Raw genomic sequence first — 70,437 nt, forward strand, 5'->3', positions numbered from 1 at the left:
AATGACCACATTCCATGTGCAGGCAAAAGTTCCTCTCGGACTCTGAGGATGAGAAGACCGACTCAAAGTCCGCTAAGAAGAAGAAAAAGCTAAAAATCTCAGGGTGAGTGACCTCTTCTATAACGACAGCGAAAGATTACGTTTAATGCCACTCCATTATGAATGAAATGCGATCTTTCTTATAAGCGAAAATGTGAATTGCAGGGTGGATACTATCATATTGAAGGAGACACCTGCCCCTCAATGCTTACAGAATTCCTTAGCGTTCTTGGAGAAAAGGAGAATGCAGGTACCTAGATCATCTGCAGTGTTGAACAACTCCAACCAAGCATTACGCCTCCTCTCTTCTTCGGGCTTGTTAAGTAAAAAGTGACAAACTAAAATGTCAGCATTTTTTCCCCATGATGTATGCCATTATATTGTATGTGTTAAGCTGCTATGCATCGTAACTGGCCCCCCGGCGAGGACATGCCTACGAATTATGAACAAATGGGGAGGGATCCATTCCCACGGGATTTAACCGTCGAACTTATAGATTCTGCAGTTGTGTTGTATTACACATTGTTCTTCATCATATTTAACATATATTTTCTTTCATTTTTGTTTCATTGATAAAAGAATGCGTTTTTTTTTTTCTCTTGTGGCCCGGACCTTCTTTTATCTTTTGAAAAATTTGTCCATTAATTTAATAATTTTAAAAGAAATCTAAAGTTCGAATCTCATCACCCTACTTAAAAAATAAAAATAAAAAAGGTAAAAATAGCCATGGTATGAGCAGTGTTTTAATACTTTATGATCCTATGAACCAGTTTGGTTCTCTTTTTAGAATAGAGGGATGTTACTAGCATTTTAAAAAATTATTGTACTCTTTCATTTTTTGTAAGTGCATTTTTTTTTTAAATGCAAAAAATTTGAGCGCACGATAATTGTTTTGGAGTGCCAACAACAGCATCCGAAGAGTATATGATTAAATGTTGGGAAATACTATTGGAGGCATTATTATATCTTACCTACTTTTCAAAATGCTAAATTACTCTAAATTAATAGGAGTAGCTCTAACTAACTTTGCTAAATTCACATATAAAAATTCGAACTTGAATAGAAAAGACGAGCACACTAATCTAACCAATTTTTATTTTGCTAAAAACGTATCCCCGTTATCTAATTATCGTGTCCATATAACTGGTTGCAAAGTGGAAGCAAAAAGCTTTTGTCCTATTTACCAAAAACAAAATAAAAAGTAAAATCTTTTTGCCCCACTTTTCGCTCATCAGATTAGACAATTTGTTTTTAGAGTGTTTTAATGAAAAATTTTCAGTACTGTTTATTTTAACGAAAAATTATATTTTTACACTAAAAAATCAAATTTAGTACTATTCACTTTACTCTTTATTTTGTCCTTATCGTTTAAGCTCAAAAATTTCAAACCTTCTCATTAGTTTTCATTTGTTTTTATGCCCTGGATTTTTGCACAAAGTAAAAACACCATTCAAGTCCCCATGGAGTCACTCAGTGATCTGTTTCCTTTCTCGACATCATATCAAAACATGTGTAAACCTTTGATCATAGAATTGAAATTTTGAGATGGGTTGAAAGCATTAGAAAAGCTACATGCAATAGATTATGATAAAAGCTGCTTAATACAGAAGTGCTTCTCATCTACTACATAATAATAGAAGTACAAAATCAATAGATTTAATGTTACTAAGCCTAAGGGGAGGAGAAAGAGTCCTCCTGGTGCAGCCATGTCTCATGGTGGATGTTAGAAGTAGGAGTCCTAGGACTAGTACCAGGTTCTGGAGAGCTCCTGCTGCTTCCCATGAAAGCTTGAAAAGCACTTTTAACCTTGCTCACGTGCTTATGGTGGCGAATGCGTCTGAGAACAACATCTCTGTCCAAGGAAGCTGCAGTGGGTGATTTCAAGTAGACGTGGCTTGTGATGGAGCTCTGTGACTCAGGAGAAACTTCATGGCCATCTTTGATCTTACCAGAAGCAGCTTCTGCGAAAGTTGATGGCTGTTGCTGTTGAGCCTTGGAAATCATGAAAGCCATGAGAGGAGAGAAAAAAAGGGTTTTGTGAAAGATGTAGGAATTGAAGGCTTCTAGCTTCTGGCTTATGGGGCTTTGTTTTATAGGACAGTGGTATCGGTGGTTTTTGGAGTTACTGTATTAGTGCAGTTTTGTTGTTTTGTTCTAGCTAGGAAGTGGTTTTTCGGGTTTCAAGGTTCTTTGCTGCCTGTGGTTTCCTTTGTTTTAAAAGGATAAACTACGGTTTAATCCCCTAAATTATTATCATAGTTGAAAATGACTCTGAATTATTTTTTTGATAAATTAATCTCTTGAATTATTTAAAATAAGCCAATTAACCCTTTGTCATTAGATTTCATCTACTATTACGTCAAATTCAACGGCAAATTAATCTTTTTATCAACAATTTTTACTTGTCAGTTATAATTGCCAATAAAATAATGATACGTGGATACGGAATAATTAAAATACTTATAACATAATAAGAAACATAAAGAAACCAAACGTTTGAATAACAAACCATTTCATATTGTCATTACACATTATTATACATTATTATGTGCCCACATGTTATAATTTATTGGTAGTTATAAGTGACATATAAAAATTGATGATGAAAAGACTAATTTTCCCTTGAATTTGACAGAATTGTGGACTAAATCTAATGACAAAGGGTTAATTAGCTTATTTCAAATAATTCAGAGGGTTAATTTACTAAAAAAAATAATTTAGGATATCAGTTTCAACTGAACTAATAATTCAGAAAGTCAAACTGTAATTTACCCCTTTTTTTAATGCCATGGACATTTGACCCAATGGTCGACGATTGTGTGATTGCTTGGTGTAATTTCAGTTGCTTTATTGTTTTTATTTTCTTCATTTTTTGCATTATTTTACAAAAGGTGGAGTGTTATTGTTTAAAGTGAATTGATGCAATAGTGGTATCTCATTAATTTTGAACACTGATGGAGTGATGGTAGTAGATTAGACCATTTTGTTTCCGTCACGTCAAAAGACGACGTCTAAAAAAAAACTGCACTTTCCACATTAGTAAAGGTGAGTGTTTTGCTTTTAAACCACGATGAGAGCTCGAATCTTTTTAACTTTCTAATCTAATAACTTAATTTTTTTTTACCAAAAAAAAATACATAAATAAGATTTTTGAAGTCCGAATCATCTAGTTGGCTCTTTAATCTAATAACTCTATTTTTTTACTAAAAAAAAAGTACATAAATAAGATTTTTGAAGTCTGAAAAACAATTATCTAAGACTTCAATTATTGTCAATGATTAAAGTTTGGGAAATGAGTACGAATTTTAGGAAAGATGTTTATGTTTTGGCCTTTATCTATAAATTGACATTATGTGGGCGAAAGTTATATGACCTAATTACTATTAAAAGTAATTTATTTTCCTTTATCTGTTTCTTGTTGTAAAAATAACACGGAGTTTGTTTCTGCAGCCATCAGCCATCAGCCATCAGCCATGTCGGCTGATTTTGTCAGACACCTGACGACTGATTTCTAATCAGGTTGGCCGGCCCCACAGCGTTATCCTTCTTTTTTGTCATTTATTTTTTACATTTATTTACAAATTAAAAAAAATCCTTAATTATTTTAATTTACTAGAAGAAAATGTGGACTCAAGTTTAAGATAATGAACAACACTGTCAGAATTAACTAGCTTAACTCACAATACGTTATCTAAAAAAAAAAAAACCTATAGGTTCTAAATCAAGAAATTTCAATCTAAACACAAGAAAAAAAATAAAATAAAATAAAAGTGTTGACGCTACAGGAGTACAATGAATGTGCAGAAATCTGTCCCTATAATTGCAGAGTTAATTATTGCGTTGAGTATATCGTGATTGTAAATATAGGGTTTTGTAAAAGGGTTGCATTATCCTTTTTAACTTAAGAAATAATAAAAGAGATTCTCTTCATTGGTACTTTGTCACTTTATAATTTAACGTTAATTATCGTATCAATATTATAAAGTATTATGCTAAAAATATAGGGAGTATTTTTGCACATCATCATTTATTGTGATGTATGCTCACCATCTTATTTATCACCATTATATAAGTTTGAATTTCGAGATTCGTGTAGTAGATATGCACAAATCTCAAAATTCAAACTCATGTAACGGTGATAAATAAAGTAGTGAGTCTACACCACATTAAATGATGGTGAATAAAAATGCATTCAAAAATATAAAGTGTTAAGATAATCTATAGAGTCCATCGAGAGTTCCACTTTTGGAATAATACCTTTAGCATTTCTCTTTTAATTTTCTATCTCATCCACATCTCAAAACAAATATCTGCACGTTGATTTGGAGCTTCCTCAAAGATGTCCCTACGATGGCGGGCAACACGAAAGCGACTCAAAGAAACAAAACAATGGGTGACTTCGGTTGTTTCGGATTATAATCCGAGGGCCATTTCACTCTGACTAACTTTAATGTTGTTTCGGATTATAATCCGAGGGCAGTTTCACTCTGACCAACTTTAATTTAGATTATACTTGAAAAAAATAGTAACTATGCGTAAAGAAAACAAAGACCAGATCGGATAAATGGTCCATTCGGTAAAAAAAAAACTATATTTAAACCCACGTGGATATTTTCATGGATTGTTATTGTTACTGTTGTCAAGGAAAGTCAACAGAAAGCCGCTGACGATGCGGCGAGCCACAGGGTTAGGGATACAGCGACACAACCGACCGTCTACATATGCTACAATCCCTGACAGAACAAACTTGCCGACGCCCCATTTGAGGCCGGCAACAAACTTGGGTGGTTGGCTTGCTGGGACAACTGCATTAGGATTGGTGTCTTCGGATTTCCACTTGATGTTGGAGATGAACTTGTTTGCTTGCTTCCTTAGCAACCGGATGGCGAAGCTTACGAACAGGTGCTCGCACAACGTAAGCACCGTTGGTCCGAGCCTCCATTCCTGTTGTAAAGTTTCTCTTTTAGTTACTTGTAATGCTTGATGGGTGAAATGCAGAAAGTGAAGTTACTGCATGATATTTATCTTCCAAAAAACTATTGACAGCCAAGGAAAAACTAATGCAGAACAGAAACGAGCAAAACCGGTTTTAGTTCATATCAGGATATCCACATTGTTCTTTCATGGACTAAAAAAATCGAAGTGGGAAGAAATAATAATGCAATTTACAGACTCGGAACATCTTCTGTTAAATCCCCGGATACTGAGATATGTAACTTATCTAGTTCAAGTTAATGCATGTGGAACGATAAAAAGTCGAAAAATTATAAGGATCATGAGCCATTTGTGTTACAGAAACAAGACAACATGGTTAAGGTGTGAGTACAATGTTAGTACGTTTCATATCAAAAGCACTTATTTTCTGACTAATTGCAAAAATCATATCAAAGAAATAAAGGTTGTGGAGGAAGGGGGGTCCACTTACATTTTCACCTCGAAGACGACTCAGCGGGCGAGATGCTGCTGAAGGATCTCCTTTTAGCAATGCCTTGCTCACAAGAAACCCCTTCACCCGATCCATAATCTCCTCTATGAGGGAACTGTTTGGGGGTAGGTTTTTGAGGTAAACCTAAACACACACACAAAAACTATTAGAATCTCAATCAGAACATTTTCTGGCAATGAAACATCGCCTAAATTTAAGAAAATTCATGTAAGATTTCCCATTAGACGTGCTTTCTGTTGTTAGACTTCAAGCGTACAGACTGACATCATTAACAGATGAAGATTTCATGCAACTCTTCCATACAACGTATGAACTCAGTCACTATCCAGAGCGATAAGTTCCAATCAAGAATGAAAACATAAACGAAATGAGTCTTATCTATGACAGACTTTCTAATTTCTTTTAAGACTACCTGATTGTCAATGACCCTGACTCTCAGATACTCCTGTCGATACACAGTGTCCAACATGGCTTGTAAGTATCCTTCAATATATAACTGCAGTAATCCAAAAAAATCAACAAGTGAGTAATCTTCGAAGGACCAAACAAATAAAGACTCCCCAACATGGGCATTCAGTCAATAAAGACGTGCCTCAATGTTTCATTCTAAGAATGGTTCGTGGTATATTTTGTCATAGTCTTGTGCAATTTCACTAAGTTACTAATTTCAGACCACACTGTTAAGAGGCGGAAACAAGGGCAAGGGAAGGAATAGTCTTGTGCAATTTCACTAAATTACAATTTACATTAAGTAATAGCAATCAATCATTACCATTACCGGAGGACGCTTTCCATTCACTGCTTTACCAGATTGAGTCTGATCAAACTTTGAGGTACAATATTATTTTGATAAAGTGATTCTATTGTAATCAACTGAACTTGTTCTACTTCTCTCTATTGAAATAGGGCTTGTGTCTTAACCTCATTTTTAATGACAAACTAGGTACTTAAGCCATAGGCATTGCCACCCTAGCGTCCGTTAGTGAGCTCAAGTCATAATTTGTGCCCTAAAACACAGAAGCTATGCAGCCTGAAAGCTTGCCACGCAAGAAATTTTCCACTATCAACTCTAATGAAATACAAAGGTGCCCCAAATATACTGTTAGAACTCTTACGGTCTTACCAGAAGAGCATGAAAAGCATATTACCTCATCAGCCGCAGGACTCCGGTCAAGCTTAATCTTTCTATCTGGGCCACCTTCCATCAACGCAGTCCCCAGTAGTGATGGCTCCATAGCCAATTTCAGTATTCCTTGGTGAAAGCCAGTCACCTTGAAATACATGACAGTCAAAATGTAAAAGGTTCCAACAGTACATATTCAGCTAGTAATGTTATAAGAATAATCCTACCACTCCGTTAAAACCACTTGCTTCTGCACCCTTCAAAACAGAGTCTGATATCTCTGTGACTGCAGCAAAGAGTACATTCGTCCCAGCTGTTCTCAACTGCAAAGCCACCACAAAATTGATAGTTATGGGTTAGGTATGTCCCGAAACTCACAAACATATTTTTAACTAAAAGTAAACATCACTTACAGATTTTCCTAGATCACCAAAATAGCGTTTTGTCCCCGAGAACCCTTTGCCGTCAATACATTTACTGATTAATTTGAACGTGCCTGACACATACAGCCAAAGAAGCAAAAAACACATTTCAAGTCAGAGAGATAAAACAGAATGACACTTCACAGTCAGGACCATACATCGGTATCTGAAAGATCTGACCATATGAATAGGGAATTACAAGATAACACAGACGGGAAAAGAAAAGATAAAAAAGATGGTAACGACTTGGAATTACTAAGCTGGGTTATTGTCATGGTTTGTATATTTTTTAGGAGTACTTGTCCACAGTTTTTCTTTCATTTTGCTTGTGAAAAATTTTAGTTTTTTGTAAAAAAAAAATATTATCAATGAAATGAGGAAAAGTTAAATAGAAGGAAAAGAGGAAGAATGAAAAAAAGAAAGTATGAAAAGCATACCTAACGTCAAACCTGGGAGATTCTTTAACCCACGAGAAGGATCAAAAAACACATCAAGAGAGGATGACGCCAGATCATCAAAAATCGACACAAAATCTGGTGGAAGCAATGGACTTCCTTTTGCAATATAGACAGCCCTCATGCCATACCTAGATAATCAAATAAGTGCTCAGAAATGAACATACAAAAAAGGTCGTACCCAGTGCACAAGGCTCCCGCTTTACGCAGGGTCTGGGAGAGGTGAATGTCGGCTAGCCTTACCCCCATTTATGGAGAGGCTGCTCTCAAAGAAATGAACATACAAGAATCACAAATAAGACAGTCTATATGACAAGCTTACCATGAATAATGTTGTGCACATTTGATAACTAATTCACGCATCGTTATCAAAGCATGAGTGATCATAACGCCGTTGAGCTCTACAACCTTATTCTTTATTGCAGGGACCTAATGATTTACAAGAATAAGGTAATAAATGGTGAAATTCTGTATAAAAAATAAATAAATAAATAAAGAGTGAACTAAGCATTGAAAGTCCAACAAAAGAAGGGGTCCATCTTGTGTCACCTTTACTACACTGTGCAGTAAGGACCTGAGAGTCTCTTCAGCTGAGCTATAACTTGAATACGAGTCCCCAGGAAGAAAGTTTGCATAAATCTAAAAAGGGCATACAAACGCAGTTCCCAGATGACCAATTATAAGTATAATTAAGACAATTTATAGGGAAATATAATGAAAGGCATCTAACCTTTATTGGGTGGATCTCAAGATGGTCAAAATAATATTGCCCACTCTTCGAGTCACTAAGAGATGTTCTCCAAAATGGTACGAGTTTCATCAATGTCTCCTCGTCAAGATTTAAATCCATTGGCTGTGGAAGACAAGACCAAGTCGTAAATTCAAAGCTGCAACAGCCTATGCAGTAGTGGACACAATACTATGAAATCTATAGGCCACAAGCCAACATTTATATAAGCAAACAGCACAAAAGGAAAGAAAGAAAAGACATATACAAAGGCACAAGAAGGGGAGAAAAACATATTAACATAAAGTATTAGGTCTAAGTGGTGATTTACCTGCAGAGCAATAGATGAGTATTTAACTTGTACGACATTGGAGCTAGTTGAAAGGAAGACAACAACAATTTTGAGTACACAGTCATTTGAATCATTGTAGTCTAACTCATGTCTACGAAGCATTGCCGCAAAAGGAGCTCCCACCCACTTGTACTCCAGATTAAGTGACTGCATCAAATTCAAGAATGCACCAAAAGGCTATTTAAAAGAAAATGAACAAGCATTGTACTAAGACACTCCTCGACAAGAAAAGAACAGAAGACGACTGACATGTAAAGTTCACTGACTCTCAGTAAGGCAACAAGCATATATATAATAATAATACCTGTACACAGATCTGGCAGAACTTTTGCTCATAAGTAAAGAGAGAATCAAAGTTAATATTCCCAATTCTTGCAGCTATGATTGGTGTATAAGCTGAAGGTCCCGTTTCATCTCCATCCTTCAGAATCAAATAACAAAATAAAGTATTCAGTAGAATAACATTGTATAGAGGTCGCACTTGGTGCGATGGCAAGTGCCTTCGCCCATGAGCGGTAGGTCTCAGGTTCGAGACTTGGGAGCAGCCTCTCCATAAATGGGGGTAAGGCTAGCCGACATTCACCTCTCCCAGACCCTGCGTAAAACGGGAGCCTTGTGCACTGGTTACGACCTAGTAGAATAACATTGTATAGAAATCTGACACCATGCCAGCATTAATAAATACCCTCTCCGTAAAACGATGATGTAAACTCAAACGGCAAGACCCCAGGCAACTTGAAAATTGTCAAATAAAATAAAAATAATTTTCATAAACAATGGCTATTCACTGTCATTCATATGAAAGCTCATGATTGAAGTAAATTCTTAATAATAAAAGCAATTTGAACATTGTCAAGTAAAATAAAAATAATAAAATCACACTTACTGCATCCTAGCCTCTAGACACATACATGCACAAGAAATCAATATCAAGGCATTCAATTTTTTTTCCTCCAGGTGTAAGTGAGGTTTAAATTTTTCAATGGTTAATGGGTTCAAGTACAAGAACTAAGAACTGAAGCACAAAGTCAGTCACAGAAGCTTATGTTTCAAGTGAAATAGAAATTTAAATATTAAAATTATATGTTGAATGGTTGAGCCCAACCATGAACGGAGCAACAAACAACAACGGAGGTCTGAATCCCATTACAAAATACAGATTTTCATTATAACACAACTGCAACGAATAAAAACTATAACCTTCAGGAATCCTACCCCTGAGATCTAATATCCTGTGATAAAGAGAATTAGCAACTCTCCAAACTTAGTGCAAATGCAGACAAAATAAAAGGATCTGGGCAGGAGGTTGCATAAAATAACAAAAAACAAAGCAGGATAACAGTATGGTGACCTAAGTGTTCAAGATAACTCTTTCACTTACCTTTTTTTCCTGTTCAAGTAGGTGGATTGTAAATTGAGGAACTCTTAGTTGAATTTTCTGACATGAATGAAATGGTTTATCGCCCTTGTGGCTCCTGGAAATCTCACAAAATCTTAAAACTCTAGTTGGACCGTCTGCATATACTTCATACCCCACCTTCACCATCTCCCTGGCATTTAACTCACCAAAATCAATTCCCTGGCCTCCAGATCTCTTGCCCAATGGTAAATGAGATGCCAACCCACTATGTTGCCTTGGTTTGTAGAAAGGCTTCCATGCCCTCACCTTATCCAAGTTAATTTCACGTAGCAGAAGACTATCTACAAGAAAAATCAGTAGCCCATTAAGCTACTCATTCAACTACCAATAACCTTGACAGGGACGAAAAATGATCATATATTATGGATACCCTACAATGGTACTATCAGTATTGCGCACACATTGCACATGGGTGTTGATTTATTAAAAACCTTACTTCCATGCCATAATTCAGCACCCAAAGCATATAAGAAACATGTGAGATCTTGAAATGAATGAGAAGATAGATCTTTGGACTCTTTACTGTAACAAAGATGTGCTAATAAGTAAGTTGCAAGCTTTATCATCTCCATGTTGACATAAACTACCAATCAAAGTTATTATTATTATTTTTATTTATTTTTAGAATAAAATTATTACTTTAATCGAAGGAATTTACTTCGAAGTACTTATACAGCAAAATAAGAGATCAAGGGATACCATTGATTCTGACAACCAACTTATGAGGGAGAGTCGAATCATCCCAGACATAATCTGTACCACTTTCAGATCCAAGAATCTCCGGCTCCAATGAATCCTGAAAAAAGTCAAGTAACAGAAAGTGCAAATTAGCGCACAAGTCATGGTCACAATCCGTATCTAAAAAATCAGCAGTTGAGAAATAAAGAAAAGTAGCACAGCAGAACCTTCTGGTAGTAAGTTACAGATACATCACACAAGCGATTCTCTATTCGATATGGTAGACTGACGTTTGGAGGTTTATGGAAGCGTAACACAAGAGAAGAACCCTCTTCCACAACATGAACAGCAGCAAATTCTGTTACATTGCTTTCTACTGCTGTCACTTGGTCCATACAAGGCTTTTTGAATTTGAGGAAAAATCTTCCCAGAGAAGCAATGCATATTGGCCCTGACCAACCTAATTCAGACTCATGCAACCGAAACTGGAGATATATTAGTGAATCTTCATTAACTTTTCTGTGCTTCCTCATAATATGCTCAAATAAACCGAATTCTCTCTTCTTGCTCAATCCATCCCGAAGCTGGAGAGCTGCCCTCTCCTTACTGCTTATGAGGATCATGGCTACTGAGTCATCCTTTTCCAATTAGAAATGAAGAACGTCAGAACACAATGAAAAAAATAAACACTAAAATGCAAGAATAAAAAACAAATCAATAAATAAAGATGTGTTAAAATAAACGAAAAGGAACCTCCAAAATATAACATTGAGAGCAAACCTGTAAATAACATTGACGAACTTGGATACTTTCTTCTGATTCATTAACTACAACATGTCTTGGGACCATCGTTACTATTTGTGATGGAACAACCACTTTACTCAAAGGTGGTCCCGTGGAAACCCCAAGCTTTGTAATATATTTGACTCCAGATCCGTCCTCCATTTCCAAGCTTACTTCCGCAAGGCCCGATAAAGCATCCAAGTCGATCAGTGTCTCTGATGCATTATCTTCCAGAAATTTGAGAGACACTTTGTTGGGTCTGGAAACAGAGGGTATATATGATGCCCGTGGGTCAATAACATGAAGACCTGTAAAAATCATGCAACTAAAGAAAAATTCCTAGGATAATTTTTCTCACCGTAAAAACCATGATCCAATTGACTTTGGAGGCAAATATAATCCCACCTCTGGAGGAATGCCAGAACCATAGTTCTCAACTTCATCCCTGTACATAGTTTATGGCTATCAAATAGGCAAGATATGGCAGTAGGCGCGGTGCTTAATACTTTTCAATATTAATGGACAGAAGGAATACCTAGAAAGAGGCTTCTTATTAGGGGCAAAGAAATAAAGGGTAAACTCTGTATCATTTCTCAGGGAATATGACGTGAAAATAGCAGCCTGCAAATGGATAAAGAGACTAAATCCAACAAGATATAGAACTAAAATAATTAGCCATGTGTTGGCAAAACTTGAAAAAAATCCAAAATGTGCTTTATGCATCTTTTGTCTAGACTCTAGATATACATGAAGAATATGGTAGAAACTGGAAGCCGTAGCAGAACTAACCTCTAGCGTGCCCCTGTTCCCTCGAGACAATCTTAAGGAAGCAAAATGTTTTCCCCCACCAAATTCCAGATCAATGTCTAAACAAGGGACATCACTCTTCTGCTTCAGCAACTTTTTTACCCAATCACTACTGTTCACTGGTTTGCAGCTTGTATTATAAGCAGTCAAAGTAACGGTAAAGTAAATTATGGATGGATTCGCATAAAATTCAACCATCGAACCACATGACACAGTTGACTGATTTCTGTTGTTGTCAGACCCAGTAGTGGAACATCGATCTGCAATGGGACAAACAATTTGACTTAGAAGCTGTCAAATAAAAAAAACAAAAACAAAACTGATGATGATACTAGCAGACTCCTTTTGCTTACCTGATTCACTTAAGAAAACATGTATCTCGGTGTGCAACAAATTGGATACACGTACAGTAGGAAGAAGATAAATATCCTTTTGCTCTTGCAGTGCAACTGGTAATTTGCTATTTTCAAGACCATCCGTAGACCTATTAGGTTCTACAACAGGAACACTTCTCCCAATACTCTGAACTAGAAAATGCATGTTGGAAATACTGGCTCCGTCAGATTTAAGGATACAATATGCAGTGCTGAAGGAACATTTCACCGATTCAGTAAACAAAGCATTCCGCACTCTGTAACCTAATCTATCAAAAATTCCAGAGAGACGGACTGCCTTTCCACCTTTAAGATCATCTGACCATTCCACTATGAGTGGATTCTTGGAATTCATTAACCCATCTGAAATTTCAGGTCTAAAAGACAACAAGAAGTCACCTGCATAACAGTCACCATTAAGGTTTCAGAAGATAAGCAAACAGCAAACAGGATAATGAGAAAAATGAAACAAAGGATAGCATGTCCTAGTTTTTCTTTATAAGCAAGACAACATTGTTATGCCCTTGGTAGGTGAACATGTCTATATATACTTTTAACAACTAGAAACAGACTAAATCTCTCTCTTGACATCAGGCTTGACACGTCTCTACAGCAATAACAGAACAACGCTGTGATCACCCTCGCAGATGCCTAAGTTTCCAGATAAATTCACATTCCGATTACCAGGGTTATCCTTTACTTTCCTGAGTTTAGTGGGAGGCTTTACAGGATATATACAGTAGACAGAATTGTGCAAATGCCCATAGATGAGATGAAAATCAATACAGATGCATACAGTAAAAAAACACTACCTATGACCTTAAAGTGATGCACAAATAATGAGTTGTCCGAACTGATTGATCACGTTAAGAGATATATTACGCATGGACTGAAGTCAATAGAAATTGAGATTATGATTTAATTGAAAAAAATGGTGTTGAGAACGCATACCAACAGCTAAAGACATCAGTGCCTTTTTTTCTCCACCAGACAGATTTATACCATCAAACATGGCCATGGAGTCATCAACTGTATCACCCGCATTTAGCACCTCAGAAGCAAACTCATCTTCCTTCTGCTGAGCTCGTCGAAATCGTAGCTTTATAGGCAGTCCGGTTTCATTATGTATTCTTGTCAGAGGAGAAATAACAATTGACAACCCATCCTACAAACAAACAGAAAATTAATAACAATGAAAGTAATCTGAATGGTAGAGCACCTCTATTATGTATATACAGAACAGAGCAATGGATATTAATACCTCGGACTTCCTTGAAACATCAACAACAACAAATGGCCCAGGGTAAGTTCTTGAATCTGTCAAAGAACAAAAAAAAAATGGAAATATTAATCCAAACTCGACGACCTTTAAAACTGAATAATTTGTTATTCGGTTCAATTGAACTGTTTCTATCCTTTTCAACACTTACTTGAATTTAAAAAAGAAACTAGCAAAGTAGCATTGAAAAATTAGTTAGTTGGAACAGAAGTAAAAGGAGGTCAGTTATGCTCCTAGCTCGTTCAGTTAGTTTGACCTTGGCTAACTTCTCGGCTGAATCGCCTATTAAAGTACTTCTCGGCTGAATTGGCTATTAAAAACTTAGCCATACTAATTTCTGTATACAATGCATACAGGTCAAATAAAAGCATGCACAAGAGTGCATATCAATATCCTACATGTATGACATTTTTTTTTTGTCAACTACATGTATGACATTGACAAATAACTGTCTGTTTTAAAATTCACATTCCTACATTTCGATCACTTTGAAAGCATACTTGACTTCACCCTCAATCCACTATGAATAATTCCACCTTTACAATTCATTCGACTTTAGGATCCAACTCTATAACCATTTGGACAAGTGAAAGAAAAAAGAGAATTTGATTTTTGATTCCTTTTACTAAGAAAACAGAAAGAATGAGGTTGTACTTGTGCCCATAGGCTGATTATAATAATCAAAGCTCTTTGTATTCAAAGAACAGGGGAAAAGTCACAATACTTATTAGAGAAAATAGAGCATACCCTGAAGTGATGTTATGCGTGTTCTCGAAGCAAGTACTCGAGCATCTAAAAGAGAGACCTCAATTGATTTAGTCATAAAAGATCTACTAGGATCAGTGAGTTGGATTGATGCAACTGACGCAATTTCTGAAGGTTTGTTTTCCAAATCAGAGCACCTTCTGTTTAAGCAATAATTAAGAGCAGTCATTTTTCGTTTTGACAAGAAAAGCAAACTTGATTAATAAAAATTGAAGAAAATTCAAGCAAATGCATGAGAAAGCATGAAAACCAGTTCAATAACGTCAACCCAAAACACATAGAACCCTTCCCCGCCAACCAAGAGAGAGAATACATATAAAGATCCTACAATGCTAACTTTAAGACTTACCAACTAGAGATAGAAGTTTTGATAAATGAACCTGTTACTCTGAAAATGCAGAACGAAAAAGTTCAAAATTTCTTAACCCATGAAATATCCTAGTCAAATAAATGATTTCTTGAGTCAATTCAAATCAATTCCTAAGTACACGGTTTCTTAGTGCTAATTAAAAGGTAATCAAGCTCATATGATAACCTACTTAGCATGCATGCCTATTACTTGACTTTGCCTCCATTCAAGACTTCAGGGCAAACTTAACATTGATGTCTAGCATACTGAAAGCAAACTTCACAAGTTCAAAAGGATTCGCATGTTCAGTTTCACATGCCTTAAGAATGCTAAAGCAACATTAATTAACATAACTGCCAAGTTTCACATATACCATCATAACGTGTAGAGCTCAAAACAAGGTACACTTTTATTACGAAAAATGGAAAGTTATGTTAAGATATTTCATCTGACCCTGTCTTGACAATGTGGATTTGTAAAATTCAGTATTACGATGAGCTACCTTAAAATAATGGATGCAGACTGCCTTTTGGAAACTGTTACACTTTGCTTGTCAAAGAAGTGACATAGAAGGTTCAATCCTGACTGGTTCACCACCTGTCATTGTAGAGAATTTATTATAAAAGCCACAAATTTTTTTTTTGGGGGGGGGGGGGTAACATTATACTATGAAATGTAAACCAAAAATACATATAAAGGACCAGCTAGATGTGGCACCAGGCACCAATAGCAGCACATATTCCATTAATAAGTTTTCAAAAGGTGCCCCCCCAAAGGTTGCATGAACTTATGAAGTCTAGTTCCGGAAAAAAAATTGTAAAACAAAGATTTATTTAGACATCTAAAATTATATATACTGAGTAGGAGAATACAATATCAATATTTAAATTCATTTCAGTCCCACCCTATTTCTTATCACTAGTAATTAGAATTTTATATAAACTCATGAACAATAAGGTTGATCGATTATCCACAAAAGCAGAAGAGCTTTAATAGCAATTCACCAGAAGAGTATCCATTGGGGTCCACTAGAACTCATTGGTGGTACAGCCATAAAGGCAGGTGGAAATTCATGGAATGTAGTAAAAATATTAGACAAATGAATATACAGGCTACTTTAACATATTGATAAACTAGAATTTCACTCTCACAAGACAAATGATAGGCAAAGAAACTTGGCTATGCATGGTTGCATATGCATGCAAAGATTCATGGTTAATTAAGGTTGTGATATCAAAATCCCTGGGAAATATATTGACGTCAAGAGAATATTTGCTACATACACAATATTTTCCATGTAAGTACAATATTTGATGCTTCATAGATTGATTACTTAACAGGGTAGCAAACCTTGCAGCAATTGGCCCAAATCTTAGTACTTTTCACTGAATAAGGACCAGCTAAATGTAATTTCCCGATTACAAAGAGAAGTATGTCCATTGAAAGCTCGGATAGGGATACATTCAACTGTGAATAGGAAATAACAAAACTTCGTTAAGATAGAGGATATATATGAGAAAAAGAGTGCTTTCTTCTTCTCATCTGGTTTTAATTACATTTGATGGGTCCTTAAATGATAATATCACAAGATCATTCAAAAAACTAGAACCTAACCTCTTTAGTTCTGCAGTGAATATGAACAGGTACTCGTGAAACAGCTTCAGATCCCTGAAGCTGGACGCTAGAACGATAGAAGATGCATATTTCAACTGGGTGGAGAAGCTCTCTCCTGCATTTACATAAGAATAGAGACATGTATCGAAACATAACCAAAGGAAAATGTATTTCAGAGTAAAAGCAACCATTAGAAATTAATAGAATCTGTTCAACTTTATTCAGAATAAAAACTCACCATAAGTTTCTTTGTGCATCAAAGTAATCTAGAAGTGCAGTTGACGTGCTTATCACCCTGGTTTTAGAAGGGAGAATTTGGACAGTAAGTTTGGTTCTGTCAATGCAACCACGAAGGAGAGGAAACATGTTTTTTGTATCTACAAGTTCATGGAAAACGGTCAAAGAAATATTGTCAAAGGTAATATCAATGCAAGGAAGCTTTCCACTTCTTGCAGAAGTTTTTCCGTCATCCCTGAGTGCATCATGTTGCGGACCAGTTACAGATGCCTCCCCAAGGTAACCATCCATCTTTACGTCACAAGCTACAGAAACATTATGGAACACTTTCAACTTGAATGGATTTCCAGGCTTCGGAACAAACTCTGGAATCCCATCTACGAAAGCAACAGCAGAGTCATTCTTCTTGTTCAAGAGGTAAAATGTCTTTTGAACCAATTGATTGTTGGGCTCCCAGTCAATGTCACCATCAGTATTTTCAGGCTCACAAGAAAGTGCTCTCCAAAGTGCCCACCTATTATCATTAGCGCGAGATAAGTCAACAAAACCAGATCCTGGACGGTAATTCAAGCGCAATGGCTCCCCTGTGCCATTCTTAGCGTACAATGATATCAAGGAGAACCATGAAACTGATGACTTCCATCTCCCTTGATTTTGATACTTGACCTACATGAGTTTCCGTAGAGACGGCACACAATGAAGGTAAGAAGAGAAATCAATTAATACAACCAAAGAGTCATACAGACTGATTACAAAACGAAATAAAGTCATAATTACTGAAACATAACACAATAGCTTAATGGCTTTATCAGGCTTATACATTTTCTGTTGTTCATATTCACATGGTTTGTTTGTTCCAACATAGCACAATGGCTACCTCAACCTCTGAAAGTATATATTAGAGTATCTTGACAACATAACTCAAACAAAGAACCAAAATATTCAAATCAAATAAAGGCCAAAAAGCCATGCAGCAGAACATCCATTCTGATAGTCAATGCACATAAATTATCAGGTTATCTCCTCAAAGTACCATTTTAAGAGAACAACCGAAAATGTGATTTGATATCAAGTTAGCCCCTCAAAGTGCTATTTTACGGGAACAACCAAATATTTGTGTGATTTGATATCAGTATTTAAAACAAAATATTTTAATAACAAACAGCTTCAAAATGATATCACTACTCAGAAAGCTACTTAGAACTATTTATTTAAATACCCATTTTCTTATATTTGGAACACTAGTATTCATCTTGAATCTTTGGTCTAGCCACTAGAACCGTGTAGTACCAAATGTACCATACCCTGAAAAGAGCCCTTTCCCCAACAAGAGAATAATGAACTGCACCCGCCACACTGTACTTATTCTCCTCCCCCTCAACGGTAAAATACATGTGCTGATGGACATCTTGAATTGCCACTATTGCACCTATAGAACAGAATATTTGTTAGATCAAGTGCCTTCAAATCTGCAAGCAAGAGGACTTATAAATTTGGGGAAGATGTATACCGTTCGGAACCAATGTCTCCATACTGTTTTTGAATTCCTCGCCACTGGACATGTGCCTTCTATCCGATTCACCAACCATCTCTTTTTTGGTTACCTCAGAGAAGGATGACATCATAGACAAAAGCACCTAATGAAATAAAGCAGATTAGACCCAGTGGCACATGACCTGGAAATAATACATTAATGGTAATCACAAGTTTAACAATACTAAACAAAGAAACAGTAGCATGAACCTCTTGTTCAAAACGTGTAGAAAGAGCCAGAGTAGTATAGACTTGCTCACCTGTATTTGAGATAGGGATATTGTGATATCGAAACCTGAAATAGATCCACTTCCAACCCAAACCTCATTCAAGCACAAAGGATAACTTAAAGGCATCTCAACTGACATGAGAGCACCTGCATGCTTCACGATATGACTTAGACGGAAGGTCTCAGGCAGGGAATTAGGTACAGAATACTCATCCTCTGGACCAGGATCTCTTGAAGAACATGCATCATTAACAGAAAATTGAGAAATTTGGATTTCATTTTCCACAATTTCTTGAAAGACCCTAGAAAGTATTGACAAGCGAGAAAGATCAAATATAAGTTTTCTTCTCATGTTTTCCAGTTGAAACTTAAACTGGACATCAACCTCAAGAACAATTTCCTGCATACCACCTGCAAACATAAAACCATTTTGTAAATTACATACGTAGTAAGTGTGCATCTGACACACAGTGGTGAACAGCGCATATACCATTTTCATCTTCAATCACAAGAGCACAAGAAAACTGAGATAGATTTAAGATGAAAGCTTCCATTTGTGTGTTCTTGGCATGTGGAGATGTACAGTGAGCCTCTTGCATATATTCGTCGATACAATGATTATTTTGTCTGGTCATATCCACAGAAACTGCAGCTTCTTCAATGTGTTCATCAGACAATCGTAAACCAGATACAAGATTTGCGAAACAAAGACGATATGAAGCAAAACAGTTGATGAAGGTAGCCAAAGCTTTTATTTCAAGGAACAGAAAACCACCCTGCCCAGTAGCATCATGAGTTACTTACATGAAAAGCTTACTTAAATTGAGAAACTGAATGCATGGAAGGCATGTAAATATGTACCATCTATAACCACCACAAAGAAAAGATCACCATTACAATACAAAGTTCTAAGATCTCTAGCTATGCAGACGTGAAAAAAAAAATTAAAATAGCACAATTGCTTTTATCAAAGACCGTCAAGAACAAAATTGCTTTTATCTGTATTGGGACCCAAAAAAAAGTCCCCAACAATAATCTGATGTTGTTGCTTTCACATTTTTAATGATGACAATATAATTCAATTAACAACTGGAAACAAACTTCATCATTTCAATTCTAATGTTATTTACCTGATTGCCATTACTGGAAAATTAGAGAAATTGATTGCTTTAATTAGACATCCAAGGACTTAACTGAAACTTACTTCAAAGTTAAAAAGTAAATTGTAATTAAAGATTCTTAAACCTAAAATGTATAACGAAGACCATTGATCCCTCTCTAATTCACACAAAATGAAAATAAATTATCACCTGAATTCCGCAACAGATTGTCTGAAATTCACCACCAACATAAACTGAAGACACAAACTTGTGTAATTGATATCCATTCATAACATTCTTTGTCGAGTACCTTCCCATATAAATATAACCCAATGTTACATTTATCAGTAACCAATGACTTGCATCAGGTGGTGGAATATTTGAAGCAAATTCTGTCTCCTGAAGAAAGATACAGTTCTGACCATTTGGGCTTTCAGAATCAGTGGTGAATGGAAGATTTTCCACGTGCACTATTTCACCAACAGAAGTTGAGGTACCAAGTGCATTGCTAACACCACCTGAAGATGGGTTATTCTGAGAGAGAGGCAGCAATAAATGAAATACACAACTAGAAAGTGAGAGTTCATATAAGCAATCAAGAGATTGCAGTAGATCACCACGTGCAGAATGATCCATACTTTCTCCTTTTTGATTCTTATATCTAAAAATTATTGACTGGATTTCTGATAAATAAGAAATAATTTTCCCTTTTCCTTCTGTTGAAGATATATCAGCAGTTGTTTGGTGAATTGATATCCAAATGCCACAGTCAGGCAAGTCATGATCAGCTAACTTTTTGCTACTTGAAACATCAGAGGTTCCTATACAACTCTTCAGATTACCACTGATCCTTGACTTGTGAAGAATGATATCGATAGACTTGAGTTTGAAGGACCCATTAAATGAAACTAGGAAACTGCTATAATTGAAGGGAGCTCCATGTACAGTTGTCTCCACATTCTCAGATTCAGGAAAAGCAAATTCTTGTATTGCAAACTTGAAAGGCGAGTAACTTAGAGCTGCAAATCTGCTAAATGAATATGACATTGCAGAAGATAAATTGGCAAGCACCTGTCAGAGAGAATATTCTCAGTCAAAAATGGTATCAAATCAAATTGCCATGCATTAAGATCACCAACAGGGGTAAACTGTATCATAATGATTTATTAAAAGTATTAATAAACAATAACATCATGCCTAAAAAACGAAACAAAAGTTATTGATTTTGGATAGGCAGAAGACAAACACAATCACCTGAAGGAAAACATAAATCTCATCTGTATATGACAAAATAGTGAATCCTTCAGCTGTCCCATAGAAAGCTGCTGAGAGAGCAACAAAATTTGTGCTAAATGAATGAGCATACTCCCTGCACAATAAAATAATTCTTACTATCAGGACGAGACAGATAATTTTGTCAATATGCAATGCACTTGTATTCTGTTCTGGGTTTGAAGGGTGGGAGTAAATGGGGGGAAGAGAAGGTTCTGTTTTGCATCTCATTTCTTATGATCTTTAGAATCACATGCTAAGAAAAGGAACAAGGAGAAGAAGAAAAAAAGCATTTTCATTTCCCAAAAAAATTGGAAACGTGAAAAGAATACTAAAAGAGGACAGACTCAAATGAAGATTTACTCAGTCAATAAAATTCTCAATGCACTTGAAAATATGAAGTCATCCTAATAAAGAATGTGACAAGAATACACTTAAAAAACAATGAGCAAAATATTAAGCCTAAATGAAGTTCACGAAGACCATAGGAATTTACTCTCTCTGTGAAGGGTGAAGGGTTTAGAAAACATAGATCGAATGAAAACTAAGTTGAAAATTTCTATAAGGCAACCATCGTTTTAACCTCTCTGAAATATTGGAGAAAAAAGCACATGAGATTAAGCTATCAAACCTCCAGGAGAACAGATATAGAGTGAAACATAGCAAGAAAATCCTACCTTAAGGATGACATCCACACGGTCATTGGCTTCAGAACTAAAATGTCACTTTGTTTTTTTCCTGCTGAGTCGATCAGGTAAGCATCTAAACCATCAACGTGTAAATAAAAACCAAGAGAAACTGACCCCTGAGATTGATACTTTCCATTATCTGATTTAAATTTATCAACTCCAAGAGGCTTCTCCAACCTGAGGCACTTTGTTTCTACATCATCAGCTCCTAAGGGTGCAACAAATGATGCCAGATCAAATTGTGAGGTTGGCCATACTGCAGCCTCTATGCTGTGCACATCAAATGCAAGGTGAAAATCCTCCTGACTCACTTGATGATTTATGTCTTTGCTGCCACCATCAAAACTCTTTCCCAATGACATACGGATGTGAGGACCAGCTGCAAATATACCTAGTTGAACATGTTTCTCTGGAAGCGTCTTAAGCAATGCCATTTCCAATCTATTAGCATAGTGCGTGCAAATGCTATCATTACTAGCTCTTGGAGAATGTGGCAGAACCCCTGACTGACCATTGTCCTCCGTCCAGCATAGAGCATGTTGCATTTGCTTTAAGAGCAGAGATACTGATAGTATGGAGGGACATCCCAAAACTAGATTCAACTTTCCCATGGTCAAAAACAACTTCGAAAACCCAGACTCCGAGTTTTTGAGGTCTGGATATGTCCAGTTTTTAATTTCACAGAGAAGGAATGGGTTTTCAAAGTACCGAATCTCACTTTTTTCAAATTTTTTGCTGGATCTTTTCCAGTTCAACCACATGTCTCCAAGAAATGTTTTCAAAAATGAGGCACAAGCACCTTCCGCATGATCAGCATAAGCAGTTTCGTAAGTTTCTGAAAGGGGAAAAGTTTGTGCTGGCTCACCCCACAAAATATTCTTGAAATCATCATTTCTCTCCTTCCAATGTTCTTCCACATTTGAAATGATTTCTCTAACAGAAGCTTTCGAAAGAGATGAGGATCTAACCTTCAACTGCCCACATGATATAAGTACAGCCTGTTCACACATGTCTTCTACATATTTTAAGAACAGCGAATCAACTGAAAGACGAAATGATAGGAAATCTGAACAAGAGATTCCAATATGTGATTCTAATTGTTTATTTACTGAGATTTGAACTTCATTTATATGAGAAATAGTGATTAGAACATTTCCAAAGATCACGATGAAGCAAAAATCTTTACACAGACCTCCAGAAACAATATCCAAATTTGCATTGTCTGGCTCTTTGTCCAATACTTTCCTAAAAGTTAACAAGTGTATGATAAAGTGGAATATCTTGCACAGAACTCTCCAGGTACAGGCTAGTACCAGAAGGATCTTGAGAGGGAAGTTGAAGTGAGTAATCATGGAGGATTTTTTTAAACTATCTTTGGTAGATTGAGCATTTGATGCTGCTCTATGACGGGCGATTCTCCATGCCTGTACAATGGCTTCAGCCGGCAACTGTTTCTCTATATCAAAAATCACCTTGCATTGGTTCTTTACAGAAGCCAAAAACATCTTGTCCTGAGAAATTCTAGTAGCTGATCTCTTCAATGAGTGATCATCAGAATATCCAATTGCTAACAATAACTGCTCGTAAGCATTAGCATAACGTAGCCATAAACAAACAAGACCAACTAATTTTTGCAACGACCACCTAGAACCTGAAGTCAAGTTGTCCATACTTCTTGCAGCTAGTTTCCATAGTTGGACACCATTTCTAGCAGATCGAGATTCTTGGGATGACAATTTACCCAATGCTGAATACCAATAAATGTCATCCGGAGAAAATGTACAATGTAATTCTGGAAATTGAAGATTTACATCCACGAGCTGAAAATTATTTAATCTAATGCAAGTGCACAAATCAGTCAATAACAACACGTTTTTGAGCTGATTTTCTCTCTTGAACCCCACCTCAAAACTACTGCCTGCTATAACAAAAGAGCTCTCTTTCAAAGGTAGAAAGAGTGCACCAAATAGACCTCGAAGAAGACACCTGTGATCAAGATACTGAGGATCTGCATTGATATCTCTTACGTCGAACACACAAACAAGTGAATCATTTAAGATGGGAACCTTAACTTGTACATTGATATCGTGCACTCGAAGCTGACAGTGTTTCAGTAAGAGATTCCAAAGGGTGTCTTTAAAACTTTTTGTTGGAGTAGAAGTGGCCACAAGCTTTTCAAAAACACCATGTAAAGCACTACCCTGAAAATCAAGCAAAAACTCCCGGGGTTTGACATTTGGGAATCACCAATCAAGTAAGCAAAACAAGTACTTTTCACCCAACTAAAAGAGAGAACATTAACAAACGAAAAACTTGAAATTCAACATTAGCATTTAGCAACAACAATGCCTACCTCGGGATCTATCTCCGAAAGCTTCTTCTTCTTCACATCTTCTGCATATTCCTCCCTCGGTTTTCGCTTTAAATTTTTCTCCTCCCTATCAAAGAAAAACCCAAAAATAAATAAAAAATCAAGCTTGCAAAAACCAAATAATGCAAAGAAATTAAACAAAGAGGAAAATTGAACACAGAAAAAGCAGAAGCAGTGACTTACCGAGCTGCTAGTTCCACATTGACGCCATGAAATTCGATTGAGAAGGCAGGGACGAGCCAGTTCGAGAACCGAACGCTCAAGTGTTCGACAGTGACCTCTGAGAAGGAAAACTCGGCCGATTCGTCGAAGAGCTCGTTGAGAGCCCCAGTGTCGAACCGGAGGTTCCTGGCGACCGCGTGGGAATTGATAACCCCTAATTTGAGATCGAGGTCGGGCTCCTCCCGGAGCCATGGCCGCAGCACAGAAGCCAGTCTCCGTCGCGCTGCGGTGCTCGGGAACATTGTGATTGGGTTATCTAACGGTGGGAGATTGGGGTAATCGTTGTTTTTCTGTTTAGAGAAATCGGAATTTTCCGTTGGGAATTTTCTCGAGAAACAAACGGAAAAGTATTGGAGCGATAAGGTGAAGTGAAGATTGTAGACGAAGGGTGCGAGCGTATCGGCGGGAAACTAAAATCGGACAGCTGCTTTCTTATAGTCGGTTGGGCTTTTGCCTTTTGGGGATTCTTCAGATACTTAAGTTTTTTTTTAATCAATCTAAAGCTCATGATTTATTTTGTTTGTTTTATAGAATAAAAGAATAAACAAGCATTTGTTCTCTTCGATTTGATTTGATTTGATTTTTTTATTTTGAATAAAGTAACAATTTCTCTGATTGTCAATAAGTGATTGTATTAAGTACTTCAATTCACCTTAACCAGTCTCCAAATTTCTTCACCATCCATGTCATGAAGGCCTTGTCCCGCCAATCAACTTTCATGCATCAATATACTAAAGCGTTTATCTTATTCATCCACTCGTAAAATCTTTATAATCGGAACTTTAAATCTCGTAATCTTCATTTGAAGATAATCCTTACAAAAAAAATCACTCGAATAGGAAATCGTTTAGTCGTCCAATACATCAAATGATCTTCAAATGAAGATTAAGAAATTGAGAGTTACGATTGTACAAAATTTAGTGTGAATACACGTGATTTGCAAGTGGGAAATGAGCTCATCCCCAAGAGGAGAATGCAAGTTTTATCTTTATACATAAAGGAGTGCCTTTATGGTTGAGGTTGTGGTCACTCTCTCATGATCAGGAAGAGAGCTTTTTTAAGCAGTTATGACAAACTGCACAACTCGAATTTTAAAGCGACAATTGTTGTTGAAATATGAGTTTGTCATTTTGTCGTTTGTGCTTTTGGGAAGGATTATGTGGGAACTCGACATTTGTTGAAGGTGACTCATAACAAGATTTTTTTTCAACAATGCAAGATCATCAGATGGTGGTGTGGTATTTCTCTCATGGGGTCGTAGCAGTGGTTTGAGGGATTCATTGCCATTTTTATTTTGTCGTTTGTCATTATGAGGTCTTCAAGTGATGGTATGATGTCTATTTTGTGTGTCTTGACAGTGTTGAGTTTGACCAGTAGAGTTGCCTTGTGAGTTTATCTTTCATGTTGGTTAGGTGTGCTGCGGTTGAGGAATTGTACCTCTAGAGAGTTTGTTTTGTGTTGTGTTGTTCTTTTTTTGCTTTGGTTGTGGTTTCATTGTCTGTTCGCTTGGAAAATGACTATGAGAACATTTTTCGTGATGTCTCATGGTAAGGCTTCTTTGCCGAAGAAGCGTTATCCTTTGCAAGTTCATCAAAAGGTGATGCAAAATTTTGTCCCCCGAGCATAAGTTTTGTACATGTAATCATACAATGGTATTTCTGATCGATGAGATTCTTCATTTTATTTGATTAAGTCTCTTGTTTTTCCCCTCTCATGATTTTATTGGACACTTAGCTAATTGAAGCCAGAAACACACATAGTAACACAAGATAATAGTAATTAATACATACATAATAACATAAGATAAGAGATATAAAGAAAATTTGGGTAATAATTTGATTAAGTCTCTTGTGCTTCCTATTTTTTTCCATCTCTTTACCACAATCATCATCCAAGCAGGAAGCATGCCGACCAATTTTGGTCCATTGACCAAGTCACAATCCAACCTGCAGCTTTACCTTTTTCTCCGTTCTGTTGGTGTATATTCGACGTGGCGCCACATGATTGGCCAGCCCATCATCCACAATGGCTGCCAAGGGAAAATCTAATTTTATTGTATTTTTTACTAAAAAGTAAATAAAAAAAATAAAAAAAGGAAAATTCCCAGCCTGCAGTTGCTGCTTTTCAAAGCTTGCGGCTTCCTTAACACCTGGTTTTCCCTCTTTTATTCCATTTATTTGTTCACGATTATATGTAATCCATCAAAAGCTCGTCCAGGGGCAACCGCACATTCTCCGAAGAGAACCACGACAACTCGGGGTTTTTCGAACCCCCAAGCTACGAGCCAGACTCGATGGTGGCGGAGGAGGCCGCTTTGTCTCCTCTGAATAAGTCGCCATGGTCTTCTCATATGAACAACAATATCAACAACGACAATAATAATAATGCTTCAGATACGGCTGACGAAAACTTCTCCCCCAACGTCCTCATAGGCACGTTGGTGCCCGAGGAAGGTCACATATACTCACTGGCCACCTCTGGAGACTTGTTGTACACAGGTTCGGATAGTAAGAACATTCGGATTTGGAAGCAGCACAAAGAGTATTCGGGGTTCAAATCGAACAGTGGATTGGTTAAAACGATAATCATAGCAAGGGAGAAGATCTTCACCGGTCATCAAGACGGGAAAATTAGGGTTTGGAAGGTGTCCTACAAGAATGCAAACCACAAGCGCATAGGAACTTTACCGATGTCGAAGAATTACATAAAGTGTTCCATGAAGCCGAGTAATTACGTTGAAGTGGGAGGCAAGAGCAAAGTCCTATGGATCAAACATTTTGACTTCATCTCATGCTTGAGCTTGAGCGAAGATCAAACGTTGCTTTACTCTGCGTCGTGGGATAAAACGTTTAAGGTATGGAGGGTTTCTGATTTCAAGTGCTTGGAGTCAATCAACGCTCATGACAACGCCGTGAATGCATTGGTTGTTGGATTTGATGGGTTGGTTTTCACCGCTTCCGCAGATGGAATGGTTAAGATTTGGCGGAAAGAGCTACAAGGAAAAGGTACTAAACACTTCTTCTCACAAACGCTCTTAAAGCAGAAATACGCAATCACATCCATAGCTGTGAACACAGACGCCTCGATCATATATTGTGGCTCGTCCGACGGGCTAGTCAACTTTTGGGAACGGGAGAAGAACCTCCAACACGGTGGTGTTTTGAGAGGCCACAAACTTGCGGTTCTGTGCTTGGCCACGGCCGGGTGCTTAGTATTCAGTGGCTCCGCCGACATGGGGATTTGCGTGTGGAGATTAGGCCCCGACGGGGACCACATTTGCCTGTCAGTACTGTCAGGGCATACGGGGCCAGTGAAGTGCTTGGCTGTGGAGAGAAATCACGATCAGTTGACATCCGATGAGAAGAGGTGGATCGTGTATAGTGGGAGCTTGGATAAGTCGGTGAAGATGTGGAGGGATTCGGAACAAGCGCTGCCTATGGTGCCGAACCAGAAGCACAAGCACTACACGTCCGATGGGTATTGTGTGCCGATGTTGAGCTCGGCGCCTAGCTTTGCTTCTCGTGGAGGGGAAATGGGTTCAAGAAGATTTTAGGGTTTGATTGATATAATATCTGATTTTGTTGTGTGATTAATAGATGGGATTTTATGCATGCATGCATGCTTCTCCCATTTTCTTGATCCAAATATTATTCATGCCTAAGTTTCGGTGGATTTTGAATCATGTAATTTGTAAAGCTAAAGCTTTTAGGCATGTGGAATGCCAATATTCACCACAAATTAGATACATATGCTTGGGAAAAGTTTCTTTCGTAGTTAATTAATTTAGTGTATTTGTTGTTTAACTTCTATCATGTATTTTTACAACTTTGAGAGAAAAGAAATCAAACTTAAGACCTGAATAAAAGTAAATTCTTTTATCTGGGTGAGGATAAGCATTTATGTGATATCCTATCCCCAAAATAGTATTTATTTTATTTTTGACGTATTTCAGAGTTTTAATTGAAACTAGTTTGTTAATCCTCCGATTTTGAGAAAAACGAAGTGAGGGGTACTTTAGTTATTTTTCGTTTTCTCGATCTTTTCGGTTAACTTTTGAGTTGTTTAGGTAGAGTTTGATTCCATGATCGTGTAGGCGTAAACGGATCTTAAGTACGAGTTAGAACGGAAAAGTTACGAGTCTCGGAAGTAATGAGACCTTTTAGACATATGTACTTACTATGAGTAGTAAGTTTCCAAAGCCTAACTGCTTAAATTAGCAGGTTTCCATTTCAGGAAACCTGGTTCAGAGGCCAAAAAAAACAAAACCCAGAAACCCAAGTCGCAACCCAATTGACCCCTGAGACCTCCTATTTTCCGATGCTGATTCTGGCCAACTCCGGTGGAATTTTTCAAAGTCACCACCACCATCTTGAAGCTTTTAATTCCCTCTACAAAACTCACCCAAGAACCACCTTGATTAACCACCACATGTGGCGGTGCCAGGCCATGAAAACCGACGAAAATCAATATTGCTCCGGCCACCCTTTTCATTTTTTTTGGTGAATCGGCAAAGCGATGGCCGATTCCACCACTTGGAACTTGTAGCCCATCATCCCAGGAGTAAATCCCAATCATACTTGACCCCGTTGGACCACTGTAGGCGGCGAATCGACGCCGGGAAGCTTTAGGCACCCGCCGATGTTATCGGCAAAATTGACCCACTCCCGTCAACTTTTGGACTTCGTGGAAGGTATAAAACTTGTTCCTCTTGTTGAGCTCTATCTTCCTGTAATTTTTGGTAGAATTTGAAGTTAATAAAAAAAATGGGTTTCCGGTCACTGGAAAGAACCACGCGCGGCGATGCGTGGGGGAGAATCTGGTTTCATGGATTTTGGTCAGCAAGATGTTCTTGATATCCTGAGCCCATATCTAAAGTCCGTTCGTTGAAATTCGATATGATGGTTCGATTATTCAATTTTTCGAATAATTGTACCATCGTACGATTTTTTTGTAATTGACGACAATTCGATAGTTGGATTGTCATGCAATTTTGTGGGCACCCTAGTTATTAGTTGTTGGACCTTTAAGAACTTACGAATCGGAAATCCGATGGGCAGATCATCCGAATTGAATAACCTAGGTTGTTGACCTATTGAATAACCTAGGTTGTTGACCTTAGAGGACCTTTGATTGACGTTTGGATTTTTAGTCAATGTACCCTATTCTAGCGTGTCGTTATTTTTGGGAGTTTTAACAAAACACTTCCGGTACTGTTCACTTTTAACGAAATACCACATTTATACCTTTCCCCTGGTACCATTCACTATACCTTTAAAAATGGCTTTTCATTAAAAGGGAAGTTTTTTTTGGATTTTTCGTTAGTTTTCTTGTTATTTTTAGAATGTTGTTGAGTCTTGATGGAGCTTAGTTGGCTCATCATGATGACGTGTCGTTCCCAGTTGATATGCGTCTCGATTTACGTGCAAGTGGCACTTGGCCTCATTTTACGTGTCAGTCTTATTAAGTTTCCTAAGTGGGATTTGTGTGTTGTATTAGGTTCCTTGGAAGTGGAGTTGGTGAATCTAGGAGTGCAAATAATCCAGGTGAGTGACATTAATATTATGTGATATGGTTATTACCCATGAAATTCCTTATTATATACTTTGTGGATATGACATGGATTTCCAAATGATTATATGGAAATGTGTGCTACTATGCTATGTTTACTTGATGATGCTATTAAAAATATATATATATATATATATATATGCTTGATATGATTGTGATATGTGAGGGCTAGTAAAGGACCGCTAACCCAGTCCATGGGATAATGTGGGATTAAATTGGAATCTGCACCATGTAGCAGTGGTACATGGATGGTCCTGCTTGGTCAATTCGCAATGGGGGACCATACTTTGGGATCGTGCTTGGTTAATCCGCGATGGGTGATCCTTATTACTTTAGTATGGCCATACATACATATTTAGGGGTGATCATGCTTGGTTAATCTGGGATGGGTGATCACTACCTATTGTATTTGTAGGAGTGACTCTGCTTGGTTAATCCGCAATTGGGGGTCACTACCTACATGATGTTCTCAGGAGTGGTTCTGCTTGGTTAATCCGTAATGGGGAACCACATCATGATCTGTTACATATTGTAGGCCTCAAACAAACTGTGTCTCTCTATAGCCCTAGATTATTGTTTATTACATATATGAAAGTTGAGATTGACAGCCTGTGTGGCTCAATCTAGAAAATGATTGAATCAAATAGTTTACATGATGGTGTTGCCTAAAAGATAATGGATTCAGATGTGACTCATTCCTACTCGTAACGAAGAATTGCAATAATGAAAAAGGTACCAATCTCACACGTGATAGTATTATTGATGTTGTGTCATTCCTACACAACATCGGGTTGTGTGATAACTAAGAATGTTATCGGACTTGTGGTGATATTCGAAATTGATTAACCATTCATATACGTATAGTGAGGCGTATGGTGGTTAAATTATAATATATGTGGTGGTTGGACCCTTGAGATTATTCGGAAAATGAGAAAGGCGAGTGGTGAGTCACAATCCGAAGAGAATGACGGAATAATATTGATGGTGATCAAATTGACGGTTGATACGGTATATAAAAGAAGTGTCATGTGTGGACATAGCACTACTTTGACATTTAATTATTTGATGTTATTTATTTTCACATATGTTGTATTATTGTCACTCACACGAGCTTCATAGGTTTTTCTTTGCCCGGTGACCCATTCCCACGGCGCAGGGTTATTTTGCAGAGTAATGGGTAGCGGTTAGGGAAGAGGTTTGCAGATGGTGTAGCTGTGTGGGCAGTGCACTCGAGAGTAGGAATGCCACCCTTTGTTGTAAGTTATTCCGCTGAAGCTCTGATGTATATTATATGTATAAGTCTCAGTGACTCTACATATTTTATATTGTACCGCTAATGTCCCTCCGTCGCGAGTCGATTCCAAACATATCTCAGGATCGTAGTGTGACAACTTATGAGAAGTAGCTAGAAATATTAAGCTCCATCGAGTTTTAAGCTCAAACTTTCCTCCATTCAAATGAATAAATTATAATACTATGTTGAGTTTAAAGCTCGAATTTTACTTGTCCCACATGTGAGCCTAGCTAGTCAAGTTTTTGCAAACAAGGTTGAGCACAGTAAATGTATTCAAGTCAAGCTTCAACAACCTTGTACTCTGTTTGGCTCAATTTAGGGGGTGTACTAGTCAAATTAGAGTTATTAACATGTTTTCATAAACGACTCAACTTTCGTATTTTACTGACTACCTTTGAAAGCCAACGAATTAGGAGATAGAATTAGGGAAAATGTTAACAAATTAAGAAGGAACCTTTTTTGCGCTAAATATTATGTACATGGAAAACATGGACGCACCAAGCAGAGTATTTAGAGATGGCTTGAAGAAACGTAACCAACTTAATTTTTTTCTGTCTACTTTATAATGATGATTGAGACTTCGCACCTTTAATTTTGGGATATGCTTCCCCTTGGTAAAAAGAAAACGAATTAAACGTGTTAAACTGTGCATCATCACCAAAAGTTAATTGTAAAATACATATAAGCATATGTATCTTTGGCGGGAAGTGTTGGAATATATAGGTTCTCGTCTAAGTAAGTCAAAGACAAAGTATATAGTGTGCAAGTTTATAGGAATGGGGATCCAAATGAGATAGGAGTGATGATTGAAAATTAGGAAGTACCAAAGAGGGAGCGCTTTGGTTATCTTCGATGCATCTTGCAAAAGAATGGAGAATTGAACAGAGATCTTAACCATAGAATACAAGCTCGATGGATGAAGTGGAATAGTGCATTGAGTATGTTGTGCGACCGTTGTAGGCCACTGAAGCTCTAGTGAAATTTTTATAGGACGACAATAAGGTCAACAATGTTTTATGGCACAAAATGTTATGCAGTGAAGTAGCAACACGTAGAAAAAATGAGTGTAGCGGAGATGAGAATGCTTCGCTGGATGTGTGAGCACACGAAAATGGACATAATTAAGAATGAGAATACCTAAGGTAAGAGTGGCTGCAAAAAAAAATAAGATTAGAGAAAATCGGTTAAAGTGGTTTGGACATATAAACCGAAAACCTACAAATGCTTTCATTAGAAGATGCGATTATGAGACAAAGGCTCATGGAAAAAAAGGTAGAGGAAGACCTAGGAAGACTTGGAAAAAGACTCTAAGAAAAGACCTGGGGTACTTGGAGTTAACAGAAGACGTGGCGTAAAACGGAGCACAATAACGTTCTAGAATGTAGCGATTTGTGTTGATTATATCAATTGTATTTAATTGGCACTATATTAGGGATTTTATTTGTTTCCTTGTATAATTGATTTACTTGTATAGGACTCATTGTAAACCTATATATACTCCATTCAGAGAGGAATAATATATAATTTTGCCCATATACAATTTGACTTGGCATCAGAGAATTAAAATTCTGGTGACCTTGAGTGCCCACCAAAACCAAAATACCCTTACGCGTGAGAAACCTTAACCTTGCTGTGAAAGTTTTTGTTTCCGCTGTAATTTGTTGTGTGTGTTCTACAACCATGGCTAGTGATGAAGATGTCAAACTCAACTCCGGTTCATCCGGTACCAAGGATGAACGACCCTACCGTGATTACTCTGCTCCTATTGCACAAGAAAATTTGGATGGCTCCAACTATGTCTCCTGGTCTCGTAATGCTTTTCTTACGATAATTGGATGACATATGGTGAGATTCATCAATGGAAAAAAACCTGCTCCTAAGGATGTTGATTATGTGGAATTCTCCGAATGGGAGAAGGATAATTGTTTGGTGCAAATATGGCTTCTCAACTCTATGACTCGGAGTGTGAGAAGTCTCTTTGAGCGTTGTACTTCAGCGTATGATATGTGGGAGGCTGCAAGAAAGACTTTTACAGTCACCCAAAATAGTTCTCATTTGTTTCAACTTCGAAGACAATCGGTTACTACAATCCAAAGTGGTGAATCTATTGCTATGTTTTATGAGAAACTTCATGTTATTTGGGAGGAGTTGACAATATTTGCCCTAATCCACATACCAATCCTAAGGATGTGGCTCTTCGGCAAAAGGAAATTGAATCTGAAAGGGTTTATGATTTTCTTGGAGGGCTTGATCCTCAATTTGATGGTGTTCGTAGCCGTATCTTGGCTATGACTCCGGTGCCTTCTGTCTTGGAGGCATATGCTATGGTCGTGGAAGAAAGCACCCGTCAAGTCTCTATGCTCGTGGGTGCTGCTGCTTTGAAGACTGTTACGACCCAACATCGACCAAGTGGCTCTTCCTTAACTAGCGGTCGTCCACCGTCTATTGTGAGTTCACATTCCGGAAGGTCTTCGAACTCCAAAAATGTTGTCTCCTGCTCTCCTGCAGTGAAGGTTCCTTCTGGTTCTCGTGAGTGTGATCATTGTGGAGGTGACCACCTGTTAGAGAAGTGTTTTCAGCTCCATGGTGTTCCAGACTGGTTTCCTAAATACAAAGCTCGTAAGTACGAACCTAAGGCTGCTCATACTGTGGCTTCGGGCGAGATTAAGCCATCTTCTCCTTCCATGAATTTGAGTGTGACAAATTTTGTACCAGGTAACAATTCCAATACATGGATAATTGACACTGGTGCTACTGATCATGTGACTTATAATTCTAAGGTTTTTGATGAGTTGTCTAGTCAAACTCATGACCCATTTATCACATCTGTCAATGGTATGACTTCTCCAATTACTGGAGAAGGCACAATAACACTTACTTCTACCTTGTCCTTGGCACATGCATTATTGGTACCCAATATTAATTGTAATTTATTATCTATGGGACGATTACTTGACTCACTTAATGCTTATGCTACTTTCTATCCCACATGGTGTATTTTTCAAGGTCTCAACACTCACGAGACGATTGGACGTGGTAAACGAATAGGGGGTTATACTACTTGACTGTACCAACAGAAACAGTTCATGGTTGTATTGCTAATAAAGTTCAGAGTGGCAGTGACAAAGGCAAGAATCAGTTGTGGTTATGGCATCGTCGCTTGGGACACCCTTCTTTTGGATATCTTAGACATTTATTTCCTTCACTATGTCATTCATATGATGAGACTCGTTTTAAGTGTGAAACATATGTTTTGGCCAAAAATCATCGTACTGTTTTTCCCTTAAGTGATAATAAAGTTATTCAACCATTTGATTTAGTACATTCCGATGTATAGGGTCCTGCTAAGATTACTTCAAATGGGTTTCGTTGGTTTATCACATTTATTGATGATTGCACACGTTTAACTTGGGTTTTCCTGATGAAGAATAAAATTGATGTGACATCTATTGTACACAAATTTATTACAATGGTATCTACTCAGTTTCAAACAAAAGTCAAAGTGCTCCGGTCTGATAATGGATGAGAATATGTGAATACTACCTTGAGTTGTTTCTTTCGTGAACAATGTATTATTCATCAGACGACTACTCTGTTTACACCCCAACAAAATGATGTGTCTGAGCGGAAGAATCGTCATTTACTTGAAGTTGCTCGTGTTTTGCTCTTGGGAATGTCAGTTCTTAATTATCTTTGGGGACATGCAGTTTTAGCTACGTGTTATTTGATCAATCGGACTCCTAGCCAAGTCCATGATTTCCGCACTCCTTTTGAAGTTTTACAAGAACATGTCTCACCTATTGCTATCTCCAAACTTCCTCCCAAGGTGTTTGGATGTGTTGTGTACGTACATATTTATTCCCATCAACAGAGTAAGCTAGATCCATGTGCTCCTCGATGTGTGTTCATTGGGTATTCGAATACTTAAAAAGGTTACAAGTGTTATCATCCTCCTACTCAAAAGACTTATGTTTCCATGGATGTCACCTTCCATGAAGAGGTCCCGTATTTTACCTCATCTTCTCATATCTCTTCACTTCTAGAGGAGAAGGTTTGTGAAGTGTTAAGTCAAGGAGAATAAGCAAGTATAGAAAATAGTGATATTGTGAGTCTGCTCGAGCCGACTTGAGCCGACTTGTCGCTCTTCTTCCATCGAGCAGTTGCCATGCACTAATGAAGAAGTGATATGCCTTGATAGTGAAATTGTGCATGGAAATGTTAATGGGCAGTCGTTATGCACTAGTGAAGAAGTGATATGCCTTGATAGTGAAGATGTGCATGGAAATGTTGATAAAGATGTGCCAAGCAGTAGTATTCCACCCCCCATATGCCCTACCATTGTCTCAATCCACTTGTGAAGATGAAAGTGATGCAAATGAGGTAGTTTATACTAATGTGCCCATATCTACTTATGAGTTGCCCCTACGAGTTAATCGTGGCATACCTAAAATCCAATATTCTCCTGACATACATACAAAATCCAAATATCCCATTATAATCATGTGTCAATTCATCGCTTTTCTAAGTCACATGAGTCATATATATGTCAATTATCTATCGTATGTGTATCGACTAAGTTGCAGGATGCCTTATTTGACCCTAAATGGGTGGAAGCCATGGACATTGAGATGAAGGCTTTGAACAAGAATTCCACATGGGATTTGGTGCCTTTGCCAAGTGGAAAGAAGATGGTTGGTTGTCGATGGGTGTTTACTTTGAAGCATAAAGCAGATGGTTCAATTGATCGTTACAAAGCCGATTAGTAGCGAAGGGTTATACACAAACATATGGAGTGGACTACCAAGAGACCTTTGCTCCAGTTCCTAAGCTTAATACGGTTCGTGTCCTTATATCTCTTGCTGCTAACTTGGACTGGCCCTTGTTGCAATTTGATGTTAACAATGCTTTTTTGCATGGTGATCTCAAAGAAGAAGTGTATAAGGATTTACACCCTGACACTTCTATTGCTTCTCATAAGGGTGTTATGTGCAAGTTGCGAAAAGCTTTATATGGCTTGAAGCAATCTTCTAGAGCATGGTTTGGGAGGTTTACTGCGTCCATGAGACGGTTTGGTTACATGCAAAGTCACTCGGATCATACCCTATTTTTGAAACGGAAGAAAGGTAAAGTGACGACATTGATCATATATGTTGATGATATGATAGTGACAGGTGATGATCATGAAGAGATTAGTTCTTTACAGCAATATCTTGCTTCTGAGTTTGAAATGAAAGAGTTGGGAGAGTTGAAGTATTTTCTTGGGATTAAAGTCGCTCGATCCAAGCACGGTATATGTCTCTTACAACGAAAGTATGTTTTGGACCTGTTAGCTGAAATCGGTATGGTAGATTGTAAACCTATTGACACCCATATGGAACAAAATCATAAATTGGGATTATATCCTGATCAGGTTCTACTAATAAGGAGCGTTATCAGCAACTTGTGGGAAAATTAATTTATTTGTCTCATACACGTCCAGATATAGCCTATGTGTAAGCGTTGTGAGTCAGTTTATGCATCTACCTAGTGAGACTCATATGAATGCTGTCGTCCGTATTCTCAGGTATCTTAAATCAGCTCCTGGTAAAGGGTTACTGTTTTCCAAGAATGGTAATTTGAATATTGAAAGATACACAGATGCAGATTGGGCTGGTTTAATTACGAACCGACGCTCTACTTCCGGTTATTTTACTTTTGTTGGTGGTAATCTCGTCACCTGGAAAAGTAAGAAACAGAAGGTTGTTGCTCAATCAAGTGCAGAGGCTGAATTTCATGGAATGGCGCATGGGGCTGAATTTCATGGAATGGCGCATGGGGTATGTGAGTTACTTTGGTTGAGAAAATTATTGAATGGGATTGGATTCAAGTCCAAGAAGGCCATGGTTTTACATTGTGATAATAAATCTGCAATTGAAATTGCTCGCAATCCTGTGCAACATGACCGTACAAAACATGTGGCGGTTGATCGCCATTTTATTAAGGAAAAGTTAGATGCTGGAGTTATTGCTTTTCCCTTTGTATCGTCTGAAGAACAATTAGCCGACGTCCTCCCTAAGGTTGTCTCTGTTAGTGCTTTCTCCAACTCGCTCCACAAGTTGGGTATGCGAGATATCTTCGCTTCAACTTGAGGGGGAGTGTAGCGATTTGTGTTGATTATAGCAATTGTATTTAATTAGCACTATATTAGGGATTTTATTTGTTTCCTTGTATAATTGATTTACTTGTATAGGACTCCTTGTAAACCTATATATACTCCATTCAGAGAGGAATAATATATAATTTTGCCCATATACAATTTGACTTAGAATTCATACAACCAATCCCATTTAATAGAATAAGGTTTTGTTGTTGTATTTAGTAGTATTCAATAATGTAAAGATGCATATTTTAGGTGTGAGGAACCTCTCTGTGTCCTGACTCTTGAATGCAATTAAGAATTCTCTCTTTTGAACTTAATTTTTGTTCGTTTTGGGGACTATCGGATTTATAAGAGAGTCAAAGATGAATACAAGTGGATGAAAACATATAGTAATTTCTGCATGATGGGCAGGATGACTTTGTAACCGTTCTTGTGTTTTACTTTATGATCCACTTGAATTTTTATTAATGATTGGTTTTAAAAATATTTTCACCAAAAGAGCTGTTGTCATTACAATTTTTTTTTTTAATTCAAAGCAAAATCATTAAAAATAGTTTTAACCGTAAGTCAAGACGGGTAAATGAGACGAATTTTAACATAACTGCAAATGTAACAACCTCAAAAAGCTCACCTAAAGCAGCCAAGACTTACACAAACAGCTAAAAAACCTACAACAACAAAACCTAGCTTAAACAATATTCGAGCCAACATAACACAAAACAACTAAAACCCGAAATAAATCCATAATCATTACAGTCACGAATTGAAGCCGCACTGCTATAGAACCATCGCATTTAACCACGAATCTAGCAAACATATATCTAATCAAACATACTTAATTCGACTTTTTAATTGGTGTAATGGGAGATTATGCATATGTTTAGGTGAAGAGGTGGGGGTAGGATTGGTTGGTTGAACTACAAAGGTTGAAGTTGAACATGATACAAAAGTTGTTAATTATATGTAAAAAATAATTTAGTGGCTTTATGGTTGCCAAATTTCAGACTTTTTAACATGTTGTTTTCAAAATTTTGACAATATATTCCGTAAAATTTGACTAATTAGAGACTTTAAACATTAGTTATTGGATATGCAGTCCTATGATATCCAAGGAAAGAACATTAATCAACAACGACTGCTTACTTGCATGTGTTTCAATATTTTAGTGGTTAGGATTGAATTTCTACACATGCGTAGTGGTTTGAAACTCCTTATCTTTTAACTTATTGTAATATTTTGAAACTTTCTCTACATTTTAACAATAATGATTACATCGCTAATACGAGTATTGTTATGCGGCCAAACAAATTGATAAATTTACTTACACACAATAATCTTTTGTGCAACTTGAACATTTGTCACGTATTATAATATGAATGAGTAACATGATTGATATGTCATATTTATATGGAGTACGTTAATTTTTTTTTAAATAAAAAACAAATACATGTGTTATATTGTATAGAATTGTAACACCACGTGATGATGATGGTATTCAAGGTATACCATAAAATTGCTCCGTAACACACTTTCCTTTTGACGTAAGAGCAAATTTTTAGAGTTATAATCTAAAGAGTGGTTCCGCCATGGATTGTGTGGGGTGAAAAGCAAAAATTTTACGAACTTCTTTGAAGATCTTTAATCCTAGGGTTGATGTATTCACTTATTGAGATAAAAACTTTATACCTCTAGGAGCACTACCTTGATTTTGATCAAGGTTGATGACACTAAAGAAAGTGGACCAACTTTGATGAAATTCGATATGCTCACCTAAGGTCCTTATTTTGAAGACCTATGAGGTCCTCTTTAACAGGAGCCTTTGGATTAATCTAATGATAGATGAACTTATCTTAAGGTTTTGATTAGGGACAAGAGATCTCTTATTATTGTTTTTGGTCAAAAAGTAACATTCATTCATTCGAAAAGAGATTACAAGCCAACTCAAAGGAAGACAAAATAACTCAAAACACATTAGAGAATACACAAAAGTCCAGCCCAATAAGTAAATGAACTAGGGGTGGGTTCGGTTTAAATCAGTTCGATTTTTTGCCAAAACCAAAACCAAACCGAAATTTTGGTTCGGTTCGGTTCGGTTCGATTCGGTTCAATTTTTTTCGGTTCGGTTTTGGTTTTTTTTTTTTTCAAAAAATGAAAAACATTGAAATTTTAAATTTTAACATATCCAACACAATCATAACATAAGCATTCTAATTAGAATCAAAGACAATGAAAATAAACATTTGAAGTTGAACTAAAATCATCAATCAAGTCTTCCAAAGTCCAAACTAACAACCTCACAACACAAAAATCGTACAAATGACTTAGAAAAGTTAAATTGTATGATGTTGTTCAAAGATCAAGGTTATTTGCTTGTAACTGCATGTTGACAACTTGATTAGTAAAAGTAATGTCTGGGTGGATTTATTTAGTATGTGTTGGATTCTTTTCCATCACAAATTACCCAAGTAATCTACCCGCAATAAATGTTTATGGATTCTGTTACATGTTATATGAGAGTACATTTGGAAAAGAAAGATGGGGCAGAAGTAGACAGTGCTATAGAGATGGATGTAGGTATTTCAGGAGAAGGTTTGGTTCCGAAACCTTATATGAGGGAGAAATAATAGGTTAGGGTTTAGAGTTTTTATAGGCCTTTTTTAATATTTTGAGCTTAAAGTTTGGCAACACATTGGGTTTAGCATATTTTAACTTACAAATTGAGTTTAGAAAATAATACCCAAAATAAATAATTAAATAAAAAAAATAATTTAATTAATTTGGTTTGGTTCGGTTTCTAGATCACTAAAACCGAACCGAACCAAAAGAATTTGGTTCAGTTCGGTTTTTTCAATTCGGTTCGATTTTTTCGTTCCGTTCGGTTTTTTCGGTTTCGGTTCGATTTGGATTTCGGTTTTTTCAACCCACCCCTAAAATGAACATAAACTAAAACCCTAATTCCTATTCTCCATGTGGACAAAGCAGCGCCCGTCACCGTAGCCACCACGATGAAAGTATTGCCAGCAACCAGCATGGCAGATTCATCAATTCGACCAAAACTTCGCAGCACAAAAAACAAACCGCAACCAAAAGCACTCCATAACCAGATTTCGTCATTGAAACCGCTCTACAAGAAATAGTCATCGAATTTCAATCTTCTTTACCAACCTCTGCAAATATATACAAACACAACGACACATAAATAGAAGGTGAGACTAAAAGGTATGTAACATGCTCTTACTTAGCTGGATCTCAAGGTTTAAAATATCGATAATATTGGAAATATTGGTAGTCCAAAAATACGGAAATTTAGATGGAAATATCGGGATATTATCGATATCGATAAAAATTGAATAAAAACCACGGAAATTGTAAAAAAAACTTGGAAATTTTTATTGAAACTTTGCAGGATGTTTATTTAGTCAATTATCTATTAGTTTATCACAAAAAATTGGAAGGAAATGCATTGTATGATGGATTTAACTGATTTAAGTTTATTATATAGCGAGTTGGCAAACATTGTGAGTGTAAAAAATATGTAGTAATTAATGAAAGAAGTTTAAACACACCATAATCATTTATATATAATGAATTAGTATAATATTTTACGCTTTATATATTGCATGGTAAGATACATGAGTGACTTAGTACCACATAGAGTTCCTATCAAGGTCTAAAATATCGGTAGTTCAAAAACATGAAAATTTCAATGAAAATATCGGAATAATATCGATATTTTAAACCTTGAACCAAAGAATACTTGGCGTCGAGGGATACCGGCAAGCGGGTTAGGGGAGGAAGTGAGGGAGAGATGGAGTGAATCAAAATGAAGTTTTAGGGACATAACAAAAAAATAATCCTTAAAGTACGGCGTTTAAATAGAAAAGCTAAAAAATATAAATAAAAAACAACAAAGATTCCATTCCAAAATACCAGCTCGCTGTACTTTTCTTCGCTTCTCCACCCAGTCACTTTCCCATTACATTTTCCTTCTCCCCAAACGCTACCCACTGACCCTCCAATTTCCACTATTTCCACTCCTCCTCCATTCTTTTCCCCAATCCAGTTCCACTATTTCCACTCGCCTCCCCTCCAATCAACCCCTCAGCGAGCCATTGCCTTCTGAACTTGCAATCTCATAATCCCGTGCTGAATTTGCAGATGATTCTGTGCTGCTCTCGCTCAAATTAAGATTTCCGAGCTCGATTCGGCCGACGAAATGCCTTCCGACGCCGACAGTGGGGTCCAGTACTCGTTCGCGATAGAGTACAACGGTCCTCCCATCAGTTACGATCTCCCGCGGGCGGTTCCGATTAACATCGATAGGATTCCGGTGGCGGCTGTGGTCGGAGGGGTTGCGCTGCCCGAGAAGCTGACCCTGCCGGTGGTCCAGCCGGTGATGGCGCCCGCAACTTTCTCGAAAGAGCTCAAGGCGTCTAAATCGACGGTCTCTCCGACTTCCGTTTTCGATCGGGGCAGCGAGGATTACACGAAGGAGTTGGAAGGTTCTGAATCGACGGTTTCGCCGACGTCGGTGATTGGATTTGAGGAGAGGGGTGAGGAGAGTGTGGTTGGGTGTGCGTTGTCCGGTGAATTGAGTAGCTCCGGCGCATCGGAGTTTTCGAACGGGTTGAATTACAGGTCGGGTGAGTTTTCCGATGTGATTGGTGGCGGGAAGGAGAGTGTGGACTTCAACAGCGATTCGAACCGGCCCGAACCGGAACAGGATTGGGCGTTCACGGAGTCCGTTTTGAGCTTGGACTATCCATCGTCTCGGGTTTCATCCAGTAAGGCTTTGGATTATGACGCACTGCGGCCGCCGGTGGTGACTTTTCGGGACATTGAATCGGACGATGGAGCTGATGAAGACGAGGCTGAAGTTGTGCAGGCAAAGCGGGAGCCTCAGAGCAAAGGGAAGAAGAAGGCGTGCTATAGATGTTTGAAGGGGACGAGGTTTACTGAGAAGGAGGTTTGCATTGTCTGTGATGCTAAGTATTGTAGTAGTTGTGTGCTTAGAGCAATGGGGTCGATGCCCGAAGGTCGAAAATGTGTGAGTTGCATTGGGTTTCCTATTGACGAGTCGAAAAGAGGGAGCTTGGGGAAGTGCTCTAGAATGCTCAAGCGGCTGTTGAATGATTTGGAGGTTAGACAGGTGATGAAAACCGAAAAGTTTTGTGAGGCGAATCAGCTGCCTTCGGACTATATTTGTGTGAATGGACAGCCTCTTTGTCCGGAGGAGCTGGTTCTATTACAAACCTGCCCAAATCCGCCGAAGAAATTAAAACCAGGGAACTATTGGTATGATAAAGTTTCTGGTCTTTGGGGAAAGGTGAATATTGTTTACTTAAATTTGTTTTGTTGGTTCTTGTTGTTTCGTCAATGTGCTAACACCTTCTGAAATTTCGTGTTGTTGAATTTTAACAGGAAGGACAGAAGCCTTCCCAGATAATTAGTCCCCATCTTAGTGTTGGGGGTCCCATCGAAGCAAATGCTAGCAATGGAAACACACAGGTTTATATAAATGGTCGGGAAATTACCAAAGTCGAGCTTCGGATGTTGCAGGTTGGATGGACTTTCTAGACATATGAATTGTTGTTGCAACTGGTTATTGTGCAGGGTTAATTTACACCTTCTGTTGAACATTGCAGTTGGCTGGGGTTCAATGTGCTGGTAAACCACACTTTTGGGTAAACGAGGACGGTTCATACCAAGAGGAGGGCCAGAAAAATACTAAAGGATACATTTGGGGCAAGGTATTGTTCTGAGATTACTTGCAATTTTCAGTTATGTTTTGGATGCTTGTTAGGATTTTGATGTATATTAAACTATTATTAATCACTTTTTCAGGCTGGAACAAAGCTTGTTTGTGCCGCCTTGTCATTACCAGTCCCTTCTAAATCTTCAACTCCTTGTGGAGAATCCCTGAACTATGTGGGTAGTAGAGTCGTCCCTGATTACATTGAGCAGAGAATACTTCAGAAGATTCTTTTAGTTGGATATAATGGTTCTGGAACAAGTACTATATTTAAACAGGTGATAGATTTAATCTGAAATTATTTGTTCTTATTCGTTCTATTCTGTTTGTGCGAAGATGCTTTTCTATAGAAAATTCCGAAGCTGAATAAATTATTGATGTTTCAAGTTTCAAGAGATAGATCATATCTCCACATCAACCTATTTGTAACGTATGTATGTAGGAATTAGGGGTCTGGATTCTAATCATAATGCTTTAATTTGTGGATGCTGTAATAGCAAAATCTTTGGTGGTGTACTAATAATTACATTTCTTGCTTGCTTCTCTATGTTTTAGTTTTTGTGTTGACCAAAAATGAGAAAACAAGTTCTAGGTCAAGCTTTCTGCCTTAAAGTTATATGCAGTTGATAACTTGATATTGGTCAAGCATACTTGCTAAAAATTGTATTTTGATCTCGATGGGATTCTGAATTGATTTATTGCATGCATGGCCATACATGTTATGTTATAAGCAATCATACTATAAAGGAATAGTAACTGCTTTGAATCAAGATAGCTTAACTAGGATGGACTTCTTAGCCAACAAGTTTGTCCCAAGTTTTCATTTCTAAGTCGTTTCTGGTATTTCAGAATATAATTTTTATTATCTGCCAAATATAAACCCTAACCATTCACATATGAATGTTCCAGGCAAAGATTCTATATAAAGCTGTCCCTTTCTTGGAGGATGAGCGTGAAAATATCAAATGTACAATACAGAGTAACGTGTATGGTTATCTTGGTATGCTTCTTGAGGGCCGTGAGCGTTTTGAAGAGGAATGTTTGGATGGGATGAGGAAGCAATGTTCGTCCAGTCAAACAGATGCCAACGGTATGAGTCTATAATTTTATAACTTTTTCATTTCTTCTTTGACTTGATACATGTGTGCATGTGCATGACCTCGGTTTATGTTGTTCAGATTGGGAAACTGAATTATATACAGTAACGGAACTAGATATCAATTTTTATAAGATATTTATATCCAAAACAAGTACAAAAGATATGTAGTAACTTCTTACACTTGAGTTTTCCTTTGCACTGATTGATTTGCAATGTTTATTATAATTACACTAGTCAGGTTGGTTAGTCTGCATCGTACTTGGAGAGGGTTGCATTCCGAATAACCATGTTAGAATTGATATATTGCTTATAGAATTTGTGTGCTGGTTAACAACAGGAAACAATGAGAAAACTCTTTACTCCATTGGCCCAAGGCTGAAAGCGTTCTCTGATTGGCTTCTCAAGACTATGGTGTCAGGCAATCTGGAAGCCATTTTTCCAGCGGCTACTCGTGAATATGCACCATTAGTTGAGGAATTGTGGAATGATTCAGCCATTCAGGTCACATACAAGCGGAGAAATGAATTGGAAATGCTACCTAGTGTTGCTACTTATTTCTTAGAGAGGGTAAGTCCTGTGACATCTGTGGTTAACTCTTGTAAATTGTTTGCATGATACTTATGCTGGTCGATAGTAATCATAGTATTATCTTTTGCTTAATCTAATGGACCTGGTCTTCGTTCCCTTTTCAGGCTGTTGACATATTAAGAATAGGCTACGAGCCCACAGATCTAGATATATTATATGCTGAAGGTGTCACTTCATCTAATGGGCTTGCTTGTGTGGACTTCTCATTTCCCAACGCAGAATCTGAAGACACCATCAATACTACTGACCAGCATGACTCTTTGCTTAGGTATGTTCCCCCGTTTATTGCACATTCAAATGGACCTGATCTGCTTAGTGCTTACTTAGCGTTTGTGTTTTATAAATATTAATCGTAACTGATAAAGCTCACGTGCGGATAGGTGTTTGTAAAAGTTTATGCAAGTAAATAGATTCCTTGTACTGTCGAACAAATTGAGTTGACGTCTACGTTCTTATTCTGTAATTTTCACTTCTACGGGTCGCTGAGATAATATTCCATTCTTTTTAATTAACCCTTCTTTTGTCTGATTGCTTCTTAGGTACCAACTTATTAGAGTAAATGCAAGAGGACTTGGAGAAAACTGCAAATGGTTGGAGATGTTTGAAGATGTTGGAATGGTCATCTTCTGCGTGTCCTTGAGCGACTATGATCAGTTCTCTGCTGATGGGAACGGGTCTTTCGATAACAAGATGTTGCTGGCCAGGACTTTCTTTGAAAACATCGTCACTCATCCTACCTTTGAACAGATGGACTTCCTCTTGATTCTAAACAAGTTTGATTTATTCGAGGATAAGGTGGAACGGGTACCGTTAAATCACTGTGAGTGGTTCGAAGATTTTCGTCCAGTTATTAGTCGTAATCGCTCGAGTAGCAACACGAGCAGCAACAACATTAACAGCAGCCCGTCATTGGGTCATTTAGGATCTCACTACATTGCAGCAAAGTTCAAGAGGCTTTATTCTTCTCTAACCGGGAAGAAATTGTACGTTTCCGTGGTGAAGGGACTGCGGCCCGATAGCGTCGATGCAGCTCTTAAATATTCAAGGGAGATTTTAAAATGGGATGAAGAGAGGGCCAACTTTAGCTTTGATTACTCGTTCTATAGCACTGAGGCAAGCAATTCTCATTGATGTCAAAACCGAAAAGGCCTGTAAATACAGTTATACGTTTGTGTGACATTGATTAATTCCACTGTATATATAATGGTTTGTATATGATCAATAGAAAGATCTTTGCCTTTCACCTGCCTTGCAGCTTCAACATTTTCAAGCGAGAAGAAAAAGAACTGAAATACGGATGCGATTTCGTTCTACTTTTCGCTCTTCCCCGCCCTACATCTAATACACAAATCGAAGTCGAACAATCCGTAACAAAATAGTTGCACTTGAGTTTCTGTGTATTCCCCGAAATTCTCCATACCACCACGGAAAAACCACCGACGGCCGAGAAATGAAAAAAACACAAGGTTCTACGACATACGGAATCTTCAGTCATCCACAAAACTGTATCGAATCTGTTCTTGCGCATTCAATAATATGTGTTTAGCAGCCCAACCCAATGTCACAATTTGCTCGGTCAACGCGTTCATATCGCCTTGTGCACGGCGCTTGCACTCCTCAACCAATTTAGACCACTCCTTTGGAGCCGAGTCTAATGCATCTCCGGCATCTACCATGGTCTCCCATTTATACTTGTTCATAAGAACGGCTTTGCGGATATAGCATGCCTACACGGCAAATTATCACACAAACGACAAAACATGAGGAGCCCCAGAAATCGTTTTAACGGTGCAAGCATCACACCAAGTTAATAATCATTCATAAGTTTTTTTTCCTTCAAGAAAAATTCATTTTACCTGCAACAAACCCATGATAACGTCCGCAGTTCCAGCTCCTTCCCGTAAACAAAGAAGGATGCCCGCCTAGAAATCATCAAGAGAAAGAAAAGATAACTAATAGAGTATGATACATAAGCACAGGACACCTTGGTTGAACACATATTAATAATTTAATAAACTTACTTGCTTTGTCCTTCGAATTCTTGTGTACAAGATCTCCATGGATATGAAGTAATAGTCGTCAGCACTTGTAGATTGCATTGCCATCATGGATAACTCAGGGATCTGATTCTTGGGATCCAGGTACCCTATTCTGATAGGCCATAATCCCTTGTCTGATTCAAACCTCAGTCATTTGGTTTAAGCTTATATGTGCTTATATAAAACACTAAACAAAGGGATAAGAAATGCATGTGAAAGATCTAACCTTTGCTCCGTAGGAAATCAATTCCTTCTTCTTTACTTACTTCTGCAGGCGCAGGAACATAACCTAACTCGATCCAATTATTTAGTACAATTTCAAGTCTATCCTGAACATGAGAAGTTGAGAACCATACAAAAATTAGATGATGAAATTACAGCATTTATCAGGAAATTTCACTTCCTTAGTCCTCTGAAAAAGGGTAAGATGCGTATACATCAGAATTGTTATCATAAGAAAACTTCACAGTGCGGGATGCTGAAGGAGAAAATGCTTACTCACCTTGGTTAATGTTTGTAAATGGACATGTTTAAGCCCTTGATATATTCCCAAAAGGTCTATGGCTGAGAAAATGGGGTATACGAGAAATGGTAAGACTGTTTGCAACCTGGCACGTAAATCACAAGTCAGAAAAGCATGCAAAGATAAAGAATCGACTATCATAATAGCGAAGACATCAAATATGAAGAAAAGTTAAGTAAACTAAAGATCATTAATTCCCGTATATATAGAAGTTCAATAGGAACCTTTGGTTGTTCTTGAACAGCATATTTAACAGCGCAGCAAGCAAAAGCCCAAGGTTATCAAAGCACACCGTTTGAATCTGAAAATCATCGCAACAGTTAAAATATGTTCTGTTTCAATTTTCAAGTACACTAAAGATAACTAATAGGGACTTATTTGTAGGAAATATCATAGTCTACCTGTGCCTTTGCAGAAACTTCACCAAGGTTATCCGCTATTGCAAAACTTCGATGAACAGCAGACTGCTTATACAGAGGAAGAACAACGGCACTCAAAATGGGAAGGCGCTAAAACCCAACCTCATAAAAGTAAGCAAGGAAACGTGTTTCAGTTCTTACACCAGTAGCTAGATAGCAAGCCAAACTTATTTGTTTTGCCATGTTGGCTAAGGATGCGAGAATCAAGAAGTATTGAGGAAATGCAGGTGTCAGCAACTCAACTCCAATGCTCAAAGTAAACAACACTGACGTTGAAAACCGAACTCTCTACAAATGAGAAAAAGACAAAATCAATGATGTATTTGTAGCTAATAAAATCACTCTAAAGCATAAGCACTCAATATCAACAGTACTTTGGTTTCAAACACCAAAATACCGATATAGACCCTAACTGCAACAACCTCAATTAAGGAAATTCCGTTCCATAACAGAAGTAGAAGCCTTACCTTCAAATTAGTATCAAAAGCAGATGCTAGACTAGCAGTGTAGATGCATCTACTCAGCCGTCCAAGTCCATCCTTCAAGATCCAATTAAGGGCAGCAGCTGCTGGAAGCGAACGAGAGAAGCCAATCCCAATAGCCCGAAACATTGCCTAAATCAGTGCATCCCCACGTATAACTAACCATATAAACGAAAATTCATTCATAAAATCCTTGATTCTATCTTCTAAGGATTATAATGCTCAACTATTTCACTTATTCTTTCTGTATAATAGTACTCCTTCTGTTGAGCTTGTCATATTTCATTCAAATTTCAATCAATTAATCGAAAAAACGAGGCGCTTTTATCACATAAGTTTGTACCTGAGTGGCAAGGACTTGTAGTGCCGAGCTGAAAACCCGATGCAAGAACTTCCATTTCACATAATCCATATAACTTCCACTAACTTGCTTAGGAATAAAGAAATCCCTAACAGCCAAACTACAGATTCTATACAATTTTCTGAACCCATCATCGAAATTGAAACTGAACGACGCCGCACCGCCATCTACTCCAACTAACTGCAAACAATTACCATCCCAGAAGTACCTAGAAACCCTACCTGACCTCCGAATCACCACCGGAAGGCGACCTGGCGTGGCGGGTGCGGGTTCTTTACCAAGGCTTTCTTCTGGTTCGTACCCAATTGAAGTTCTTAGAGAATTGGTAAAGGTCGGAGCTTTGAAGCAGGTTTTGAGCTTCTTGGGGACTGGTCTCTGAGCTGCGAATTGGGTTTCGTTGATTTTCCATGGAAGCTGAAACTGGTGGGAGCTGGAGGCCGTGTAGAAGGCAGATTGCATGAGAGTTGAACTGTGAAAAATTAGGGTTTCTAATGAATTGGTGCTAATTTTCGCGCCAAGTGATGGGGTGGTACGCTGGAGGAGGGTTTAAGGTTTTGGAGCTTAACAGAACCACTTAAATACTGATGACCGAGATAACGATGAGAAGTTGCACATTGCAAATTCCCTTTTCTTTCTTATTTTTTTCTTTTCATTATAAAAATAAGGTTTTTTATCACAATTGATTCTTAAAATTGACCACATCAATCATGATGGTCCTTGAAATTGAAAATCAATCAATGTAGTTCCTGAATTATAACCCACGAATCAATGTCGTCCTTCTGTTAGTGTTCCGTCGAAATTAACTTTCAAAAAGTGTTAAACAACCAATTTTTCATGATAAAATGACCAAAATAACCTTGTTACTTATAATTTTACTTACTACCTCTCTTTTCTTTTCTCCATCTTCACTTTTCTCTCCATTTTTTCTTGGATTTGGTGCTAAAACTAAAATAAAAACTAGGGGTGGAAAATTTTACCATAAACCGATTTATCAACCGAACCATACCGGTTGGCTCATAATGGTATGGTATAGTTTTGGCATTTTTTTCATAATTGGTTGGCATTTTACCGAACCAACAATTAATGGCATGACTTTGGTAATTGATTTTGTATGCCGGCGGTATGTCATACCTACCAATATATATATATATATATATATTTTTTTTCTTTTTCTATTTAGATATTTTAGGTATTTTTTACATGCTTGACTGTTGACTCCTTAGTTTTAGGGTTTAAAAAAATATATGTATATGTATATGATTCATGCTATAATAAATATAGAAAATATTGTTAACAAAATTGATAGCATGATGATTACTAATACTATATATATGATTTTGAATGTATATGCGTTGCTTATGTTTAGGATGATGGAGTCTAGCCAATCAATCGCTAGTGCACAACCACATAATGAAACCGAACAAGCACCCCAATCTGAAAATCAAAATGAGCCCATGGAACTGGAAGATAGCGAGGAAGAAGTGGAAACCACCGGTTGTGTCATTTACCAACCGAACCAGCCAATAATTTTGGCTAAACCAATTTTTGGCAACCGCAAGAAGACAGTTGGCTAGCAGTAATTGATTTTCAGTAATTATGTATGTGTGGCTGGTAGGTGGCACAAGGAATTTGGCACGGTTTGCCAACCGAACCCAGCCCTAATAAAAACAAAAAAAGTGGGAAATTTCAATTTTTTTTAAGATCAAGTAAAAAGAATTCTAACTGGGTTAGCTCCATTCTTTTTTTTTTCAAAGAAATTGGGTTAGCTCAAAAGCTATTGCCAAAGTCCACCTTTGATCATTTATCTTGTCAAAGAAATTGGTACCATCACCTGCCAAATTATTCATTTTCTTGTTTTTTATGTATGTGAAAAACTGAAAGTAATAAATGATAGTGTAACAATTGTTGTGTCCATAGAGCTATCAAATACAATGGAGAACATGGGAGCGATGCTTTCGTTTTGAGCAAAGCTATCAAATACAATGAACCTGTAACAATGTAAAATTGTGCAAAAAACCAAACCCGAATTATTCCTGACAATCTTCTAATTTAGTCGAATCTAACAGGTCTCATTGAATTTCGTGTAAAAAATCCCCAAATTTTTTTCAAACCCTAAGTCTTACAGTAGGAAAGAATTCCCAGACTATGGAGGAATGGGGAAGAGTGAGGAAAAGTAAAGGATTAGGTGGGACAAGTGAAAAAGTGGGATGGGAGGAATATGATTAGTAGGGTATTATTGTCATTTACCATGAAAAATTGGTTGTCTGATCCTTTTTAAAGTTAAATTGGACAGAACACTAACGGAATGACGACATTGATTCGCAGGGTTAAAATTCAGGGACTACATTGATCGATTTTCAATTTCAAGGACCATCATGATTGATGGGGTCAATTTCACAGACCATTTGTGATAAAAACCCTAAAAATAAATAAGGTAAATTACACAAAATTATCTCAACTATGGGTCGAATGACACTATTATACCTCATATTTTAAAAATGACAATGTTATACCTCATCTTACGAATTTGTTCTAATGTTCGACTTCTGTCAGTTTTTCTGTTAATTTCTTAAATGTTGATGTGGCTAAAAACGGGGCCCACTCACTAATCCAACTGGACTAAAAAATAATTAAATATTAAAAAATTTTAAAAAAAAATTTATATAAAAATGTGGGATCCACCTCTACAAACCCTTCCTCACCCATCCCCCCAACCTTCCTCCACCACCCTCTCTCTTTCCTCTCTCTCGGCAACCTACTGCAATTTCTTCCCCCATCTCTCTCTCTCTCTCTCTCTCTCTCTCTCTCTCTCTCTCTCTAAAATCCCCACAAGCCTAACCTAAGTGGATATTTCTCCTCCTACCACAATTTCTTCCCACATCCCCCTTTCTCTCTAAAATCCCTCTTTGCAACTTGCAATCTGCCATGTCTTCCTGGAATCCTACTTCTCCATCGACGACGAACCACTACGATCACCTCCCCTGACTCACTCCTCTTTCATCTTCAACAAGATCGACAAGGCCCTCTCCCTCGATGACCCAGATTCCTCCACCTACGAAAGCCAAAAGCCACTGTTGAAAAAATTCGGTGGCTCAGTGAAGCATTCAAACAATTTTCCAGGTTAAAACCCACCCAAAAGAAACCCAATTTTCACAAAACGTCAACAAAGAGAATTATTCTTGGAAAAAAGCAGAAAATTAAACGACCCCAAGAAAGAGTGAACATTAAATGAAAGAAGGTCAAACCCTAAAAACCCAGATCTCCAAAATTCCAAAGGAACCAACTTTTTGCAAAATAAAAGAAATTCCCAAATGCACAAATGTTGGAAATTTCTATCAAGAATCAAAGCCTTTCACCACACAACAATTAATTGCCATACCAAATGTTTATGATAAATATGTGATGTAGTTTTTTTTTATCATAGATAGAAATTTATGCCCAAAGAGTGACAATGAAATTCATTTGAAGGGGGGATTTCTTAGCATAAACAATTCAATAACTTTACCAATTACAGATTTTTGGGATTTCAGTCTGCCTTCAATGAAGAGGTAGGGTTTAAGGGGTGAACGCATATATAGGACGTCTCTCACAAAAGGATGAGGCCTAAGAGCTAACGTTAGCAAACAACCTTACCGAAGTTTCTCTTCAAGGTTTAAGACTCCCTTTACATAACCAAATAATTAGACTCCAAAAGACAAAATATGAAGAAAACAACGGTGATTTTTATGTGAAGCATATAATAGAGTATAAATAAGAGGTAGACGTATCAACTGGCTAGAAAATTCATCTAAAAGAACCTTGAAAAAGGAGGGTTTTCTTCTTGATCTTCTTGCCATTTCAAATTTTTCGTTTTCTTTCACTTCTCTCTCTTCTGAATACGGAAGAATAATGGTAGTCTGGACTATGAGAGAAAGTACTCCTCTTTTTACGAATTTATGTTACCCAAAAAGTAACAGTGGTCTGGAGAAGGAGAGAAAGTTCTCTCCACTTAGTTAATACTACAGTTTAATAGTATTTATTTTTATTTGTAAATGAGAGATCTTAGGTTCGATTCTCGTCAAAGAGAAATTTGAACCACGAGACTAAGCCCACCTTCCTCCCCATTAGTGTAGATAATATCGTTGTAAAAAAAGTTTGCTTTTTGGTTTTTATTCTTTGAAATTACCTTTACATATTGAAAAATTACCTTCATAGACTCTCTGTCACCTTATGTTTTTGGCACAATGATTTATAATGTTAGTACGAGAATTGACGTTAAACTGTTCGGTAGCAGAAAGTCCATAAAGAGTTCTACTTTTGAAAAAATCTCCTTACAAAAGGGCTAATAGTTCAACAAAAGAGAAACATATTTTGGCAGAATAAGGGAAACATGTGTTAGCATTCCTCTTATGTATTTTACTATGTTTTATTTTTGGGTAAAGTACAAAAAACTACCTCAACTTGGTCGCACGACACTTTCATACCTCATCTTTTTAAAATGACAATGTCATACCTCATCTTACGAATTTGTGCCAATGTCATACCTCCGTCAATTTTTCTGTTAGTTTTTCTGTTAAGTGCTGACGTGGTTTGGCTAAAATAGTGACGTGGCTTAAATAAATTAATAAAATATTAAAAAATTAATTAAATATTAAAAACTAAAAAATTAAAATCATTTAATATTTTTTTTACATGGGGACCCACCCCCTTTCCCCCTCCCGTCTTCCCCAAATCCTTTCCACCCCCTTTATTCCCCATCGACCCCTTTCTCCCTTCTCTCATCTGCAACCCCACCCACATTTCTCTCATCTGCAACTCGCACTCACCCTCCCTGAATTCATCGTTGACTCCATCCACCAAAGACCATCACCTTCTTCCTCATTCTAACTAACGACATCGAAGTCGCCGATCTCTGGCACACCAACCTCACCCCTCTCTGGGTACCCACTCCCTCCATTGATCTCCTCCCCTTCCTTACCAAACTACCCATATGGGTTCGAATACTTCTGCAAATCCTTGACAGCCTTGTCGCCCCACGATTACCAAGTAATCGACTTCATTGTCGGGTTTGCAGAAGTTGAGGACCGCCTCTGCCACCTCCCTCTACTCCCGCAGCCCAGCACCATCTTCAAGCCCAGCAAAACGCAACAGTAATCCCGTGCCCACCACCGCTCCTGAGTCTCTTGTGAATACAACTTGGGTTTTTTTTTTTCTGGGAAAAATTGAATGGTTTTGCTTTGTTTGGTTGCTCGAAAAATGTGGGAGAAAGGAAATGAATTTTTTTGATATTCTGAAGGTTCCATTTTCTTAGAAAAGTGAGGTAAACTGGAAGATGGATTTTTGAACTTTTGTTAATGGTGTGTTCTCAAGATTGGTGGGTGCTTTGTTTTTTATGCATGCTTGTAAGTTAGAAATAGATAGGAGCGGCGGAGGAAGAGAAGAGAGGCACCTGGTGGGAATGGGAGTGGCTGGTTTGGGTGGGATCTGGGTTTGGGTTAGGGGAAGACGGCAACCTCGTTGGCCCCAACCTTGACAGCTCTCCCTTTCTCCCTTTCTCCTTGACAGCTTCGGAGACGACAACGACGGCGGATCGGCGGTGGGCAATGGAGTGGGAGAGGGAAGCGGGTTGGAGCTTGCAGGTAAATCTGAGAAAGGAAGGTGGATGAAAAAATCCAGGTGGGTTTGGGGGTTCTGGGCACGGCGAGAGAGATAAGTGGGGAGGAAAAAGACTATGGTGGAGAGGAGAGGGGAGAGAAAGGGTGGTGGAGGAAGGTTAGGGGGACGGGTGGGAAGGGGTTTTGGGGATGCAGAGAAGAGAGAGGCAAGAGAGAAAGGGGAAAAAGAGGAGAGAGATAGAGAGATTTAATATATTTTTTTTTAATTTTGGGTAAATTACATAGTAGCCCCTCAGGTTTGAGGTCTATTACAACCCCATACAACATCTTTAAAACATTTCATTTTCATACCTCAAGTACTATTTTATTTCAAAATAATACATTCGTTACATTTTCCATCCATTGATCCGTTAAGTGATGATGTGGCTGCCACATTTGTGCCACATGGCTGCCAAATGTGTGCCACGTGGCAAAAAAAATTTTTTTTAATTTTTTTTAAAAAAAAACTTGAATCTTCTAAATTAAAAAAAACAAAACCAAAAACCAAATTCAAAAGCTGAACCCGTAACCCACCCACACAACCTGCAATGCGCTTCTCCAGCACATACTTTTCGTTCTGAGTTTGCGCCTCTTTGATCGAATAATCCGCCAAATGCTTTCGCAATTGCATAATTTCTTGATCGTGCTTATGAACCCTAACAACCAGATCCTTCTTCAACATTCTGCTATTAGGGTTGTTCGACTCGGTCAATGGCATCAAACCATTTCCGTAATCCCCCTCCATGCTCGACCTGCCTGGTGAAAGCGACGTCATCGTAGACGGCGATGACAATCTCAATATCCCATTGCTTGCGTTATCAGCCGCCGTCGGAGTACCAAAAACCCGAACCACCTTCATTGATTTCGCTGCTGCCCAATTGGGTCTCTCTTGTTTCCGATTCCCCACGACTCTGCTGTGACGAACCGTGATTCGCAATCCTCTCGATTCGATTGTCAACGTCAGCGGCAGCTACCTGATGAGCTTGGTCCTGAGATTCGCGGGCGGAAGGCGGCAACTGGGCGGCCATGGATTCGTGGAGATTGTACCTGTGCAGCTCGAGAATCTTGTATTCGAGCTGAGCCCGCAACCGAATGTTGTATTCCACCTGCTGCTTGATTGTGGCCTCCGCAGCTTCCATGGCGTACATAACTTAAAGCAAGCTGATGTCTTGATTGTCTGCGGTGGCGGTGGCGGTAGAAGAAGCAATTGGGTCGGCGATGGGGGGTGTGTAGAGGAGAGTGGGGGGTGTGTAGAGAAGGAAAGATGGTGGGTGTGGAAGGAGGAAGGGTCGTGGGTTAGGGGGTGCACAGGGAGGGTCGCGGGTAGGGAGGGGGTGTTCTGGGTTTTTGGTTTTGGGGTGGGGGACGCGAGTGGGGTGGGGTGGGGGGTTATCATTTCTAGGTTTTCAGGGAAGAAGATGAAGATGGCGGATATGGGTTTTGGGGTTGCGAGGAGAAGAGAGGATTTTGGGAGTTGCAAAAGAGGGGGGGAAGGAAGGGATCTGGGTTTCGGGACTTTCTAGTTTTTTTTTAATAATTTTAATATTTAGAAGATTTAGGTTTTTTTTTAAAAAAAATAAAAAAATATTTTTTTGCCACGTGGCAGCCACATCAGCATAAAATGTGGTAACCACGTCAGCATTTAACAGATTAATGGATGGAAAATCTAACGGAGGTGTTATTTTGAAATAAAATGGTACTGGATGTATGAAAGTGAAATGTTTTAAAGTTGTTGTATGAAGTTGTAATAGACCTCAAACCTGAGGGGCTACTATGTAATTTACCCTTTAATTTTTTAATTTTTAATTATTAAAAATTATATTTAATTATATTTTAATCCAGTTGGATTAGTGAGTGACCCCGTATCTAGTCACGTCAGCACTTAACAAAGAAACTAACAAAAAAACTGACGAAGGTATGACATTGGCACAAATTCGTAAGATGAGGTATGACATTGTCATTTTAAAAAGATGAGGTATGAAAGTGTCGTGAAACTAATAGTTGAGGTAGTTTTTTGTACTTTACCCTTTATTTTTTGGTTAAACAAAAGGGTTAATAGTTCAACAAAAGATAGAATTTACAAAATAATGTCACATAGGTTGAGAAACCCCAGCAGCAATATATTAGAAATTACTTATGGTTATATTTGCTTACATTTTTTGTTGGTTCATTTCTTATTATGTCATTTCTATCTTCCATTCTGAACCACTTGGAAGCTTAAAGTATACTCTGCTTGATAGATCATTACTGTATTCCCTCACATTTTTTTTTGGAATCATCTGCACAACAGAAACATGGAAAACAACAACAACAAAAAAAAAGCATTATCTGATTTCTTTAGAATGGTTTATTAAGAAAGTATATACCCGACTATCCTACCGACTGCTTAAATTAATCCGGCGACCATTTAGTATGAGAAGACACCAAACAACCAAGTCCGTACTATTAGTCCTATCCGATTCTTTATACGGTGTGTCAAACACGGCCTTAGTCTCCAAATCTTATGGGATTCTACTTTAAATTTACATGATTACATTTCTAATTAATAGTTGCATTCACGACACAAATAAACTTTTTGTTTAAAAGATGATTTATACATCACAATCATAGGAAGTTGCACCTTGAATAAAAACCCAGGATTGTAAGGTCAAAAATATTTAAAGCACAGAAAAATACAGAGTAATTCCAGGTATCCATAGACCTTTCTAACTACAGCAAAAAGTGGTCTATTTCGACTGCAAAATGTGGTTGGTAACTGAGGTCTTTCATCCCACTTAAAAGAAATTAAGAACTTTGCCTAATCAACTTCTGAAAATGTGAACTTTCAGCACAATGTCATTTGTCTCGACGAGTTCAAATGTGCACACATCTCCTGTTCTCAAACTATTTTCCTCCGCAAATGCAAGCCATCCACCAGAAATGATCATTTGTCTCCTCTCATTAGTGTAACCAATCAAATTCACGGGCCAGAATGCTCTCCGACCTGAAGGGTCGTGGTTTGCGCCTTTCGTAGGGGGAATCTCATGGCAACCTTCACTGGTACATGCTGCAAAATATGAATGATAAATAGTGAACATAATTCAAGCTTAGTGCGTACACGACATATACACATACGTGCACAAGTAATTAGGTTGGAGTATTTATGTTCGAAGCAATGTTATGTCAATGATCCTACTACCACTGTCTTGGATGTTGGCCCCAAAGTGGCTCTAAAGAAAGGATTTTTTGGGATGAAATTGTTGGCAGCTTCAAGAACCCTTGAAGCCTTCAAACATGAAGGCGTTTGAGTAACCTGATCAGAAATCTTTAACTTTGTGTACTCTCCTACAGTAAAACATACAAAATATAATCTGAGTACCAAAATTTTCTGCATTTTTCACTTTTGTGGACTTGACAATTTCAAGTAAATTAAGGATCAAGAATGCAACACACCATTTTCATAACCTGATTTGACTTTACATATGGACCTTCTCTTTATTTCAACTTGATCAATTGCTCCTCCTCCATGGCCTGGATTCCCCAAAAATTACAAAGAAATACTAGAATCTAAGTTACGATGCAAGCATAATGGAGAAGTATATACTAGCAAATGAACAGATTTTACCTGCTGACGAGGAGCACATTTTAGCTTCTGTGGCGCGGAAAAAGACAACTTCAAATGTAAGTTCATCGTGGTTAACCAATTCAAAAACACATAAATCACCAACTTTCAAGTTGTTTTCCCTTGCAAACACTGACCAACCATTCTGAAATCGAGGTGTTGCATCATATTTGAAAGTAACTGGCCAGGTGCTTCCATCTAAAATCTGAAGGATTACGTTACTTGAACGCTGCTTGTTAAGATGTGTCCTCACAAACTCATATGGCAAACCCTAAAATGAAACAGAGACCAGGAAAGAAAATGAGAACGTTTTTTTTATGAGAGACTATTGTGATTCCGCTCTTTGAGAGGGAAACGTATGTGCTTAATCTTTTTTCACGCAGAATGTGTTGTACATAAAACATACCAGATAACTACTATGGATATAAGCTGGTTGAATGGCAACCCGAAATGAAGGGTATTCAGATTTGAAAGCATTGGCTCTCTGAAGAGCCAGAGCTATTTCGCTTTTGGTCAATGAATGTTCCCTCCCAAGAACATCAGGTGTTCGTTTTCGGAATATTTGACTGCTAGACAAGCCTCCAACTTCTTTCATTGTGGAAAAATCACGTTCTCCTGTCAGATATTACAAGAAACATGAAGTGGCATCTTAATTCTTTTGGTAGGAAAGCAGAATGAGGTAAAAGATAAAAATAAAAACTAAATATACATTCCTTACTTTTCACTTCTGATTTAGAGCAATATGAGTCTTTGCTTCTGAATGACTTCTTGATTTCACAAGGTTGAGTCTTTGTTGCTGGGAAGTTGGTGTTGCATTCCGCTGCTTTACTACTCGAACATGTTCTCATTTTCTTGTGTAGACATGGTAATGGAGATTTCTCCCTTGTTTTTCTAGGGCAGGGTGAAAAGTCGTCCAAGATTTCGACCGAGTCATCATCTTCATAATCTGTTTCTTCCTCCTCAGGTATTGTTGGATCGTCTTGTACTTCATCAGAATCTCTACTAATATCATCATTAGAATGATCATCATGTTTATCAGTTTCTTCCAACTTGGGCATTACCAGTGATTTATCCCTTGATTTTCTCGGGCACAGATCATCCAAGATTTCGACAGATTTATCATCATGGTCTTCATAAACAGTTTCCAAATTCAAGCCTCCACTGCATTCTTTTCCAGCATAAGGATCGTGAGAGCTAGACGTGCCAATTTCCCACTTTCCCTGATCCATAGCTCTAGCTCCTTTGGCATGGCCTCCTTCCCAAGAATAAAAAAGAAAATAACAAATCATGTGTAAGTTATGGATTCGTAACTGAGCACAAATCGAATATAACAACTTATTACATGTAAACCTGGAGACAAGGAGCAGTTTGAAGCTTCTGTACCCCGGTAAAAGACAACTTCAAATGCAAGTTCAATGCCCTTAATCAAGATAAATACACACACATCTCCAGTTTTCAAATTATTGTCCCTTACAAATTCCAACCAACCACGCTGGAATCGTACTTTCCCTTTTTCATATATTTTGAGTTTAACACACCAAGTTCCTCCATCTGGAAGACGAAGGATGGCATTACCATCAGGCTGATGCATAAGATGTCTCTTGGCAAACCCCGCCGGCAAAATCTTCAAAAGAAAACGAAATATTTGTTTATTTGAAAAGAGAGAACATTTGATTATTACTTATGCAAGGGGATTTACCAAATTGCCGAATATGTAGGAGGGCTGCATGGCAACTTTGAAGTGAGGCTTTTCAGATTTGAAAGCAATTGCTCTCTGAAGAGCTATAGCTTTATCTTTTTCAGTCAATGGATGCATCCTTGGATAGCTCTTTCTTTTTTTCTTCGGAGGCAAAGGACATGGTAAAGATGAATATCTCTCCCCTTTTCTTCTTCGGCTTGTGGGAAAATCATCCAAGATTTCAACCGACTCGTCATCTTCGTAATCGGTTTTTTCCTTCTCCGGCAATTTTATGGGATAGTCAACTTCTGTGCAACTTCTATCGAATATGAAGACGTGGAATCTTGAATTCCCTTCATACCCGAAAACTAGCCAAAAAGCGTAGTCAAGAGAGTAAAATTTGGAGAACTCCGGCCAACCCTTCTCAAACCAAACCTCACCATTACATCTTCTCAGTTCTATTTCCCATTCTGAACCACATGGAAGTGTAAGATATACTGGACTTGATAACTCTTCTCCATATTTCATCACAAATTTCATCGGAACTTTCTGCTCATGTCAAAATCTAAGTTAAAAGAACAATTTCTAATCTTTTTGTGGGCAACAAATGAAAATCTCCATAACCAAGTAAACATTTTTACGAGTGCATAATGAGAGAGAGAGAGAGAGAGAGAGAAAAGCTTACAAGTTTGGTGTCTCTCGATGTGTCATCAAGAATAACTTTGAAAAAATGGGGTATTGTAGATGAAAATGTTGGCCGTAAAGAAGCCATGGTTGAACTGATTCAAAAGCTTTGGGTGTGGAGATGGTTGAAGCTTGAGATCATATGTGATAGATAAATTCTTTTATAAATTACCGACTAGACAGGTTAATCTCGAGAAGTGAGAAAAGTGGAAAGACATTATCCTCAGGAAACAGAATCAAATGATTTTAATCAGCTGAATAGTCACTGCTTTTTAGTCAGTACTTACTAGTTACTACAACTAGCTACATCCCAACGGACTGGTATGATTGGTTTTCATGAATTCTTTATTAATCTTCTTTTTCTTAAAAAGTTTATTTTCTTTGTCATCTCTAAGACCAACTCCAAACCTGAGCTAAAAGTCAAATTTTAGCCCAAAATTTCTCCCCATACACCACCCAACCCAAACTAAAATATTGGGCTAAAAGGGGAATGCTAAAACTAGGCTAAATTCCCCCCCCCCCCCCCAAATTCCCCCTATCCGCATGGACTCGCCACAATTTGGGCCACTCTCGGCCCGCCCACCTGCGGACGTGCCCCACAGGTCTGGTTTGCATTTGCTTCCTACAGCGCAGGGTCCCACTGCTAGGGCCCTGTCGGCCACTACCCTCGAGCCTAACGGCTCTTTTTCCCATCCGACGACCATCGTTTAAGGACCGTTGGATGCCAACGGTCCAAATTCAAATTTCATTTAAAAAAAATATGTTATTTTAAAATACATTGAATCCAACGGCTGAGATCGAATGTAATCAAATCTAACGGTAAAAAAAGGATCTAACGGCCCAAATTTAAATCCAACGGCTAAAATAATTAAAAAAATGTATTTAACTCAAAATTCACCCAAAAACTCTATAAATACCTATATCCCAACATGATGAATCCTCTGAACCCTATATCCCAACATTTCAACGAAGTCCATCACCAAGTGAAGATGGTGGATATGATTGTTAAGTTTATGTAGTGTATGAATTATGTGCTTTATTAATTAAGTTTATTAATTGTCGTTTGAAGGCTTGCTTTGTGAAAAATTTAATGATTTTTCAATATTTATCGGAATTTAAATTTTTTTAGATTAAAATGTTCACAAAATTAATTTACAATAGTCTACATATTTATTTTAAAAAAATTGATTTAAGAAAAAAATTAGCCTAAGTTCATTCTTTAATAATCCCGGGCTAAAATTTTAGGCCAGAAGGGTTGGAGCAGAAAAACTGTTTCTGGGCTAAAAGCTAAATTTTCCGGGTTAAAAAATTTGACTTTTAGCCCAAGGGTTGGAGATGGTCTAATGAAGGAAAAATCGAGCTTAAATGTTACATTTTGACTTAAATTAAAATTTATATTTGGGGTTTGATATAAAATTTGAGTCTATGATGAATGAAGCACACACACGCTATTTTCTTGAGTTTTTAAAATTTAACGGTTTAGTTTTTATTTTTTTTGTTATTATGTTTCATTTTTTTAATATAAAAATAATTATCAAACAAGTTTTTTATTTTTTATTTTTTTTTTAAATTGAAAACTAAAACGAAATAGTATCAAACGACTTTAGTCTTTCAATAGTTGAGTTGATGTTAGTTAGCTGTAATTGTACGTGAATTAAGAGGAAATTTTCTAATTCAAAAAATAAATGCAATGCAGCTAAATTTGTAATACAAAAATATAGGTACAACCTTATTGGAGGAAATACTCTCCATGATGTGACCTCCATGTATCATAGTAAACCTGACATTCATATTGTGTTTTTCGTATTCGTGTCATTTTCGTGATATACCCGATATCTTAACAGGTTATGTCGTATAACACCCGTTAAAGTAAACGGGTAATATGACCCCACTCGAAATCGACCCATTAATATTATCAGGTAATATGACCAGACCCGTTACCCGTTAAGGAAAATATATTTTAATTCAATAAATAATTATAATGAAAAACACAATTTGACCCCAAAAAAATTGAAAACATAATATTAAATGTGTATATGTATATAACATTGTCACATAAATCTTACTTCAAAACATAAAAACAACATTTGTCTTTTAAGTATTACATACTCTAGCCACTTAGTACTACGGTCTAATGATATTCCTCTTCACTTGGAAATAAGAGGTCTTAGGTTCGAATCTCGTAGATGGCGAATTCGATACCAAATTAGGTTGCTCATTGTGTGACTTAGCCGAACTCCCCCTTATCTCGAGTCGATTCTCACCTTGTTGGTTATGCCAACGCATGATACTTATCTGATCCGCACAAGGCGCGTTCTCAAATGGGTTATGTCTTTACCGTTTGAGGCACCTCAATCTCTTGGAGGTCAATCAAATAAACCTTAGTTGCCACTTCGTCTAACCATGCTGAAATTCTTGTCTTACATGAAGCAACTTGAGAATGCTTTTATATAAAAAAGTATTACATACTCCAAAATAAGAGTCTAATGAAAAACATTAGTACATTACTACAAAATACCAAAGGTTCAAGGATATGCAAAACGAAAGGGAAATGATATTGATTCATTTTGAACTCCCTTAAAAATACTATTCATGAGGGTTTGTATGGTTCTCAAAATTCAAACCACAATGTACCCATCCTCAAAGCGTACTGGATGCGATCATGAGTGTTCGCATATTTTTTCACATTTTTCGCACTAATAAATTAATTATTAAATTTTTTTAATGTGTTTGATATTTTTATTTTTAATGTTTTTTATCATTTTTTTATCTTACTCCTTGCCTATAGTATATTATTAAAATAAATAAAACTTAAAATGCTCAAATTTATAGAGAATAATAATTCAATAATACATGTTTTAATATTCACTATATACATATACGCTATAACTTTTTTTTTAAACGTGTCGAAACAGGTTATCCGCGTGTCACTCTTGTGTTAACTTGTTAAGGACCCGTTAGTAACGGGTTCTTATCGTGTGACCCGATAACTACCCGATTAGTTATCGTGTCAAACCAAATTTTTTTTATTTTCGTGTCGTTTACATATCATGTTAATGGGTCGTGTAAGAAATTAGCAAGTGTATATCAAAGTTTCATTCACCAAAAACACATGCAAAGAATCAATTAACGTATTGAAAAATCAATTCAAAGAATAAAAATAATGAATCTTACAAATAATATCTGGTCAGCAGGTTCAAAGAAAACGATTTTTTTTTCCTTTTTTTTTTTTTTTTTGTAAATCAGATGAATATACTATGAATGCCACGTTACTCTATCACGCTTGATAATCCATCGTAGTCAATCCATTTTCTTGTTGTGTAAGTTCAAACATGAACTAATGTCGTTTGATATACAATGTGCATCATCTGCACAACGAAAGTTTAAATATTAATAGTCAATCCATTTTCTTGTTGAAAACGTGTACCCGCGATTTTTACAAAAGTTTAAATATTAATGTAGTCAAAGTAAGATGATCAATGCAAATTTGAGTGCACATTCAAGGAGCTAAAACAAAATAGCTTAGTTGTCGTTGTGTGGGAGAAAAGGAAGACGTAAGTTTACCGGGCTTTGGACAACAATGGAAGTATAAGCCCCCGAGTTTGACAAATCATAAGCAATTTCCATGCCTGAATTTCCAGGCCCAACGACCAAAACAATTTTCCCACCATATTTCGTGCCGTTTTCGTACTTGCTTGAATGAATGGCCTCCCCCTTGAATCCTTCCAAGCCTAGCACTTGAGGAATACATCATAACCTACCATTGTGAGGCTTAGTCCACTCTCACACACTAAGGTGTAGATAATATTGTTTTGTTCAAAAAAAAAAAAAATGTATTTGGAAGAGAGCCATGTCCATCGTTGATTTTCTTGTGCATAACTGGCCGGGCGCCACTCCCTCATGTCCACCGACCAGCCGAGCCAATTTCTAACACTTTCCGATAACCAGCCCATTAATTCACAACACAAGGCACTGACATCGAATTTGAATATGAGCAGATGCAATGAAGTGTGAACATAGAACATCAATGATACAATGGCATGCATCTCATTAAGTCCAGGAACGTGCAAAACTAGTGTAATTAGATGTTGGCACGTAAGTAGTTGAAATTAAAGCAATATTAACTCATAATCCATCAGATATTCAGATATTTTTCTTATTACCAAATGAAAAGAAGACTGAACCAAAAGGAGGCAAAAACCCATAAGGTCTACCAAAGCATCCACAAACAGTTCTAACAAAGTGCAGTGGAACCCAACAAAGCAAAACCCTATCACGACAAACTAAACACCACAATAATCAACATCTAAATATGTAGACTTTCGGTGAGATATTATTTCTGTCGAGAAGTTCAAATATGCAAACATCTCCTTCTGTCAAGCAATTTCCCTTAGCAATGCTGCCCAGCCAGCGGATAATTTAAGTGCGTTACGCCAATGAACAGTCAAACTCACATGCCACATTCCATCGTCAACCCAAAGTGTCACAATTTGTTTCTTCTTTTCAATGAAGTGCTTGGAAAAACTAGTTGGAATACGCTGCACAAAATAGATATATGGTATTAAACACAAGAGAAACACTAGAACTGGAACTGTTTGTGAAAGTGAGTCTCAATAGCTTTTTTCTTTTTTTCTTTTTTTGAACCACAATAGCATTTTTCTAAATACATAGAAAAAAAAAAACAATTTGAGTATGAATACATATGTGATGGATCAACGATGTATGGGTGGCACCAATGCATGATAATATTTGTAAATTGACGATTTCTGATGATGATTCTTAACTATAAAATTTTGTTTCTGGTATTCATACATGGTTAAAAAAAATTATTTGAATGTGAGATGATTAACAGGTATTAAGTTGTAAATATATGTTGGCAATGATACTTACCAACACACGGGATGACCCCAGACCAAGGGTGACTCTGAAGAATGGATTGCTTGAAACGAAGCGCTCAAAGATGTATCGAAGGCCCTTTAATAAAACCAACAAAGTATAATCATCAAATTTCCTCGGCCAAAATTTTTGGTTAGACATAGGTTGTGCAGGATGTCCATTCTTTATAGTGCATCAATATTGTTGAAAATGTATTCGATAATATGTTCGTACATTTTGTTGACAATAATGCTATGGGCGACCTGACCTCCGCCAGTTCATTACCATGACAAATCAACAGTCAGTTCATTATTGAAGAACGGACCACAGTTCCATTACGGAACTAACCTATACAAACCTAGTTATGGTGCACAAATTCTAAAATTAATAGCTGATTATTTACCAGTTGGAGACATGCGGCAATTTCAAGTTAAATTAATAGCTGATTATACAAACCTAGTTATGGTGCACAAATTCTAAAATTAATAGCTGATTATTTTTTGGGATGAAATTGTTGGCAGCTTCAAGAACCCTTGAAGCCATCAAACATGTAGGCGTTTGAGTAACCTGATCAGAAATCTTTAACTTTGTGTACTCTCCTACAGTAAAACATACAAAATATAATCTGAGTACCAAAATTTTCTGCATTTTTCACTTTTGTGGACTTGACAATTTCAAGTAAATTAAGGATCAAGAATGCAACACACCATTTTCATAACCTGATTTGACTTTACATATGGACCTTCTCTTTATTTCAACTTGATCAATTGCTCCTCCTCCATGGCCTGGATTCCCCAAAAATTACAAAGAAATACTAGAATCTAAGTTACGATGCAAGCATAATGGAGAAGTATATACTAGCAAATGAACAGATTTACCTGCTGACGAGGAGCACTTTTTAGCTTCTGTGGCGCGGAAAAAGACAACTTCAAATGTAAGTTCATTGCGGTTAATCAATTCAAAAACACATAAATCACCAACTTTCAGGTTGTTTTCCCTTGCAAACACTGACCAACCATTCTGAAATCGAGGTGTTCCATCATATTTGAAATTAACTGGCCAAGTGCTTCCATCTAAAATCTGAAGGATTACGTTACTTGAACGCTGCTTGTTAAGATGTGTCCTCACAAACTCATATGGCAAACCCTAAAATGAAACAGAGACCAGGAAAGAAAATAAGAACGTTTTTTATGAGAGACTATTGTGATTCCGCTCTTTGAGAGGGAAACAACAACAACAACAACAACAACAACAAAGCCTTTTCCCACTAAGTGGGGTCGGCTATATGAATCCTAGAACGCCATTGCGCTCGGTTTTGTGTCATGTCCTCTGTTAGATCCAAGTACTCTAAGTCTTTTCTTAGAGTCTCTTCCAAAGTTGTCCTAGGTCTTCCTCTACCCCTTCGGCCCTGAACCTCTGTCCCGTAGTCACATCTTCGAACCGGAGCGTCAGTCGGCCTTCTTTGCACATGTTCAAAATCACCGGAGCCGATTTTCTCTCATCTTTCCTACAATTTCGGCTACTCCTACTTTACCTCGGATATCCTCATTCCCAATCTTATCCTTTCTCGTGTGCCCACACATCCCACGAAGCATCCTTATCTCCGCTACACCCATTTTGTGTACGTGTTGATGCTTCACCACCCAACATTCTGTGCCATACAATATCGCTAGCCTTATTGCCGTCCTATAAAATTTTTCCTTGAGCTTCAGTGGCCTACGACGGTCACACAACACGCCGGATGCACTCTTTCCATCCAGCTCGTATTCTATGGTTGAGATCTCCATCTAATTCTCCGTTCTCTTGCAAGATAGATCCTAGGTAGCGAAAACGATCGCTTTTTATGATCTTCGCTAGATTGCTCCGGTCATTAGTGTGGATAAGTATATAAATGGATAGAGATAGGAAAGCAAACACAAGATGTACGTGGTTCACCCAGATTGGCTACGTCCACGGAATAGAAGAGTTCTCATTAATTGTGAAGGGTTTACACAAGTACATAGGTTCAAGCTCTCATTTAGTGAGTACAAGTGAATGATTTAGTACAAATGACATTAGGAAATATTGTGGGAGAATGATCTCGTAATCACGAAACTTCTAAGTATCGGAGTGTGGTGTCGTCTTGACTTGCCTTATCTGTCTCATAGGTAGATGTGGCATCTTCTCTGGAAGTACTCTTCCTCCATCCAGGGGTGGTATCTTTAACTGGTGGAGATGCACAAGGTAATGTATCAATTTCACTTGAAGCTTACTTGTAGTTTCAGGCTTGGTCAAGCGCGATACAAACCATGTAGTAGGAGTCCCCCAAGTCGCCGAGCTAGGGGGTCTGCTGAAAGAGGTGACAGACAAGGTAAGCAATCAGAGCTCCGACTGATTGTTCACCTTCTCCCCATCTTGCAGCAGCATGAAGGATAAAGAGAAGAAAAATGAAAAGAGATGATATGAGATACTTTTGCTTTTGAAGAAGTAACTTTTCACAGGCTTATTCTTGAACTGAGCTGGAGGGTTTTCTGGTTTTCTCCAGAGTATAAGGCCGACTGAAGAATTTGAGGGTCAAAACAAGTCCATCAAATCTAGAGTACGTTCCACCCTGCTGATATGGGATACTTTTGCTTTTGACAGAGTAATGAATGTATCGGCACGTGTGCTGTTACGCTTGTCTCCACATGCTTCCTTGTATCCTTCGCACTTGCCCTATCTGTTCCTCAAGCAGATGCGGAATCTTCCCTGGAAACATAAGATGTTGAAGATGAGTACTCGAGAGCAATGCCAGGTAAGTAATCAGGTAAGGGGTTCCAGGCAGTCAGTTCCTGGCTGGAAGCTTGATTCCAAGTGCTGACTGATTGCTCTCTTTCTCCTTGTCTTGCAGGTAAAAACAAGGCCAAAAGAAAAGACAGGGAAAAAGCATGATATGGGATACTCTTGCTTTTAACCCTGATGATATGAGATATTCTTGCTCTAGTATAGCTTGTTTGCAGAGGTATTATCGGGGGGAAAGAAAGCTGAATATTTCGAAAGGCTTCGTTGGGAGTGCCCTCTCAGATATGATGAAGGGTTGAGCATTTTTGCAGGTCTGCCTGTCCGTTGGGGATGGAGGTCGACATATATAGGAGTCTCCCTAACAACAAGTAGTAATGTTATTCCTTTACCCTGCTTGGTCATAGCACGGTAGTGGGAGCTGCCAGTTTCACATGTTTTAACTCTGTCAGAGCACTTTGAAAAAGTGGTCTGTGGTATCTGGCTCTCGAGATTCGGAGAACGATGCCTCTTCGATTTTTGAGAAAGCAATCATGCTGGGGGTATGACTCTCGAGATTCGGAGAGCAGTGTCTCTTCGATTTTTGAGGAAGTAATCATGTTGGGAGTCTGGCTCTCGAGATTCGGAGGGCGGTGCCTCTTCGATTTTGGAGCAAGCAATCTTGTTGGGAGTGTTGTCTCGAATGTGAGTAAAGGTTGGGCATGTTTGCTAGTCTACCTTGCCACGAAGCACAAAGGTTGACACACAGGGACTTTCCAATTATCCAGCAATGGTACTGTTCCTTTACCCTCTCTTCGATTTTGAGAAAGTAGTCATGTTGGGAGTCTGGCTCTCGAGATTCGGAGGACGGTGCCTCTTCGATTTTGGAGCAAGCAATCTTATTGGGAGTGTTTTCTCGAATGTGAGTAAAGGTTGGGCATGTTTGCTAGTCTACCTTGCCACGAAGCACAGAGGTTGACACACAGGGACTTTCCAATTATCCAGCAGTGGTACTGTTCCTTTACAGTTGTGGGTAATAATATGGTAGCTAGACCTTCAAAATTTATGTGTCTAAACTTTTGTTAGTGTTGTTTCTTTGCTATTCTTTTACCTTTCTTGGTCAGAGCGATGTAGTGGGAGCTGCAAGCTTCACGTGCTCAACTTTGGCAGAGAACTTTGGCAAAGTTATTTGTGGTACCCATGAGCTATTGTTGCGTGTGGGAAGTGGGTGATTGAACAGTAAGATTCATGTGCTTTCTACTTCACCAGAAGTCTTCGACAGAATGCCCATAATTTCTGCAAAGCTGAGTGTGCGTGTGACAGGTGCTGACAAGGCTAGAAAAGTAGGTGCCTCTTCGATTTCTGAGATCGGCCCTCGTGGTCTCTGAGCAGCCCAGCTTTTGAGAAAGCGAGCGCCTCTTCGATTGATTCGGAGAACGATGCCTCATCGATTTTTGAAAAAGCAATCATGCTGGGGGTCTGGCTCTCGAGATTCGGGGAGCAGTGTCTCTTCGATTTTTGAGAAAGTAATCATGTTGGGAGTCTGGCTCTCGAGATTCGGAGGGCGATGCCTCTTCGATTTTGGAGCAAGCAATCTTGTTGGGAGTGTTTTCTCGAATATGAGTAAAGGTTGGGCATGTTTGCTAGTCTACCTTGCCACGAAGCACAGAGGTTGACACACAGGGACTTTCCAATTATCCAGCAATGGTACTGTTCCTTTACCCTCTCTTCGATTTTTAAGAAAGTAGTCATGTTGGGAGTCTGGCTCTCGAGATTCGGAGGACGGTGCCTCTTCGATTTTGGAGCAAGCAATCTTATTGGGAGTGTTTTCTCGAATGTGAGTAAAGGTTGGGCATGTTTGCTAGTCTACCTTGCCACGAAGCACAGAGGTTGACACACAGGGACTTTCCAATTATCCAGCAGTGGTACTGTTCCTTTACCCTTGTGGGTAATAATATGGTAGCTAGACCTTCAAAATTTATGGGTCTAAACTTTGTTAGTGCTGTTTCTTTGCTATTCTTTTACCCTTCTTGGTCAGAGCGATGTAGTAGGAGCTGCAAGCTTCACGTGCTCAACTTTGGCAGAGAACTTAGACAAAGTTATCTGTGGTACCCATGAGCTATTGTTGCGTGTGGGAAGTGGGTGATTGAACAGTAAGATTCATGTGTTTTCTACTTCCCCAGAAGTCTTTGACAGAATGCTCATAATTTCCGCAAAACTGAGTGTGCGTGTGACAGGTGCTGACAAGGCTGGAAAAGGCTGGAAAAGTAGGTGCCTCTTCGATTTCTGATATCGGCCCCCGTGGTCTCTGGGGAGCCCAGCTTTTGAGAAAGCGAGCGCCTCTTCGATTTTTGAGATCGGCCTTCGTGGTCTTTGAGCAGCCCAACTTTTGAGAAAGCAAACACCTCTTCGATTTCTGAGATCAACCCTCGTGATCTTTAAGCAGCCCAGCTTTTGAGAAAGCAAACGCCTCTTCGATTTCTGAGCAGGCGCCTCTTCGATTTCTAAAGCTTCGTCGAGTGCAGATTTTTATAGGGGCTGGCATTAAGTTCCAAAGCACACTTGAATCTCCACCAGTAGAAGCTTCATTCTTGCACTTCTAAGATCTTGATTTGTCCGACCTCTTATCTCTTCAACACCTTTGAAAATGTCTGGCCCCTCCGACCGTCGTTTTGACTTG

The 70,437-nt window shown here is 37.9% G+C and overlaps 7 protein-coding genes across 8 annotated transcripts in view; 3 read left to right on the forward strand and 4 right to left on the reverse strand.

Annotated features, from left to right (window-relative positions):
* The window catches only part of LOC114820573 (uncharacterized), a 1,991-nt gene extending 1,394 nt beyond the window's left edge, over positions 1-597 (forward strand). The window contains exons 4-5 of the mRNA XM_029091551.2: positions 23-103; positions 205-597. Coding sequence (XP_028947384.1) covers positions 23-103; positions 205-373 — 250 coding nt within the window. The 3' untranslated portion in view covers positions 374-597. The remainder of the gene's footprint in view (positions 1-22; positions 104-204) is intronic.
* Positions 598-4,611: 4,014 nt separating this feature from the next.
* LOC103402072 (uncharacterized) lies at positions 4,612-24,735 on the reverse strand. The gene is made up of 36 exons (XM_029091557.2): positions 24,248-24,735; positions 24,047-24,131; positions 21,682-23,894; positions 20,987-21,101; positions 19,943-20,803; positions 19,123-19,408; positions 18,664-19,043; positions 18,381-18,507; positions 18,175-18,299; positions 16,872-17,536; positions 16,634-16,748; positions 16,370-16,486; positions 15,522-15,616; positions 14,653-14,810; positions 13,888-13,943; positions 13,578-13,791; positions 12,606-13,025; positions 12,235-12,512; positions 11,981-12,066; positions 11,804-11,890; positions 11,443-11,704; positions 10,890-11,300; positions 10,684-10,780; positions 9,946-10,265; positions 8,869-8,985; positions 8,544-8,711; positions 8,216-8,338; positions 8,035-8,124; positions 7,808-7,914; positions 7,468-7,616; positions 7,022-7,104; positions 6,836-6,931; positions 6,634-6,756; positions 5,898-5,981; positions 5,465-5,608; positions 4,612-4,983 (listed from the first exon to the last, which is right to left on the reverse strand). Exons 1-36 carry the CDS (start codon positions 24,526-24,528, stop codon positions 4,654-4,656), a joined length of 9,468 nt encoding a protein of 3,155 aa, XP_028947390.1. The 5' UTR covers positions 24,529-24,735; the 3' UTR covers positions 4,612-4,653.
* Positions 24,736-26,441: 1,706 nt separating this feature from the next.
* LOC103402501 (protein JINGUBANG) lies at positions 26,442-28,033 on the forward strand. Its single transcript, XM_008341254.3, has one exon. It carries the CDS (start codon positions 26,580-26,582, stop codon positions 27,837-27,839), a length of 1,260 nt encoding a protein of 419 aa, XP_008339476.2. The 5' UTR covers positions 26,442-26,579; the 3' UTR covers positions 27,840-28,033.
* Positions 28,034-41,188: 13,155 nt separating this feature from the next.
* LOC103402061 (extra-large guanine nucleotide-binding protein 1) lies at positions 41,189-45,969 on the forward strand. Its single transcript, XM_008340813.4, has 8 exons — positions 41,189-42,613; positions 42,709-42,846; positions 42,933-43,037; positions 43,132-43,317; positions 43,949-44,129; positions 44,476-44,705; positions 44,831-44,994; positions 45,266-45,969. The coding sequence occupies exons 1-8, from the start codon at positions 41,504-41,506 to the stop codon at positions 45,855-45,857; spliced, it is 2,706 nt and encodes a 901-aa protein (XP_008339035.2). The 5' UTR covers positions 41,189-41,503; the 3' UTR covers positions 45,858-45,969.
* Positions 45,906-49,150, reverse strand: LOC103402046 (protein root UVB sensitive 4). Of its 2 annotated transcripts, none has more exons than XM_008340800.4 (10): positions 48,533-49,150; positions 48,175-48,321; positions 47,849-47,995; positions 47,690-47,752; positions 47,513-47,589; positions 47,268-47,373; positions 46,992-47,094; positions 46,748-46,899; positions 46,583-46,648; positions 45,906-46,453 (listed from the first exon to the last, which is right to left on the reverse strand). In XM_008340800.4, exons 1-10 carry the CDS (start codon positions 49,007-49,009, stop codon positions 46,214-46,216), a joined length of 1,578 nt encoding a protein of 525 aa, XP_008339022.2. In that variant the 5' UTR covers positions 49,010-49,150; the 3' UTR covers positions 45,906-46,213. The 2 variants fall into 2 exon arrangements, with proteins under 2 accessions (XP_008339022.2, XP_008339029.2); XM_008340807.4 differs by having other exon boundaries at positions 48,175-48,347; positions 48,533-48,698.
* Positions 49,151-56,931: 7,781 nt separating this feature from the next.
* On the reverse strand, positions 56,932-60,347 carry LOC114820595 (uncharacterized). Its single transcript, XM_070815611.1, has 9 exons — positions 60,148-60,347; positions 59,484-60,011; positions 59,168-59,408; positions 58,503-59,039; positions 58,191-58,399; positions 57,788-58,055; positions 57,616-57,693; positions 57,362-57,507; positions 56,932-57,229 (listed from the first exon to the last, which is right to left on the reverse strand). Exons 1-9 carry the CDS (start codon positions 60,232-60,234, stop codon positions 57,143-57,145), a joined length of 2,181 nt encoding a protein of 726 aa, XP_070671712.1. The 5' UTR covers positions 60,235-60,347; the 3' UTR covers positions 56,932-57,142.
* Positions 60,348-64,266: 3,919 nt separating this feature from the next.
* The window catches only part of LOC108175140 (B3 domain-containing protein Os11g0197600-like), a 12,111-nt gene continuing 5,940 nt past the window's right edge, over positions 64,267-70,437 (reverse strand). The window contains exons 5-8 of the mRNA XM_070815622.1: positions 65,900-66,167; positions 65,729-65,806; positions 65,037-65,120; positions 64,267-64,684 (exon numbers count right to left, since the gene is read on the reverse strand). Of these exons, the coding sequence (XP_070671723.1) occupies positions 65,101-65,120; positions 65,729-65,806; positions 65,900-66,167 (366 nt within the window). The 3' untranslated portion in view covers positions 64,267-64,684; positions 65,037-65,100. The remainder of the gene's footprint in view (positions 64,685-65,036; positions 65,121-65,728; positions 65,807-65,899; positions 66,168-70,437) is intronic.

Source organism: Malus domestica, chromosome 02 (genome assembly GCF_042453785.1).
Source record: "Malus domestica chromosome 02, GDT2T_hap1".
NCBI classification, from domain to species: domain Eukaryota; kingdom Viridiplantae; phylum Streptophyta; class Magnoliopsida; order Rosales; family Rosaceae; genus Malus; species Malus domestica.

What these genes read in the sequence shown, in the direction of transcription:
- LOC103402072 (XM_029091557.2), bottom strand. Translation starts at nt 24,528, where the DNA reads ATGTTCCCGAGCACCGCAGCGCGACGGAGACTGGCTTCTGTGCTGCGG. An exon ending in TGTTTTCTTAAGTGAATCAG is followed by an intron (nt 12,513 to 12,605) that starts GTAAGCAAAAGG and finishes GTCCCATTGCAG; the next exon opens with ATCGATGTTCCACTACTGGG. An exon ending in TACTGCACAGTGTAGTAAAG is followed by an intron (nt 7,915 to 8,034) that starts GTGACACAAGAT and finishes GTAAATCATTAG; the next exon opens with GTCCCTGCAATAAAGAATAA.
- LOC103402501 (XM_008341254.3), top strand. Translation starts at nt 26,580, where the DNA reads ATGGTGGCGGAGGAGGCCGCTTTGTCTCCTCTGAATAAGTCGCCATGG.
- LOC103402061 (XM_008340813.4), top strand. Translation starts at nt 41,504, where the DNA reads ATGCCTTCCGACGCCGACAGTGGGGTCCAGTACTCGTTCGCGATAGAG. An exon ending in CAGTCAAACAGATGCCAACG is followed by an intron (nt 44,130 to 44,475) that starts GTATGAGTCTAT and finishes GGTTAACAACAG; the next exon opens with GAAACAATGAGAAAACTCTT. An exon ending in CAGCATGACTCTTTGCTTAG is followed by an intron (nt 44,995 to 45,265) that starts GTATGTTCCCCC and finishes ATTGCTTCTTAG; the next exon opens with GTACCAACTTATTAGAGTAA.
- LOC103402046 (XM_008340800.4), bottom strand. Translation starts at nt 49,009, where the DNA reads ATGCAATCTGCCTTCTACACGGCCTCCAGCTCCCACCAGTTTCAGCTT. An exon ending in AAGTTTCTGCAAAGGCACAG is followed by an intron (nt 47,590 to 47,689) that starts GTAGACTATGAT and finishes GATGATTTTCAG; the next exon opens with ATTCAAACGGTGTGCTTTGA. An exon ending in CTGTTCAAGAACAACCAAAG is followed by an intron (nt 47,374 to 47,512) that starts GTTCCTATTGAA and finishes TTTACGTGCCAG; the next exon opens with GTTGCAAACAGTCTTACCAT.
- LOC114820595 (XM_070815611.1), bottom strand. Translation starts at nt 60,234, where the DNA reads ATGGCTTCTTTACGGCCAACATTTTCATCTACAATACCCCATTTTTTC. An exon ending in CTCTAAATCAGAAGTGAAAA is followed by an intron (nt 58,400 to 58,502) that starts GTAAGGAATGTA and finishes AATATCTGACAG; the next exon opens with GAGAACGTGATTTTTCCACA. An exon ending in CAAATCAGGTTATGAAAATG is followed by an intron (nt 57,508 to 57,615) that starts GTGTGTTGCATT and finishes GTTTTACTGTAG; the next exon opens with GAGAGTACACAAAGTTAAAG.